Source organism: Neoarius graeffei, chromosome 11 (genome assembly GCF_027579695.1).
Source record: "Neoarius graeffei isolate fNeoGra1 chromosome 11, fNeoGra1.pri, whole genome shotgun sequence".
Taxonomy (NCBI): Eukaryota; Metazoa; Chordata; class Actinopteri; order Siluriformes; family Ariidae; genus Neoarius; species Neoarius graeffei.
In genome coordinates, this window is record NC_083579.1 from 17,968,274 (window position 1) to 18,031,250 (window position 62,977).

At 40.4% G+C, this 62,977-nt stretch overlaps 2 protein-coding genes across 6 annotated transcripts; both read left to right on the forward strand.

The window, feature by feature from the left end:
- Positions 1–7,052: 7,052 nt before the first annotated feature.
- On the forward strand, positions 7,053–7,878 carry pomca (proopiomelanocortin a). Its single transcript, XM_060932907.1, has 2 exons — positions 7,053–7,190; positions 7,375–7,878. The coding sequence occupies exons 1-2, from the start codon at positions 7,053–7,055 to the stop codon at positions 7,876–7,878; spliced, it is 642 nt and encodes a 213-aa protein (XP_060788890.1).
- Positions 7,879–34,755: 26,877 nt separating this feature from the next.
- On the forward strand, positions 34,756–59,332 carry dnajc27 (DnaJ (Hsp40) homolog, subfamily C, member 27). 5 transcript variants are annotated; one of them, XM_060933539.1, is made up of 8 exons: positions 34,756–35,124; positions 36,895–36,977; positions 41,243–41,312; positions 41,555–41,719; positions 41,868–41,990; positions 47,619–47,690; positions 49,621–49,781; positions 58,493–59,332. In XM_060933539.1, exons 1-8 carry the CDS (start codon positions 35,038–35,040, stop codon positions 58,623–58,625), a joined length of 894 nt encoding a protein of 297 aa, XP_060789522.1. In that variant the 5' UTR covers positions 34,756–35,037; the 3' UTR covers positions 58,626–59,332. The 5 variants fall into 5 exon arrangements, with proteins under 5 accessions (XP_060789522.1, XP_060789523.1, XP_060789524.1 ...); XM_060933540.1 differs by lacking the exon at positions 47,619–47,690; XM_060933541.1 differs by lacking the exons at positions 49,621–49,781; positions 58,493–59,332 and adding an exon at positions 48,677–49,612.
- Positions 59,333–62,977: the final 3,645 nt, after the last annotated feature.

Consider the following 62,977-nt stretch of genomic DNA (forward strand, 5'->3'; position numbering starts at 1 on the left):
ATCCTCCAGGACATGGAGTTGAAGTTGAACCAAGCAAAGGATGTGAGGTGGCTGTCCCATGATGCTGCGACAAAAGCCCTTTATAGATCACTGCGTAGCATTCTGGTACATCTCAATCAGGAGACGGGTAAGGGGGTTGCTATGGCCAAAGCTCTCTGGAGCTGGCTACATATGTACAAGACCATAGCAACCCTCTACCTGCTGTGTGATGTTCTTCCTCATCTGTCAGCCCTCAGCAAGTGTTTCCAGCAAAAAAAGTTTGACCTGACAGAAATCCACAAGGCAGTGGAGACAAAAAAGCAAGTGATGCAGCTGGCCAGGGATCAGCCACTTGAAGGTGGATGGCTGGCCGACCTGGATGTGGACCTGGGCCCAGGGGGACAGCTGGATGGTCTAGACATCCTAGTCTCTGACCGGCAGCGGGTGGAATTTGCACATGTTTGAAGTGCTTTCGTCGACAATCTTGTAGAGAACCTGGAGGAGCGGTTCCCCCAAACGGAACTCCTGGCAGCATTTGGTGTGCTGGACCTTGGCTGCCTACCAGACTCCATGACTGGAGAGTACGGATGGGCGGAGATGGACAAGCTGTCCACCTTCTACTCAGATGGCCATTCCCCCATTGACAGGGAAGAACTTCGGGATGAATGGATTGCCTTCAGACAGCACCTGGGCAGTTACCGTCAGAAGTCACCAAAGGACATGTGCCAGGTGCTATCTGCCAACCCAACACTAGCCTGCCAATATCCAAACATAGCCTCCCTCTATGTCAGAATGGTGGTTATCCCTGTGCACACAGCTGACTGTGAGAGGGCCTTCTCCACTCTCAAAAGGGTAAAAACAAGGCTGAGGTCCACACTGACAAACACCAACCTTAACCATCTCCTCTGGATCAGGATTGAGGGGCCTGCCATCGACAGCTTTGACTTTGACAAGGCATTGATGCATTGGGGCAGCCTAAGGAACAGGCGACTGTTGTTGTAACGGTCTTTGTTTTACTGGTAGCAGTGACAGTCTCTGTTATTGTTAATGTCATAGTGGTATAACCCTGGTTAGTGTGCGATTGCAAGTACTGTAACACATCATGCACAAGTGTACAAGTATGCAAGTACAATACAAGACTTAAGTAAATAAAAGTTTGGCCAATATTTTTAAATTTGTCATGTTTTCATTTACAGGATTGTGCACTTTTAACAGAACAGTTCCTCAATAGTTCAACTGTTGATGATAATGTCTTGTTTTCTTAAGTTTCAGGATGACCGCAAGTGCTAGAATTTCTCTCTAAGATAGCCTCAGAATGTCCCATTTAAGCTTCAATTTTTCAAAGGCTTCGCACTGCGGAAGGGGGGGAACCCCCCCCTTCCGCACCCCCCCCCCCCCCCCCCCCGGTTGCTTTGCTCCTCGCATCCGTGCGAATGTGTGCTCCCTCATACTACTTTTTTCTAGAAAAACCCGTGCTTTATATTATGCTTGGGGCCCAAAGGGCCAACCTTTTAAATTTTGGGGCCCTTTCTGTAATTACTCTCCGCACCCCTCTGTGGTAGCAATGTTAAACCAGACTTCTTCAGTATCTGGCATAGATACTCCCGACATTATACTACAAGATTCTATCCTCACTACTTTGCAGGTAGACATGCCTTCTAATTTCATTTTCCCTCACTGTTTTAGAACAAATTACTCTAAAAGAAGTAACGTGTATTTGGGACAAATTCCTAAATCTCAGTGTAATCACATATATGATCAGAATTCCGCCACCTCTCCATGTCCTCGCTTGGTCCCAAATTCGTGCCAATGTAACCCTCCGCTAACTAATTGTACACGCAACAGTATCAGGTATGTCAATAATGCATGTAGGGCTTATCCTGATTGTGTTCTACCACACCCTAGTAATTATCCTGGTGTTAAATTAGCATTAAACTGGTACTGGTACTGCGGTAATAGATCTGATCTTTTTGTTTCTTTTCCCACCAAGTGGTCAGGCGTTTGTGCTCCCATACGATTCAAGAATGCTATCACTGCTATCCATCCCCTCTCTGCTCATCGCCCGAAACGAGATGTCTATGGTACTTTCCCACCCCTGACACACCAGCTTACTTCTAAATGGCACCGTTTTTGGACATCGATGTTTCCTCATTTTGGCGTATCTGATCTGTGGAGGGAAGTAGAAATAACACATTATTGCTTAGCCAGCTTTGTTAATGAAACCACTAGAGCTGTAGATGGTATTAGGACTGAATTAACCGCCCTGCGTCTAATGACTACTCAAAATCGTATGGCCCTTGATATTTTGTTAGCAGAAAAGGGGGGTATTTGTGCTATGGTCGGAGAAAGCTGTTGCACTTTTGTCCCTGCTAATGACAACCCAGATGGTGAAATAGGTGCAGCTGTACATCAAATAAAACAGATCTCTCAACAGCTGGAGCATGATGAGCATGGGGACTCGGCAGGGTGGATGTGGTTTTCTAGACTATTTGGTAAATGGACCGCTATTCTGTCTGTGTATACCTGTAATGGTGGTCTTTCTTTTGTTTATTTTTCCGGGACCCTGCATTTTTAAATGCCTAATGGATAGAATGTATAAAATGATAAATGTTTTTACCCATAAACCCCCGCATAGGGAAAACAATGTATATTATCGTCCTGCAGGGTGTAACACTAATCTAATTAAAATCTAATCTAATACTATAAATAGTATTAAAGGGGGGGATTGCTAGATTTAAAGCCATGATTTAAGTTAGTTTTATAGCTGCAGAACATGATTTAGGATCTCCAGTGTTGAATTTGAAATTGAAATGATTGAATGTTAGATTTAAAGCTGCATTAAGTGATTTAAGTTAGTTTTGTAGTTTTAGAATGCAGAATGTGATTTAGGATTGTTAAGACTTTATGAATTTAATATTTTAGCTTCTTGGATCTTATTCCTGTATAATTTCCTGTAAAGTTACTGTGTGACCTTCCTCCAGTGAAGAAGACACACACTTCTTTGCTAGACTAGACATAAACATGTCTTTGTTTAAAATTGTAAATGCTGAATTGCTGAGTTGTTAAGAACATATCTGTTGATATGAAATATTTTGCTTATGATTGATCCAAGGTATATTTTGCTATTTTGCTTATGATTGATTCAAGGCTCTACTCACACACTCATATTGATGGAATTAAGATGCGATTTCCTGACTTAGCACAAGAACACATTCACATACGCACACACATAACACACACACATTCGTGCACACACACACATTCACACACACACCCCTCTCACACACACATCTGCGCATACACACATATTCGACAGACATAACAGACAAACACAGCTGCCTTTTAGAGAGATAAACAGACATTAGTTATGATTATAATTTGTTATAAAAGGTTGTTTGTAATATTTCATCTTTGGTGAAAAAAGCTGTGAATAAACGGCCAATCCCTGGTTTCCTGGTCTGTTTTCGCGGTGTTTTTTTTTTTCGCCCCAGAATTCTGCAGGTGGCACGAAGGCATTGGTCTCGAGAAGAAGCCGTTCCAGCTGGGGGAACCTTTACAACCGGAGTCTTATTTTTAGATCTTTCTGAGTCCAAATTCTTACTAAGAAGAAAAACAATTGAAATCGGTCCAGTAGTCCTGAGTTAGAATACAAAAACCTGCAACATGGCAATACAATGTAATCCTATAAGGTAGACATGCATGTCAAATCACAACTGACAGGTTCAAAATATTATCATAAGTGTCTGACAACATGGTGGAAAGGATCTCAACAGGGATAGATGGGATAGATCTGTGTCTGTTTACCTAAATAACTATAAAGAAACGATAAATGACTGTAGAAACAGAAACTGAAATTTAAAGTACATAAACTAAAAACAGAATTCCCCTGTGTTAGGTCCACTTACCTTTCTTGTGAATGAAATTAGTCAACAGCTGTTTTCCCTCAGTTTTTCTTTCTCTTTTCTTTTGTTCTTTTTGTTATCCGGATTTGGGGCGGCACGGTGGTGTAGTGGTTAAGGTTCTAGGTTCAAGACCAGCAGCCGACGGGGGCCTTTCTGTGTGGAGTTTGCATGTTCTCCCCATGTCTACATGGGTTTCCTCCAGGTGTTCCAGTTTCCCCCACAGTCCAAAGACTTGTAGGTTAGGCTAATTGGTGGCTCTAAATTGACCGTAGGTGTGAATGTGAATGATTGTTTGTCTCTATCTGTCAGCCCCGTGATGATTTGGCGACTTGTACAGGGTGTACCCTGCCTCTCACCCATAGTTAGCTGGGATAGGCTCCAGCTTGCCCACGAGCCTGCACAGGATAAGCGGTTACGGATAATGGATGGAAGGATGGATATCTGGATTTGCCTTTCTTATGGAAAGACATGACTCATGTTATGACTAGTGTTCAAAAATCAGTGATCTAGCATAACCAGTCACTCTGCTTGTTTAGCATAATTTGGAGACCAATCCTAGTGCAGGGGTGGATTAAACTATTTGGCGCCTTTTGTAAGGGGTGAGAGTGGATTTGGAGAGCCTCGACTATTCTGGTAAACAAAGTTTAAGAAGAAAAAGAAGCCTTTATTTGTCACACATACAATCAAGCACAGACTTAAGCACACAGGGAAATTTAGCCTCTGCATTTAACCCATCTAAAGCAGTGAACACACACATGGACATGCAAGTGAGCAATAAGCACACACACATACCCAAAGCAGTGGGCAGCTATGCTACAGTGCCTGGGGAGCAGTTGTAGGTTAGATGCCCTTGCTCAAGGGCACTTCAGCCCAACCTCAGGCCATGGCTGCCCCATGTTAACCTAAGTGCATGTCTTTGAACTGTGGGGGAAACTGGAGCACCCGGAGGAAATCCACACAGACGGGGAGAAAATGCAAACTCCACACAGAAAGGCCCCCGTCGGCCGCTGGGCTCAAACCCAGAACCTTCTTGCTGTGAGGTGACAGTGCTAACCACTATACCATCGTGCCACCCAGTTTAGGAAAAAAAAATCAGTTTAAGAAAGAAGAAAGCACAGCTTTATTCATCACACACTTGTGAAATTTCCTCTCTGCATTTAACCCATCTAAAGCAGTGAACACACACATGCATGCACGCACACATGAGCAATGAGCACACACACATACCCAGAGCAGTTTAGAAACTCGACTGAGTTTTATAGACAGTTTTACATGTGCTTCTGATACCAATTACTTATATATAGACAAAAACAAACTTTTCATTCCAAGCTTTGAGGCCCTAGGTAGTCCCCCCATTACAACATTCCTGCAGCCAAGAACAGGAATCTTGGATTCAAGAACAAGTTCCTATTAAAGTAGATGGTGAGTGTATATCATACTCAAAATGTAAGAGTTTAAGAAATTATCATAAAAGCAAAATAAATAAAAAATGTCATTTGTGCTATTAATCCCCATCCAGAAGAATCAAAAAGAACTGAGAAAACTTCAGTACCAGCTGTATGATACTGTATTGGCAAAAAAAGATGCTTCAAATATTTTAAGATAATTTAAAGTATAACAATAAATCAGGAATACTTTGCATACATCATTAAATAAAGCCAGAATATCACTGACCATTGATAGACAGTCTGTGTCCATGAATATGTAATGTTTGGGTGAAATGTAACACCTGACTATTACGGTATTTTAAATGTCTTTCTCATTTCACAGTGTCCAGAATCTTCCAAGGAAATACACACACACAAATACATACCATACATGCATTTATTTTATATATATATATATATATATATATATATATATATATATATATATATATATATATAAAAGCTCTGGACATTTATCTGTGCATTCTCATGGTTTGCCACTAAAAGCTTTTCCATTCTTTGGCCCACTCAAATGTAGCTTAAGTGGCTGATAAAGCACAAAAAAGAAGCAACATAAAAGGATAGCAAGGTCAGAATTCCAATATAATGACGTTACTTGAGACAAAATATCTTTCAATCTTCATGCTTCAGCAAAGTGATAAGCAGCAGCTGCTTTGTATCCTCACTAAATCATCCAGCAGCTTTAATTATTTGGCTAATATTGCTGATTATTCTCTCAACACTGATTTTTTTTATTTATTAAATTGTGTCTTTTGTTTTAAAAATTAATCATGTTAGGTTTTTATAGTTTACAGTCCCTTATGGGCAACATATTCATAGTTCCATACATACACAGTTTGCATGATTATAAATTCCACACAAGTCTTGTATAAAATATAAGCTCAGTCATCAGGTTTTTCACCACTAACTGCATCATGTTGATGTCATTCATTCTGAAAATACAATGAGATATAGCCTACACTTGGCAATTTGACTACTTTTACAGAACTAAACCCTGGAATTAACACCTATGTACCACTAAACAAACAAAAAAGACCTTCCTGATTAAGACGAAGTGAATTTCATGCCTTATGAAAGCTGGCATGGATGTGACGTAAGTAAGTCATGTAAATTGACCCTTGTGCCCTTAACACAGTGGAAAACAGCATTGTGATGTTTTTAATCACAAATATGTGTTAATCCACTTCAGTACCATCAGTGACATTTTGATGTTGATGATAAATTGCCTTGGATTCTTTGGTATGGTCCATGATTCAGTTTCCAGTGTGCTTTTGAACCAGAGAAAAAATGTCGTAGTGTGTAGCATTGAAAGGTGTGTCACTCAGGTAGCCTTATAAAGGAAGAGCAGAGAGACGGTTCAGACATCAGAAACACACACACACATACATAGTGGGAGGTCGAGTGGAAGAACTTGAGCTCATTGACGCTGTTGCAGAAGGAGCATTCGTAAACAGAGAAAGTGTGGACACCTTTCTTCCTTCGCAACACGTGAGTAAATCACAAAGGTTTAAGGTTTGTCTTGCAATTTTAATCTTATCCCTCACTGTAAAAAGTATTGCCAAATATAGAAAATGTTAGTCAATTGCACTATATGATTTGCTATATCAATGTAGTGATATATATTTCACTACATTTGCATAATCCCAAATGTACAGATTTGCATTTATTGCTGAGAAGCATAGCTTGTATTTTACTTCTTACTCTTCACTGTGGTTCCTCAGTAATGGGTAAAGAGGTGAGGATGGGTTGTCCTGCGTGGATGTTGGCTCTGGCTGTGCTGTGTGCAAGAGGCTCAGAGGTTAGAGCTCAGTGCTGGGAGAACACTGACTGCAGAGATCTCAGCTCTGACAAAAATATCCTGGTGAGTATCTTTTCGACTGGTTGTCCACAAAAGTTCCCTTAATTCTGAATCTGTTTCAGTTTGGGTTTTGATTTACTCCTTAGAACACATTTACAGAGGTTTAGCTAACTAGTGTATGAAGTTTGTCACTTTAGTAGCCTATTACATGATCTACTTCTTCAGATTTATTGTGCTTCTTTGCCAGGAATGCATCAAGTTGTGCAGATCTGAGCTTACAGCAGAGTCTCCTATCTACCCTGGAGATGGCCACCTCCAGAACATCTTGCACATGCCCAATGAAATCTCTGCTGCAACTCTTTCCACTCCACAAGAGGATGAAGCTCCAGAGTCTGGTCCACAACACGAAGACAAGCGCTCCTACTCCATGGAACACTTCCGCTGGGGTAAGCCTGTGGGTCGCAAGCGGCGGCCCATTAAGGTGTATGCCAACGGGGTGGAGGAGGAGTCAGCTGAGGCTCTTCCAGCAGAGATGAGGCGTGAGATAGATGCTGTTGAAGACAGCACCATCAGCCAGCAAGAGAAGAAAGACGGACCCTACAAGATGAATCACTTTCGCTGGAGTGGCCCGCCCCCCAACAAACGCTATGGAGGTTTCATGAAGTCTTGGGATGAACGCAGCCAAAAGCCACTGCTCACACTTTTCAAGAACATCATCAACAAAGATGGACACCAGAAGAAGGACCACTGAAGAACTCTTCATGAATGTTAACATTATCTTTCTCCATCATGAATATTATTCATTCATTCATTCTTATTTGCCCCAAATAAACTCATATTCTTTGAAGAGTAAGCTGACTGTACACAGTAAAAGTTAAACTAAGATGAAAAGCTTTATTTATTAAAAGTTCTTGTCGCCAGCAGCACATTCACCATTTAATCTCCAATAACTGTAGACTTGAAGTGACATGTTGATTAAAGACTATTAATTAGAAGCTGATGGTCAAAACACGTTTATTTCTGAAAATGTACTATATTGTAAAATATGAAAATGTTAATGATAAAATAATTTTATTTCAAGCAGTAAATGTCAAGGTGATTATTTTGAATGGAAACAGAAACCCATGAATGGCATTAAAATGTAAAAGCACCAGCCAAGAAAAACGGAAAGATAGTCACTGCCTTTACTACATCGGAAGACCATGACTTTATATACACAGTACTGTGCAAAAGTCTTAGGCACATGTAAAGAAATGCTGTAGACCAAAATGGCTAAAAAATAATGAAATGAAATGTTTCAACATTAAAAAAAAAATACTATAAACAGCAGTAAGCCATAATAAATGAAAGTCAATATTTGGTGAGACGACAATTTGCTTTAAAAAAAAAAATCATATTCTCAGCGACAATGAGTGCAGTTTTATAAGGAAATGAGCTGTAGGTTTTACTAAGCACCTTGCAGAACCAACCACAGTTCTTCTAGACACTTTGATTGTGACACTTGCATCTTAATTTTGCACCAAAACCCAGCAGCCTTCATTATGTTTTCTTTTTTAATCTGAAAAGTGGTCTCTTATGTAATATGCTGCTCAGATACAAACATTTTTTTTCTGTAACATTTAATTTAGTGCTGGAAGACAAACATCTGGAACTCTAAAATGTTTTTGTGCTGACTCAATAATGTAGAAGTCATAAAATAAAAATTGATAAAGTTTGTATGAAAAAAATAGGGAAAAATAGGGGCCCTGAGACTTTTGCACAGTACTGCATATATATGGAAGAATCTCTGAAGAGAAAAAAAAAAGTAATTTATAGATAATCAAATTATTAAAAAAAAAAACAGAATGGAATAGAAAAGCTATTACAAAGAAAAGCTATTTAAATAAATAAATAAATAGCATCCTACATTCTCAGTTCGTAAAAATCTTCACAACTTTAAGTTTAAAAATATGACCACTTAATGTAATTTTTATTTCTCAACTACTAACTTTCCTTATCAAAATGATTCCAGCACATGTACTGTATAATCATTTATCTGCATCCTGTTTTCCTCAGACACCATTGGCTAAACTCCTCTTAAATAATGGAATAATGTGACTTATTTATTCGAGCAGTATCCAAGAAACAATAAATTATCATCCTCTAGTTATAGCAGGCTGATTATAAATGTATTATTAATTAAAAAGTGATGACAAAGTGACTAAGGGTATATATGTGATACATATTACAGGGCAGTATTAAGTGTTCATAAGTAATGGAATATTAGCAATGCAATTGTAAATATCAGCTCTATCGAACTATAAGTGTTGGGTTTCTCCTAGAAGGCAAGATTTAAAAAAAAAAAAGAATATTTAATAACAAGGGTCTCCTGTGTGGACTTAATCAGTTTAATGACAGGTTTGTATATAAATGGTTCAAAGAAATCATCATGCCATATACTGACTGAGTTTATTACTATTTAGTGATCTTTATTGCAGATTTTTTTGTACAATGGTTTGGACAATAATCGATCAAATCTACCTCTTTGCTAACATTAGACACATGCATACTTCACGTCTGTTAACTTTATACATGTACTTTATTCATGCTGTACAGAAAACTGGGATGTGGGATATATTTAGGAATAAGTTTGAATACATCAGACTTCAAGGATGATTACTTAAGGGAAATATTTTCCCCTCATCCTTACAGGATGCTCCTCAGCCATTTGCTTTGTAATCTCTTCCTGTATACAAGTACTTATGATTATGATACATCAACATACCATAATCAATCATATCACAGTATTTCTACTACAACCATGATTCCAAAAAAGTTGTGACAAAGTACAAACTGTAAATAAAAACGGAATGCAATGATGTGGAAGTTTCAAAATTCCATATTTTATTCAGAATAGAACATAGATGACATATCAAATGTTTAAACTGAGAAAATGTATCATTTAAAGAGAAAAATTAGGTGATTTTTAAATTTCATGACAACAACACATCTCAAAAAAGTTGGGACAAGGCCATGTTTACCACTGTGAGACATCCCCTTTTCTCTTTATAACAGTCTGTAAATGTTTGGGGACTGAGGAGAAAAGTTGCTCAAGTTTAGGGATCAGAATGTTAACCCATTCTTGTCTAATGTAGGATTCTAGTTGCTCAACTGTCTTAGGTCTTTTTTGTCATATCTCCCATTTTATGATGCGCCAAATGTTTTCTATGGGTGAAAGATCTGGACTGCAGGCTGGCCAGTTCAGTACCTGGACCCTTCTTCTATGCAGCCATGATGCTGTAATTGATGCAGTATGTGGTTTGGCATTGTCATGTTGGAAAATGCAAGGTCTTCCCTGAAAGAGACATCGTCTGGATGGGAGCATATGTTGCTCTAGAACCTGGATATACCTTTCAGCATTGATGGTGTCTTTCCAGATGTGTAAGCTGCCCATGCACTAATGCAACCCCATACCATCAGAGATGCAGGCTTCTGAACTGAGCACTGATAACAACTTGGGTCGTCCTTCTCCTCTTTAGTCCGAATGACATGGCGTCCCTGATTTCCATAAAGAACTTCAAATTTTGATTCATCTGACCACAGAACAGTTTTCCACTTTGCCACAGTACATTTTAAATGAGCCTTGGCCCAGAGAAGACGTCTGCGCTTCTGGATCATGTTTGGATACGGCTTCTTCTTTGAACTATAGAGTTTTAGCTGGCAACGGCAGATGGCACGGTGAATTGTTTTCACAGATAATGCTCTCTGGAAATACTCCTGAGCCCATTTTGTGATTTCCAATACAGAAGTATGCCTGTATGTGATGCAGTGCCGTCTAAGGGCCCGAAGATCACGGGCACCCAGTATGGTTTTCTGGCCTTGACCCTTACGCACAGAAATTCTTCCAGATTCTCTGAATCTTTTGATATTATGCACTGTAGATGATGATATGTTCAAACTCTTTGCAATTTTACACTGTCGAACTCCTTTCTGATATTGCTCCACTATTTGTCGGCGCAGAATTAGGGGGATTGGTGATCCTCTTCCCATCTTTACTTCTGAGAGCCGCTGCCACTCCAAGATGCTCTTTTTATACCCAGTCATGTTAATGACCTATTGCCAATTGACCTAATGAGTTGCAATTTGGTCCTCCAGCTGTTCCTTTTTTGTACCTTTAACTTTTCCAGCCTCTTATTGCCCCTGTCCCAACTTTTTTGAGATGTGTTGCTGTCATGAAATTTCAAATGAGCCAATATTTGGCATGAAATTTCAAAATGTCTCACTTTCAACATTTGATATGTTGTCTATTCTATTGTGAATACATATCAGTTTTTGAGATTTGTAAATTACTGCATTCCGTTTTTATTTACAATTTGTACTTTGTCCCAACTTTTTTGGAATCAGGGTTGTAAAATTTTTTCTTTAAAATTATATCACATTACGTATGTTTTATTCCATGCTGATTTTTGTTTCCAGTCTGCCACTGATCCTTTATATACTATACAATCAAAAGATTGTGGACACCTGACCATCACACCCCTTCTGGTTCCAGTTCATCCCAAAGGTGTTCAGTGAGGGTTGAGTTCAGTCAGGGCTCTCAAGTTCTTCCACTCCAATCTTGTCTTCATGGAGCTCGCTTTGTGTACAGGAGCATCATCATCGTCATGCTAGAAGAGGTTTGGCCCTGTGAAGGGAAACTGTCATGTTACAGTGTAAAGATACATTATATACAACTGTGTGGTAGCATTTTGGGTGTGATGGTCAGGTGTTATTAGACCAACAGCAAAGCATTTAACAAAATTCAACCTCGTTTGGATCTAACTGATGAAGGAAAGGATGTATTGTTATGTCTGTACAATAGAATATGGGAAATAGGGGTAATCCCAAATGAATAGAAGAAGGCAGTGATTATTCCTATTAAGAAACCTGGGAAAGACCCTAAGCAGCCAAGTAATTACAGACCTATTGCACTCACCTCACATATGGGGAAGACAATGGAAAGAATGATAAATGACAGACTAACATACTGGATTGAAACTAAGGCCAAGTTTACATTAGACCGTATCTGTCTCGTTTTCTTCGCGGATGCACTGTCCGTTTACATTAAAACGCCTGGAAACGCCGGGAAATGGGAATCCGCCAGGGTCCACGTATTCAATCCAGATCGTGTCTGGTCTGGTGCTGTGTAAACATTGAGAATACGCGGATACGCTGTGCTGAGCTCTAGCTGGCGTCGTCATTGGACAACGTCACTGTGACATCCACCTTCCTGATTCGCTGGCGTTGGTCATGTGACGCAACTGCTGAAAAACGGCGCGGACTTCCGCCTTGTATCACCTTTCATTAAAGAGTATAAAAGTATGAAAATACTGCAAATACTGATGCAAATACTGCCCATTGTGTAGTTATGATTGTCTTTAGGCTTGCCATCCTTCCACTTGTAAGTGGTAAGTGATATGCGCTGGGATCACACACACAGCGGCTCAGTCCCGAATCACTGCTCGTGCACTTCACTCGCGCGCTCTGTGAGCTGTGCAGGGCCGGAGTGCGCACCCTCCAGAGGGCACTCGCTGTTCAGGGCGGAGTGATTTGGAGCGCAGGATGCCTGCGGAGCCGAGCGTGTCCGTGTATTGGTGTTGCTGTGTGCACGCTAATCGTTTTAAAAACGTTAATCTGATGATCCGCTGATACGGTCTAATGTAAACCCCACCTAAAGAAAAGTTGGAGAATTACCAAAGTGGTTTTAGGAAAGGAAGGTGGACTATGGACCCAATCATATGATTGTAGGATGATATAAGGAAAGCACAAGTAAACAGGGAATCAGTTGTTGCTGTATTCTTAGACATAGAGAAAGCATACAACATGTTGTGGAAGGAGGGTCTCTTAATAAAACTAAATCAGATGGGAATTGGAGGGCGAATGTTCCAGTGGATCAAAGAATTTGTCAAAAAGATCCATATCAGTAAAAATAAATGGCACACTGAGTGAGAATCACAAGGTAGAGAATGACACTCCACAAGGGAGTATAATTAGCCCTTTGCTTTTTTCCATCATGATTAATGGAATGTTTAAGGACATACAAAACAGCAGTGGTGTAGTACTGTTTGCAGATGATGGCGCAATATGGAAAAGGGGGAGAAACATAGGCTTCTTAGTGAACAAGATGCAACAAGCACTAAATACAGTGCAGGAATGGGCCCTCCAGTGGGGATTTAGAATATCTGAAGATCAAACAAAATCAATGATATTCACTAAAAAGAGGACAGGACTGGATTTAAAACTGAGACTGGCAGGTAAAGAATTGGAAAGTGTTTAATCCTTTAAGTACCTGGGGCTTTGGCTTGATGGGAGATTAACATGGAAAATACATATTAAAAAGATGGTTGACACGTGTTAAAAGGTACTAAATGTTATGAGGTGTTTGTGTGGAGTAGATTGGGGAGCAAGTAGAACAGCTCTTAAAACAATTTATACAGGGCTGATCAGATCAGTGTTTGACTATGGCTGTATAGTATATGGATCAGCTGCTAAAACCTCACTCATACAGATGGAGATAGTACACAACCAAGCCCTCAGACTATGTTGTGGAGCAAAGAAAACAACACCAGTGGCAGCCACACAAGTTGAGATGGGAGAGATGCCCCTCCACCTTAGGAGAGAACAGCTTGCAGTTGTATACTGGGCAAACCTAAAGGGCCATGATGACAACCACATAACACAGTCGGTCTTGCTGCAGTGTCAAGAGAGGGAGAGTGAGGGAATTAAAAGCTTTGGATGGACGATACCATATAGAGTGAGAGAAATGGAGTTGGACGCAGTCACCCTAGTAACAGAGGACGTAAAGGGAACGTTAGAATTTGGTTCTCTAAAGGTTAGGTTATAACCAAACCAAAAACTACCATTTAAAGAACGTTCCCTTTGGTTACAGCAAAAAACAAACAAAGGCTAACGTTCCTTGAACTTTTTGGGAACCACTCATATGAAACGTTAGCCAGTAGTTGCACTGCTACCACCACACAACGTTATGCTTGGCTGTTTTTTGGTTGTTCTGAGAACCAGTGCTGACAGTTTTTGTTTCCTTGATATTTTACACTAGGCCAGCCTAGTGTGACATTATTCATTAATTTCTCCTGTTCATTTTTATGGTAGGGCTAAATTGGACCAAAGTGCAAATAGAGTAAAATACAAAAAGGTATGATATTTGTTTTAAATTCAGTGAAATGGAGACATACACAAAAGTAGGTCTAACTTACAAAGAGTGCAAAGAGTACCATACAAAGTGAATTATATTGCAAGTTGCATTCCAAACGGGGTTCCCCTTTCATTGTGTGTGTGGTAGGCAAGAGCCTAATTACCTGATAATGCAAGCCATTAGTAGGCTGCTATTAAGATTCCACATATTAAATGGCTGATTAGCTGGCCATTGCATTTTATCTTTTGCAAACTTGTTTAAAGACAACATTATTGGTGCTGGATTTGGTGGACCCCTTGCATTTGTGGCCTTAAAAAACAATATTTCAAATTATATCCCGCAGTACAACAGTTTTTCCCCCTAATGATTTGGTATGTTCTCTCCTTTTTCTCTTGGCTATGAAAAACTGTGTGCATATCACTGTATTAGTGCAGCCTTCATTCATTGTTTCTCCATTCATTGTTTTTATAGCACATTAATTGAACCAAAGCTGAAATAGAAAGAGTAAAGTACGCTACAATAAAATAAGTATATATGTCACAAGTTGTATTAAGTCAAGTAGACTATAATAAAAAATAAAATGTAGATGTCTCAATAAGTATTCCAAACTGAGTTTTAAATTCACACAAAAAACTAGACCAAGAGCAATTAAGCTTAGCCTACTTGCTAATGACAGCCATTCAGAGGCACATGAAATGGCTGGGCTATTAAAGCCACTGTGTGTGCATTCTGGCTTTTGGAAACTGGTTCAACCAGTTTTTTGTTTTTGTAATGCCACTTTTCCACTACCAATGCGGCTGAGTTGGGCTGAGCCGTGCCGTGCTGAGTTGGGCTGAGTCGAGCTGAGTGGGGCTGTTGGAGTTGCATTTCGACTACAACCGCGCTGAACCGTGCTGGCTGGAAGTGGGTGGACACATTGGGTGGAGTTAGCGAAAGTGGGTGGACGTCACGTGATGTCATTAGGCGGCGCAAACAGTGACATCAGTGAGCTTTTAAGCGGTAGTCTCACGACCCGAATAGTAAACAATAAACATGGAGGACATGGAGTCGTTAGTGTTGCTGGTCTTGGTGCTGTGGCTTGTTGTCACCGACAACGCCAACAGATACTGGCAAGAGCGTATAGATGAGGCGAGGTGCATAAGGCTTCAGAAATTCTCGTAATTCTTCTTCTTCCGGGTTTACGGTGTTTACAGATCCCAGCGTGCTCGCGGGGCGTGTGTGGGCATGTGAGGACACTCCTCCTCACCAATCAGTGCACAGGGGAGTGTCTGCTCACACCCCCAGCCTCACTCGGCTCGCTTTGGCTCGCTTCAGCCCCACTCCAAAACGGTGCGAGTTTTAGGGGCTAAGCAGGGCTGAACCGAGCCGAGTCGTGCTGTTCTTTGGTAGTCGAAACGCGAGCCGTGTTGGGCTGAAGTGAGCTGAAAAAGGGTAGTGGAAAAGGGCCATAACTGACAAAGCTGCTACAGCAACACTTTGCAAATTCAATAGATTGCCATATAACTCATGAGTTAATGTACACAACGGCATATTATTGTAGCAGTGGACTGAAATTATTAATCTACAAAATATGCGGTATGCCTTTAAGACTGCCTCGCGTGTGTGTGATGTCACGTCCTGTAATAGCTATGGTTAGAGAGCTCATTGGAAATGAGAGGACAACTGGATGTTTACGTTTTTGCAGAGGGTTTTTTTTTCCCCTGTACACTAAACGAAAAGCCTAATGGCACAGCAATTCAGCATGCATCTATTTGAAAACGTTTCACCTTACGCCTACAGCAAGATCAACTGAAGGTATGTCGATAGTACAGCCATTTATTTAGCATGTTAGCTACCATGATGCCATCCTTTATGGAAAGAATCAAACTCTGCACTACAGTGAATTGTTATTACTAGAGTAATGCTGTAGTGAAGAACAGAATTACTACAGTGTTAGTGCAGTAAATGCTATAGTTTGGATAAAAATAAAACAGCATACTGCAATGGCTCTGTACTTTAATGCAGAGGGCAATTTCGTGGACAGGAAACACTGCCGTCCTGCCGCAAGAAAAAAATTTATTGTTTTCGCATAAGGGATATCTGCCTCTATATTTACTAGAATAAATGGTTGTTGTTGCAAACTTTATGCGGTAGGCTATATGGGTAGAAAATAGAAATGTATTTTTAGAATGTGGTAGTTTTATATCATGAGAGGGTTCTATGGAAGTCATTTGTTAACATTTTACTATCTAAACGTTTGTATCGCAACGACCGCCCTCCTCAGTTTGAAATGAACATAGACTGCTGACTGGCCACCAGGTTGCCTGACGTGGTGGGGGTGTGGCTGTGAAGACATGGATAATTGGGTTGATCGCAATGAACAGAATCAATTGCTGCTATCTTCGGATGCAGAGAGCACCTTTTGCTTCAACAGCTTCTACTTTGACAACAAAGCTTTGGATTCTACTTGACTACATGACTGGGATTCACTCTTGAAAAGGTAAGATTCATTTTATTGTGGTTAAAGGCTAGTTTATATACACTGTCTCAGGCTGGAGCTTCACTGGATGTGGTGCGCTACGCTTAGTCAAGTTGAGTCAAAATACATGAAGTTGAAAAATAATGGGCTATTTTTAGAATGTTCTCTGTACTGCCTTTTCTGGTGTAGCTAATTCCATTGATTATAGTTAAGACTTTAATATTATAGTAATAATACTATAATAGCTACTATAAAAGCTAATTCCATTGATTATAGTTAAGTCGTTGACTTAATGCATCCATTGTAGTCCCAGCCGCAGACACAAGTTGCCAACAAGTAATTGCAGAATATTATTTATATATATATATATATATATATATATATATATATATATATATATATATATATATATATTAGTGCTGCCAAAAATGTCGCGTTATTAACGCGTTAACTTGACTCAATTTTAACGGCGATAATTTTTTTATCGCGAGATTAACGCTCTGTGACATGATGCCACGCCCCACACAGCCAGAGTCCTCTGCCCTCCCCCGAAGAGCCACGGCGCTCGGCTTAGGTTTCGTTTTCCCATCGGCGGCTCCAGCCCCACTTTGCAGTGGCTGTGACAAGACGTGTTATGCTCTGCAATAATAATAAAAAAAAAAAACATTGGTACAACCAGTGTTCGAACTATGCCGATATTTTCGGGGGGTCCCTTTTTTTTCCCTTGGGGGGGTGCTTGCGCTTGTCTCAGAGCGCGGATCTCCATCGCGCGCTCACTTCGGATATGCAAATGCTTCCCGTTACACACGATTGCTATGTCAATAAACATCATTTTGCCAATATTTTAGAGACCCCCCAACATTTCCCAAATCATGTTTTCAAGGGATCTCATGTCTGTTTCAGGGGATCTCGGATCCCCCGAGTACCCCCGTAGTTCGAACGGTGAGCAAGCCCATTCACTTTTTTATGCTGATAAGAGAATTACAATGGTTTTTCATGTGACAAAAATGTGCGATTAAATTGCGATTAATCGCGAGTTAACTATGACAGTCACGACATTAATGCCTGATTAAATATTTTAATCGCTTGACAGCACTAATATATAAAAAATATTCTGCAACAGACCATTCTTTTGTTACACATTTGTTTTGCTTTCCTGCTCGATTGAATGCAATGCTACTGTCATGTTTGTCTCACACATGATATCCCCCACTGTTGTGTTCCCAGTAATCCCTCCATGGTTTATTATAGACCTCAACGTTGATCTAGGACTGTTGGAGGAAAAACAGGGTGACCCTGACTTAGACAACATCAAAGTACTTATTTACTTTCGAGAAAAATATAAAGACACTCTAATGATGTACACAGATGCATCAAGATCTGATGAAAAGGTGGGAATGGCATATGCCATTCCAGAACAAATAATTGCTGTGGCAAAAAGAATAACTAACAATTTGGCAGTATATACAGGAGAACTAGTAGCAATATGGAAGATCACAAACCAAGCAAGGTAGTGATTGCATCTGACTCAAGCTCAGCACTAACAAGCCTAAAAAATGGACAGTCTGAGTCAAGGCAAGACATTGTATATGAAATCATGCAAATGGGAAATAATCTGGTCAGATCTGGAATCAATTTGTCATTTACATGGATGCCAGCTCACAGAGGTGTAAGAGGAAATGAGATAGCAGACAAGTTTGCTAAACAAGCAACAAAGAAATCCACTATAGACATTCATATTAAGCACAGCAAGGCAGAAATCAAAAGCATAGTTAAAACAAAAGTCGCTGACAAATGGCAACACCTCTGGAACACTGGGCATACTGGACGTCATTATTATAATATCCAAAACAAAGTTGGAAGAGGTAGGAATACAGGCAGAAGCAAGCAAGAAGAGGATGTATTTTCAAAGATGTGCTTTGGTCATACAGCACTAAACAGCACACTATTTATGATAAAGAAACACGTCGATGGGACCTGTGAATGTAGTGAATGCCAGGAGACCATAGAACATGTACTTATACAGTGTCCTAAATACCACCTAGAGAGACAAAGATTAATTGCCCAACTAAAGGAAAAACAAATCCAGCTCAGTCTACAGAGCATACTACAGTTAAACACAGGAGAAGTCTGTTTCAACCACTTATGTAGTTTCCTGAAAAACACAGGACTGATGAATAGAATTTAGGTTGTTTTTTTTTTCTTTATTTTGTTTTAAACTCCTGATTCACACTCCAGTCCAGTTGGTGGCGGTAATGCTCCATATAAGCTGGCTGCCAACCACCATTAAACCAGAAGAAGAAGACCACCCTCGTTTGGAGTTGGTTCTTTCCATAGGTTCTTTCCAGCCTACAGGAGCTGTGATGTGAAGTTTAGGCATTCCAGTAGGTGGCAGTAATGCTCTCTGTGCTGAAGTGGCGCCATTAAATAAGACGACAATGACGAAGAAGTGTAGAATTATAGTGAAAGCTGAAGCAAAATTCTTAAATCTCACTACTTTATTTTGGGAAAAGATATATGCAGATCTGAATAGGTTGGATGAACCCCCAGAGATATCATCTGCACCACCATTGATAAGTCAACCTTAGTGATCTTACAATGGAACGCTAGAAGTCTCATAGATAATGGTCAGGAATTTTAGAGGTTTCATTCAAGATTTAAATGAAAAACCAGATGTGATCTGTGTTCAGGAATCCTGGCTAAAGAGTTCATTGGATTTTGTAATTAAGGGTTACTCTAGTATCAGGAGAGATAGGGTGGGGGGTAATGGTGGAGGGTGTGTTACTTTTGTCAAGAGGGGACTACAATATAGAGTTAAAGAAAGGAGATGATCTGGAATATATAGGTGTTGAGGTATGGACTAAAGAAGGGAGTGTGATAAATTTTTATAATCCATGTAATCATATTGAGTTAGAGCATTTAGAAGAAATTTGGAGGGGTTTGGGTGAAAAGGTCGTTCAGTGTGGGGATTTTAATGCTCACAGATCACTCTGGGGAGATAAAAAAATTATATAAATAGTAGTATAATTGAAGAGTTTTTAGATGAAAAAGAGCTTGCATGTTTGAATGATGGTTCGTATACAAGAATAGAAGTAGCAAGAGGTAATGAGTCAGCTATAGACCTCACAATAGTTTCTCAAACTTTAGCTGGCAGATGTAGTTGGGAGGTATTAAATCACAGTACACTGGGTAGTGATCACTATCCTGTTGTGGTTCAGTTTGAGATAGAACTGATAAGAGATCAGGTGGTAAGAAATGGGAGATGGATTTTAAGGGAAGCAGATTGGGAAACCTTTTCAGACATCAGTGAGAGCAGTCTAATGGGTATTGGAGCTAATGCCAGTGTTGACTCCATGTGCTATTCTGTTACGAACAACATAATTAGGGCTGCTGAACTAACCATTCCCAAGTCAAAGTCAGGTAGTAAGGGAAGGATTGTTCCTTGTTGGTCTGAGGAATGTAGTACGACTGTCCGGGACCATAATAAAGCTTTTAGAACTTTAAAGCAAACTCTACATTTTGGAAAGTTGATTAAATGCAAACAGCATCAAGCTGTGGTGAGGCAAACAGTCAAGAATACAAAAAGGCAGTATTGGAAAAAGTTTTCTGATTCAATAGAAAGAACAACTCCTATTCAAAGTGTATGGAACATGATTAAGAAAATGAGAGGCAATGGGAGGGATTTTGAGTATCCAGTAATGATTGATGAACAAAGAGTTATTACAAATAGTAAAGATAAAGCTGAGGCCATAGCGAAGGCATTGGTAAAGGTGCATAGCTCAGAGAACCTCACTCATGAGGAGAAAAGAGGAAGAGAAATGACAATAGGAAAGTATAGGGATGTTTTATTTGAAGAGACAGAAGATGGGGAAATTTTAAATACACCTTTCAACTTACAAGAACTTAATAGTGCATTAAAGAAAGTTGGAAACTCTACCCCAGGGAAGGATATGATCTGTTACGCAATGTTAGAGAATTTGACTGATAAAGGGAAGGAGGTGGTGTTGACCTTATTCAATAAGGAGTCATCCCAGCAGAATGGAAGCAGTCTGTTATCTTCCCTATTAGGAAACCTAGGAAAGATGCAAAGTACCCAAGTAACTATAGACCTATAGCATTAACTTCTCAAACGGGTAAAGTAATGGAAAGAATGGTTAATGACAGGCTGGTCTACTGGTTAGAAACTAGAAATCTATTACATAGCTACCAGAGTGGTTTTAGGAAGGGAAGGGGGACTGTGGATCCAATAGTTGCCCTGGAGGACTCAATAAGGAAGGCTCAGGTTAATAAAGAGACAGTTTTGGTCATATTTTTTGATGTTGAAAAGGCCTATGACATGGTCTGGAGAAAGGGTCTTCTTATTAAGCTGAAACAGATGGGACTCAAAGGAAGAATGTTCCAGTGGGTTAGAGACTTCTTATCTGGTAGGAGAATTATAGTTAAAATTAATTAAGAACTTAGTAATGAGTATATAGTTGAGAATGGTACGCCCCAAGGTAGCATTATCAGCCCAGTACTATTCTTGATTATGATCAATGATGTTTTTAAATATTTACAGAGATCAGTTAATGTTGCATTGTTTGCAGACGATGGAGCTATGTGGAAGAGGGGTTGGAATGTTAACTTTATTGTGAATAAGATGCAGCAGTCAGTGGATGCTGTCCAAAAGTGGGCCCTTGAATGGGGATTTAGAATTTCTATAGATAAGACTAACAGTAATTTTTTTACCAGGAGGAATATTCCTCTAGACCTAAAGCTGAAGATATCTGGTACAGAGTTAGAAAGAGTTGATTGCTTCAAATATTTAGGCCTATGGTTTGATAAGTGGCTAACCTGGTCTGTGCATATACAGAAGATGATTGAGAAATGTAAAAAAGTGTTAAATGTGATGCGATGCTTGCGTGGGGTGGATTGGGGTGCAAATAGGCCAGCCTTGAAAACTATTTGCATTATCCTCATTAGATCTGTATTTGACTATGGGTGTGTGGCTTACAGATCTGCATCTAAGTCACTCTTAATGAAGTTGGATGTTATTCAATGTAAAGCTTTGAGGTTATGTTGTGGCGCTATGAAAACTACCCCAGTTAATGCAATTCAGGTTGAGATGGGTGAAATGCCTCTTCATGTCAGGAGGGATCAGTTAACCCTGGTTTATTGGGCTAACCTTAGAGGGCAAAAGGAAGATCATACAAGTTATTATTCTTTAATTCACTGCCAAGAGAGAGATAAGTCTCAAGTTAGAAGCTTTGGGTGGATTATATCTCAGAAAGCAAGTGAACTGGGCTTCTAGTTGCTTAACGTGTGTCCATCAGTGTTTTATCCAGCTGTTCCATTGTGGCTATTGAGAAAGCCTCTAGTTGACCTAGACCTGTTAGAATTGAAAATGAATGAGGAAATCAACAGAGATATAGTTGAGTACCATATTAGAGATGTGTATGAAGATAAACTTGTGGTATTTACAGATGCATCAAAGTAAATAGAAGGTAAAGTTGGTGTTGCATTTGTAATACCTAGCCTCAAGATCTGTAAAAAAGAAAGACTGAGCAATGATCTTGCAGTTTACACAGCTGAGCTAGTAGCTATTCTTATTGCCCTGTCCTGCATAGGCGGTTTTAAATGGGGGCCAGGGGGGGCCAGTGCCCCTGTAAAATTGCTCCTGGCCCCTGTTGTGGCCCCTGTGCTGAACAGGTAACAAGATTTATTAATTTTGACGTGCGCTGGCTTGAAGATCGGAACTGACATGACGGAGTGTTCTACACGGACTCCTTAAAGCGCTACACGCACACTGTTACCTGCAGCAGAAAGATCCGCAGCAGCGCGAATTGTAAACTTCGGATGTGAGAGATAACAGCTGCAGCCCTGCAAGAACTAGGCTACTGCAAAGAGGCGAAGGTAAGGAAAATGATTCAATTTCGTAACGTCAGTGTTTGCACATATCCGTGTTTTACTGTTGTTGTTCACTACAATAATAAATCCGTTTTATTGCGCTTTCTTAAAAGTGTGTTGCACAGCAATAAGTAGCCTAACTTAATATTTTTGGGAAATGGGTAAAATAACCGACAGTGTTTAACCTTCTTGTAAAACTTTAATGGCCTTTTGATATGTAGAGGCTACATTCCTCTCCGTTTACTTTTTAGTATAGACCTACTGTAGGCTATCATCATGGAAAGGAGCAAGAAGGACATTATGTCCTTTTTTGCCCCTGTTGGCAAAAAGCAACATAGAGAGAGTAAGGAAGATGAAGATTATGAAAGAGGAGAGAGAGCCAGAGGTGGAGAGAGAGCCAGAGGTGGTGGTTGGAGAGGTGGAAAGTGAGGCATCTGAAAGGCAATCTGAGAGTGAGGATGAAGACATTCAGGATCAGATTGAGGGACAGAATGAGGGACAACCCAACGAGTCATTGGGACAACCAGATTCACCATGCATATCAAGTACAGCACCATCAGGTTTGTGATGTTGAACAAATGCGTGTGTGTGAGCAGTGTCGACCTACAATTCATATAGCCTACCCTGAAAGTGTGAAGTCTGAATAATAATTAATAAAGATAAAATACAAATAATAGATATAATAATAAATTAATAAATGAATAATGATAAATAAATGTTGTTCTCAGTCGCACTCCCATATTTACTGTATTCATCTTTCTCCAGATATCAGCAAGTGCTTGGACAACACTCCAGTGCAGCCACGTCTGAAGAAAAGGTTCATTGTATGCAAAAATAGAAATCTTATTTTACAAAAAAGAGAAACATGGTTTTAAGATTTACTGAGCACAATTTATTTTATGTTTAGGCTATTGAGACAGAATGTTTATCTCATTGTATTTATGCTCAATGTATTTTGTTTTGGTTTTAAATAAACTAAACAAAACATTTTGAATGCTTAAATATTGCCATGTTTTGCCCATATGTGCCCCCCTGAAAAAACACTGGCCCCACCTCGGCCCCCCTAGTAATTTTGGTCTAGAACCGCCACTGCTGTCCTGGGTTGAGAGAACCAGCCAAGGAATGGGGTGCTAATTGCGTCAGACTCTGCATCTGCATTGATGAGCATCCAGAGTGCTATGTCTTAGTCCAGACAGGACATTGTTTTAGAAATTGTGCAGATGATAAGTAGACTATTAAACTCTGATACAAATGTCAGTTTTTTATGGGTCCCAGCTCATTTAGGAGTACGAGGTAATGAACTAGCTGATAAGAACGCTAAGAAGGCATGTGAATCTCCTGAGATCACTATGGATATTCATTATAGTAAACCTGAAATTAAAACGATAGTCAAATCAAAGTCCAAGGGAAAGTGGCAAAGTGACTGGAATAATGCTAACACTGGTAGGAAATATTACAGTATTCAAAGGTTTGTGGGTGGTGCAAGACCAACTGCTAGATCCACTCACGAGGAAGATATCATCTCTCAGATGAGGTTTGGGCACACTGGTTTGGACATGCTGATGGAAAGTGTAGTGTATGTGATGCTGCTGAGACCGTAGAGCATGTTATAGAATACTGTACGAAGTTTGACCAGGAGACGCAGCAACTTATCCAAGAGCTAGAGGTAGAAAGTGTGCCTTTAAGAATAAATACAATTCTTCAGAAAAATTCAGGCTAAGTTTGCTTTAGGTTTTTGTTTCACTTCTTGGAAGAATCTGGTCTGATTAGAAGAATTGTTTTTTTTTTTTTTTAGTATTACTTAGATAGCCAGACATAGACATATAAACATAGACGCCGCATTCTGCGTAGAATCATACGTCATCCTCACCGCCATATTGGATGTGGCAAAGTGGAGATTCCTCATTCATGTGCTGCGTTTAACTGTACCAACAGGTTTACCGTCCAAACGAGATCACATGGAATTACCTTTCACAGGTGAGACTGGAAAAATACTTTTCAATACTGTTCCTTCAGTCTTCAGTTTCCCAGCTCATCTCCACCGCGTAGGTGTGTATAGTTTTAAGCAGTGAGAATTAGATAATACAGTGCCACACTATGATGAACGTTTTTGAACATATGATGAATGTTTTTAACCTTTCTGAATGTGAAGGAATCAGTGATGTATTTTGTTTTGGTATGACGTTAGAACCTGGCCGAACTCAGTCTGGCGGTCATTCAGCTCACTTTATTCAACGAGAGTAGGTCTGTGTGGTGACTCAATAAATAAAACAGTAAATTTTTTTTCATTCACTATTTCCAGTTTTTCCACTATTTCCATCATTTATCATATTCAGTCTTGTAGGTTGGTTATTGTGGCCTCAGGTTTTGGTAGTGTAACCCTTGTTACGATGTAATAACAGAGCACAGGTAAATAATAGTCAATATTAATAGATGGACCAGTAATAGAAGACTATAAGCTTGTGAGAGCCTTTGTTGTTGAGTAGTCGAAAGACACAAGCAACAATGGTTTGAGTTTTTTTTGTGGCCACTTGTTATTAATAATCAATTACACAATAAAAATAAAAACAGAGTTTGTTGCAAGGAATTCAATGAAAAATAACAACTAAAATAATAAAGCCGGCAAAATAAAACCCTCTGTCCCAAAGTTAACGTTGGGGCCCTTTTTCTTCAGATCCGTGTCAAATGTATCAGTGTATGTGTATTCTGTCCTACCACACAGTCCATGAGGAAGGGGGAATGAAGGAATCCTTCACCAGTCTCAGTTCAATATCGGTGGGTTCAATGTGGCTCGCCACCCAGCTCACACTGGGAATCTATGGATCATGGACTCTAGAAACAATCTCTCTGGATCTCTGGAAACCTCACACGAACCCAGCTGGAAACTCCCCGATAGACGGTGGACCTTGGCTGGGACCTCATCAAATGAAGTCACAGAAAAAAAAACCTGACCTACAGAGAGGTCAAAGCAGATCCAAATAGCATGTTGATTATCACCAATCAATAATACTCATTTGCATTAACCAGTTTAAATCATGCTCTCAAAAGGTTTAGTTGTACAACAAAATCAAATCTATCTTTAGTTCAAGAGTTCAAGTATTAATTTGTAGTTGCGAAACTATAAATACATTCAAAGTGCTTTTTTTTATTCAAGTACTGTAGTTACATTAATAACTGTTTCAAGAGCTGAAATAGTTTTAGTTACATTAGTAACAAAGAAAATATAATTTTTCAAAATTAAAAAAAAAATTATATATATATATATATATATATATATATATATATATATATATATATATATATATATAGCATAGTACCCTTTAATTTGGTAGAAAACTGCATTAAATTCAGAAACCCCATGGTAGTTGGAGGCATTAAAGGATATGGGACATGAAACATAAAAGCACGCTATATCAGTTTCTTTCCATTAAAAATATGAATTAATTGCATCAACAAATACAAAATCATCTATTAAATTCAGCAAAATTGTTATATTCGTGATGATTATATGGCATTTCTGCTCGACTTCCGATATGCATTTTTTGCAACCAGAAGAGCCGCTGTCACGTGATCATACGTCACAAAAACTTTCGGGCACAGCACAAACGAGTAGATGAATGGAGAAGTGGATGACAAGAAAATTGTTTTTATAGTCTTTAAAGTACATTGGACATCATACATTGGACATCATGGTGTATTGTGCTGCTTATGGTTGCAATAATTCCAATGGGAAATGCCCTGGAGTAAGTTTTTTTGCATTCCCCAAGGACCCGAAGATGAGGAAAGTGTGGGCTCACCTGCGCATGTGCAGTAGGCTTTGCGCATGCGCAGTAGGCTTGGTAGGACAAATCCAAGAGGTAGGATAACTTTACAGAACACCTGTTGAAAAAACTTTGCACCTACTGTTTCCCACAAACTGTGTTCGGACCATTTCACTGAGGATTCTTTCAACATTAATACTCAGGTACTGAGCGATATTAATTCATGAAACATGAAACAGGAAGTATAAGGATGAGAAAAAAAAAAACAGTTTAAATCGGGAAGCTGCGCACATTTGGGCCAGGCTGCACAAATGTGCGCAGCTTCCCGATTTAAACTGTTTTTTTCTCATCCTTATACTTCATGTTTCATGAATTAATATCGCTATTTTTTTTTAAAAATCGGATCTGCGCGATTCAGCCGTGAAAAAGGCGGCATCCGCCGAAAGGCGCGCTGTTTGCATCCCTGCACGGAGGCCAGGGGACAGGGCAGGAATATTTTTGTTGATATGAGTGATCCGGTGCGATTTCGCGACCCCCCTGTTGAAGACCTCTGCGCTAAGCGACTGAAAGCCGAGGTAAGGATTAGTATTATAATTTTGGGTGCATCAATTATTGATTATCATAATTCCGACTCGTTTCACCATTTTGAATGTTTTCATCTCGGACTCTGGAAGCATTGTATCTCAATCAATCTCAAAAAATATCAGCAAAAAAAAAAAACTAGCTTGCAACGGACTTTAGCTAGATCTATGATGAACTTTCAATGTATGATACAAAAATAATACTTCTTTCAACAGATCATTAGCCTTTGAGCAGAATTGTTTTTAACTTACCAGGAAGTGTTATCGAACCGACCACTTTCAGTTTCATGAGGGCTGAATGAACTCTCACTCTCAGAATCATCTGACCCGTCAGAGTAAAGACAAGATCTATGTTCATGTGAATTTTCAGCTATCAGTTCGAATTGATAGGGTCTAACTTCACATCTCTGTGAAACATCGGGAATATCACTGTCGATGGTGTCCATTTTGGTAACCTGTTTACATTAGATTCCCAAGCGCTGGCTCCTTGGAAAGTTTTTGTTGTGTCACGGGTCACGTGACCACCTAGCTCATTAACGAATCCTTGTTTTACGCTGATGTATAAAAAAACTTGAATAATGTGATGATTTTCACATTTTTGACGCCCTGCAGTGATTTAGATGGCATTTCTTATGTCCTTTATACATAATTATGCCCAGGTAAAAATCCATGTCCCATATCCTTTAAGGCCTAACGTGCTTAATTGTCTCTCCTTGCACCGGTAACAATGAGAAATTGCACTAAATATTTACCTCTAAGTACCACAAGCACACACTTTCTCACCAATACCTTATTTTTTTTTTTTTACATATGCAATGAACAACAGCTTAGAAAAATATTCCTTAGTAAATAACAATAAACAACACTGAAATGATTATTTAGATGTGACACCAACAAGCTAAACTGCTAAGTTCAGGTCAATGGCCCATTAGCATCACAACACAGTCTCAGGCCCTGTCCACACAGCAACGGATTCAGGTGAATCCGATACAATTGTTTATCGTTTCGGCCTGGCGTCCACACGGCACCGGCGTTTTGGGTGCCCCAAAACAAAATCTTTTGAGAACGGGTTCCAGAGTGGAAAGATCTGGCAACGTTGCCGTTGCGATTTCGTCTGGATGAGTAGAACGGATTTGTTTACGATGACGTCACAACCACATGACTGTGAGTGCTTCACGCCGGGTAGAAGTGTAATGAACTCGATGTGAGTTGTCAACAAATCCTATAACTTGGTTCATGAAACACGCTTACAAAATATTTTCACTGTGAATATTTATTGTGTAATGGTGCAAAGTGAGAGAGAGAGAGAGAGAGAGAATGAATAGCCCTTAGGGCAGAGTCAATCCCGCCAGCAAAAACAGGGAAAAAAAGGAGCGATCTCACCTCTTCAGATGTTGGTTTAAGTCCTACAATACATTCCTCAAAAAGGGCGTAGAAGAACAAATTAATCCATCAACGTGTAGCATTCAATTTATTCCAGACCATTAAAGACGCCGCCTTCCGCGTAGAATCATACGTCATCCTCGCCGCCATATTGGATGGGTCAACGCGGAGAATAAAGATGCCTCATTCATGTGCTGTGTTTAACTGTACCAACAGGTTTACCGTCCAAACGAGATCACATGGGATTACCTTTCACAGGTGAGACAGGAAAAATACTTTTCATTGTATTTGGTCATTATAATGTAATTTTACGAACAGATTTTTCTGACTTTGTGGCTAATATGAAGTCTCGCGCATAATAGTTTATGCGCATGCGTCCTTATTTCTTCTATTGTTCTGGTGTCTCCGAAGGGACCGTCTTACAGCGCCCCTAGAGGTGTGGCATGTGTATTGCATCGTTTTCAGCAAGCATTGCGTTGCCATATGGACCTGATATTTTACTGATCATTGCCCATGTGGACGTGATATTTTTTTAAATAACATCTCATTGCCGTTGTCATGTGGATGTAGCCTCAGGCGGCTATAGCACCATTAGCACCTTTTTCATGGCTGCTGCGCCGATTAACATAACTTTGGCCCTGTTTACATTATTTCGAATCAGCGGATCATCAGATTAACGTTTTTAAAACGATTCGCGTACACACAAAATTTCTGTGCCCGCAACAAAACCGTTCCCCGTGCACACAGCAACGCCAATACACGGATACGCTAATCACATGACTAATTAGACGGCACATCACATGATCCCAGTGCATATCGGGCATGCGCAAGTCACTCACCACTTGCAAATGGAAGGATGTCGTTGTAAAAAATGAAGTATGCCAGTCTGTTATCGGCGGTACTGGTACTACAATGACGCCTTTTTTACACCGTGTATGGCCTTTGTGTTTATGCTAGAAGGATCTAACAGTGTTCGGTACACTCTTCACCTCGCAGAACGGCCGTTTTTTGCGATTACAACAAGACTATTTAGTGCTACGGTAACCAACACACTTCCTGTATTGCTCGTTCACTTAATGACTTCCTCAACACACTTCCTGTATTGCTCATTCACATGACCAACGTGGCATGACCAACGCCAGCGAATCAGGAAGGTGGATGTCACAGTGACGTTGTCCAATGACGACGTCAGCTAGAGCTCAGCACTGCGTATCCTCATTCCTCAATGTTTACACAGCACCGGATCATATACGTACTGGGTTGAATCCGTGGGCCCTGGCGGATTCAAACTGTTCCGCCTGTGGAGTCGTTTTCCGGCGTTTTAATGTGCACGGACAGTGCATCTGCAACGAAAACGATACGGTCTAATGTAAACACCACCTTTCAGATGCTTTACAAATCAACCAAACAAGTTAAAGAGTGTTTTTTTTTTCCACTCACCGAGTGATCAATTAGGCCCTGTCCACACGGCAACGGATTCAGGTGAATCTGATAAAATTGTTTATCGTTTCGGCCTGGCGTCCACACGGCACCGGCGTTTTGGGTGCCCCAAAATGAAATCTTTTGCGAACGGGTTCCAGAGTGGAAAGATCTGGCAACGGCGCCGTTGCGAAGTCGTCTGGATGAGTAGAACGGATTTGTTTACGATGACGTCACAACCACATGACTGTCAGTGCTTCACGCCAGGTAGACGTGTAACGAACTCGATGCGAGTTGTCAACAAATCCTATAACTTGGTTCATGAATCGCGCTTACAAAATATTTTCACTGTGGATATTTATTATGTAATGGTGCAAAGTGAGAGAGAGACCCACCAGCAAAAATAGGGAAAAAAAGGAGCGATCTCACCTCTTCAGATGTTGGTTTAAGTCCTACAATACATTCCTCAAAAAGGGCGTAGAAGAACAAATTAATCCATCAACGTGTAGCATTCAATTTATTCCGGACCATTAAAGACTAGTGATGTGTCGGTCGCGAACGATCCGGTTCAAAGAGCCGGCTCTTTGAAGTGAACAACGGGAGCCGGCTCTTCGGTGGGAGCCGAGTTGGGGAGCCAAATTAGTTTTTTGTCCTTAGGTGCCTCAGAGAGAGAGAGAGAGAGAGAGAGAGAGAGAGACAGAGAGTTCAGCTCAGCTGAAGGATGATTGTCTATTTGACAACCATGATCACTGTTTTGTTGCCGTGAATTCCTAAAGCTCATGATATAAATTGTCGCTCATAAATTGACAGGTTCGGTCGGCAACCGCCTTGGCATGGCCAGATTAATCTGCGGTATACAACGAGACAGCAGTCATTATAACAGGAGCATATTTGCTGTTCCAGCGGCTTCTCATTACTGGTGGAGCAGAGTGCGGCACTTTTTTCTCTTTTTACATGCGCTCAAGGTGCCACTCAGCCCAGCCCCCCTCCCATTTCAGGAGCCTCACTGACTACGTTTACATGCACATCCAAATCGAGCTGCTGTCGGTAATCGAGCTGAAGGTCCCAGCAGGGTGCCAGAGAAATCCAATCGTACATGCACACAACTGAAATCGGGCTATTGTGTGAGGTGCATTGTGCACCCGAGCCACAGGTGGCGCAACACACCCCATCGTGTTGGTACACTTCCGGTTGTCGTCATGAAGAAGAGCTATTCAAGAGTGTAAACAACGTTATCAGTTCCGTGTTCTCCATTGCGCGTTTTTCTCCCGTCCATCAATTTTAATATATTCAACTCCTTAAGCTGAATGAGCATGAACTCTGTCTACTCATTGCTCCAGAAGTGCACGTTTCTGCTTGCCTGTGGCAGTGGGGGCGTGGTCAAGCGCCGGTCTGTGACAGGAGGGCGGAGCCAGGGAAGGTGAGTGGCAGAATAACTACACCTGCCGGTAATTAACCTGTGTTTGTGTGTCTTCCCAGTAACCGCGCCCTATTTAAGGAGGCAGAGGGAGAGCAGAGGGGACAGCTCATCCCGGGACTAGAACACAGCGCGTGCGTGTGTGTTTTTTTCTCTCAAGAATAAAAGTAGGCTGTTAAACTGAAAAGTCTGACAATAAAAAGCCTATTAGTACCAGAAGCTTTGTCCTGCCGTCCTCTGTGCTCCACCCACACTTCAGAGAGCTCTACATCGCCATTTTCTCTTCTTCGTTTGTTCCTCCTGACCTCTTCTGCTGCTCGCTACTACTGTTGTCATGCCGACCGAGGCTGTTGTGTTTCCCGCTTGTGGTCTCGTCACTCGTCACTTCCGGAAGTAGCTCGACAACTAGCTCGATAGGGTATACATGCACAAAGTAGCTCGGCAGAAATCGCATAAACTAGGTCGTGTAGCTCGATTCCGAGAAATCAAGTTCGGTTCAATTTCAGCCGAATTAAGGTGTATACATGGCATTTTGAACTTCGATTTCAGTCGAGCAACGGCAGAAATTCGATTCTCTCTATGTGCATGTAAACGTAGTGAGTGTCTCCTCTCATCTCAAGTTACACGTGTGCCCTGAACTTCATCCCAGGTCACTACAAGGGGGCCAAGAGGGAGAAGCAGCAGCAGAGGATGTGCCGGAGGAGCCAGCATCTGCTGTGTGGAGGTTTTTTGAAGAGCGGGCCAGTGGAGACACTGCAAGCAGGAATCCCATGGCAGATTCCATAATGGAAGTACGGTCCTATCTTGAGGAGCCCCTGTTACAGCGAAACGCAGACCCACTAAGCTGGTGGGAAACCAAGGCTGCACTCTATCCACGGCTTACACACATGATGACACGGAGGATGTGTATAGTGGCAACATCTGTCCCCTCAGAGAGGATCTTTTCAAAAGCAGGACAGATTATAACTGAGAGGAGAAATAGAATCAGCCCTTCCAAGCTGAGACACTTGGTTTTCCTCAATGCCAATCTCCACTAAAGACTTATTCTGGGAGTTTGTGCAGCCTTAATGTAAATAGTTTTTTGTTATTGACACTTCTTTGTAATTTTTACTTCTTTGTTCATTGTACTTTATACTTTTTATACTTATTTTATATACTTATTTAATATTTTATTTAATATTTTATTTAATAAAATATTTTGTTGCACATTGTTCTCATCTCATCTCATTATCTCTAGCCGCTTTATCCTGTTCTACAGGGTCGCAGGCAAGCTGGAGCCTATCCCAGCTGACTACGGGCGAAAGGCGGGGTACACCCTGGACAAGTCGCCAGATCATCACAGGGCTGACACATAGACACAGACAACCATTCACACTCACATTCACACCTACGGTCAATTTAGAGTCACCAGTTAACCTAACCTGCATGTCTTTGGACTGTGGGGGAAACCGGAGCACCCGGAGGAAATCCACGCGGACACGGGGAGAACATGCAAACTCCGCACAGAAAGGCCCTCGCCGGCCCCAGGGCTCAAACCCAGGACCTTCTTGCTGTGAGGCGACAGCGCTAACCACTACACCACCATGCCGCCGCACATTGTTCTGTGTTTGTTAAAATAATTTCCAACTTTGCTTCATAGTTTCTTAGGCCTGATTTATACTTCATAATTTATTTTGTGGCATTTTGTTCAAGGTCGAGTGTGAAATAAAGCCATAAAGGATAAACAGGATGTCTTCTGTGTATTTTATATTGGTAATATAACACAGTTTTGCATTATGTTTGTGAGAAAATAATTTATTAATTGGTAAGTAAGTTTTATTTCTATAGCTAGAACATTGTTACACTGCTATACTTTACAAAGCTTTACAATGGCTACAAAAACTAAAAAATAAAATGGAAAACATCCTGTTGATAAAATATAAATAATGTAATTAATTAACTAGTTAATTGCAGCAATTAAATCAAAAATAAAATCTCAGGAGCCGTTTGGGAGCCGAAAGAGCCGGCTCCTTATAGTAAGAAGAGCCAAAAGACTCGGCTCCCGAAAAAGAGCCGAAATTCCCATCACTATTAAAGACGCCGCCTTCCGCGTAGAATCATACGTCATCCTCGCCGCCATATTGGATGGGGCAAAGCGGAGAATAAAGATGCCTCATTCATGTGCTGCGTTTAACTGTACCAACAGGTTTGCCGTCCAAACGAGATCACATGGGATTACCTTTCACAGGTGAGACAGGAAAAATACTTTTCATTGTATTTGGTCATTATAACGTAACTTTACGAACAGATTTTCCTGACTTTGTGGCTAATATGAAGTCTCGCGCATAATAGTTTATGCGCATGCGTCCTTACTTCTTCTACTGTCCTGGTGTCTCCGATGGGACCGTCTTACAGCGCACCTAGAGGTGTGGCATGTGTATTGCATCGTTTTCAGCAAGCGTTGCGTTGCCATATGTACCTGATATTTTACTGATCCGTTGCCCATGTGGACGCGATTTTTTTTAATAACATCTCGTTGCCGTTGTCGTGTGGATGTAGCCTTAGGAACGAGCGTTCCAGCAATTACCCTCGCCCGATCGGCAGAAATCGTCCGGTCTCACATTGCTCTATAAAGTTTAAATATTAACAATATACTGGTCAACCAGTGTTTAACATCATTAAGAATTATTCCAACTCAGTTCAAAACATTATTTTCAGGTCTTACCCCGTGGATGAAAACAGGTTTTATCTGCGTTTGGATCAGACAGCGCACGAGGCAGCAACCGTAAACATGGCCGCAAAACAGGAAGTTACGACCAGACGTAACCTACGAGGTTGATCACCTGGGGCGCACAAGATGCACTAATTGGCTATTTGGGAAGCTCGTTCTACATAGCCTTCTGCAGCAACTCCTCTTTTTTTCTCTATTTCTCCTTTTCTCCATTTTAAACACTTTTCAATAGTTTTTAGTGCATATAATCAATTTCAATTAATTATTTATCAAGCATCTATTTATTTCAAAATAAAATGAGTTGCTTTTAGAATTTTAATGACTGATCAATTACTTTCAATGAATTGGGTTTTTTTCACAAATAAAATGGATTATTTTAAGAGGATCTTAACAAAATTATGACGCTTTACAGCCTGGGCTACTGTAACTTGCTACGGTATGCTGACTGATTAGCTTACCTGAGCTATCTATCGCGTATCTGTTGCTAGTGTGCAGTGTACAGGGTATTTCGCACACTATTTATAACCATCACATTAAAAGTTATGTGTTGTTTTGATGCCTGTTTGTTTCCCAAATATATACGTGTGTGTCTTAATGGGTGAATAAAAGGCATCGAGTTAAATATTATTGTAGAAAGGGGCTTTATGAAGTTCAGTCCATTTACTTGCATTGGTTTACGGGGAAGATTTGCCACATCAAATATGGCGGGCACTCTGACGTATCCCAGCAACGGGGCCACCAGCTCAATGCGGCGTCTATGTTTATATGTCTATGATAGCCAGACTCACTCCATTTCGATAGGTGGCGGTAATGCTTCCAAAAGTTGTTTGCCAACCGCCATTAAAAAGGAAGAAGTGGTGTTTACGTCAACTTAGCTGTGTTGCTAAGACACGATAGCGATAAAGAAGTCCAGGGATTTATGTGGCGTTTGTTTAAAATATCGTGAAAAAAATTAATGTTGAGAATGAGACAATAATAAATGAGTGTTGTGTGTGTGGGAGAGAGAGAGAAAGAGCGAGAAAAGAAAGAAATGTGAGCCGGATGCTAACTTTGTTGATAGTAAACAGAAGAGACCACACAAGCGTCGAATCTAATCGAAAAGATTAAACAACATCTGAGTGAAAATGGACACAAACGTGCAGAAAAGGAGGGAAAATAAAAAATCGTTGCGGATTAAAGTTATCAGTCTCGGGAATGCAGAAGTTGGTAAGGTGGGTATCAATAAACCCATAGCTAAGATAACAATACATTACTCTTATTATTAGCGTTATATATACAGAAACAAAGGGTAATTGATGAGTTACTCACATTGTGTCAGGAATAACACACTTGAGGACATGCTGTAAAAGGAAAATAATCAATGACGGTCTGACCTGATGGTCTGACAAGAAGCAGATTTGGGTCTTTATTTCCCAATAACAGCATATTCTGAAATGTTTTATTCCTCTTACATCACAGCAACTTGTCAGTAATTACATGTGTTTATTAAACAGCAAATACATCACATTCCCTGGAAGTTGTTTATAATTCAAATTGGAGACATGTTAGTGCCTGCTGTGAGTAACGCGATAGCAACTATAAACAGTCCTTCCCTCACCACCGCCTCTTTTTGAATCAATCATCCTCTCAAAGTGAATAAGCATGTTACTCAGAAACCATAAAACGTCCTGACACTGAAGACTTCTTCCATCAATGTTCAATAAATGTTTCCAGGCAAAATTATCAGTCAAAATATAGCAATGATTATATGTCTTTGTTAAATAATTTTTTTTTAAATTTGTTTGTCAGTACTATTACTAATACTGTAATGTCTCTGTCAGTGCGTTTACATGCACATCCAAATCGAGCTACTGTCAGTAATCGAGCTAAGGGTCCCAGCAGGGGTGCCAGAGAAATCCAATCCTACATGCACACAAGGAAATCGAGCTATTGTGTGAGGTACATTGTGCACCCGAGCCACAGGTGGCACTACACGCCCCATCATGTTGGTACACTTCCGGTTGTCGTCATGAAGAAGAGCTATTCAAGAGTATAACAAAGTTATCAGTTCCGTGTTCACAAAGTTATCTGTTCCGTGTTCTTTTCTGCTGCTCGCTACTACTACTGTTGTCATGCCGACCAAAGCTGTTGTGTTTCCCGCTTGTGGTCTCGTCACTCGTCACTTCCGGAAGGGGCAGTGCTGAAGTAAGTAGCTCAACTACGTAGCTCGATAGGGTTTACATGCACTAAGTAGCTCGGCTACAATCGCATAATCTAGGTCGCGTAGCTCGATTACGAGAAATCCAGTTCGGTTCGATTTCAGCCGAGCTAAGGTGTTTCCATGGCATTTAGAACTTCGATTTCAGTCGAGCTACGGCAGAAATTAGATTTTCTCTATGTGCATGTAAATGCACTGTGTGAGTGAGTTGTTACTATAGAAATGGTAATATTAGAATAAGCACCCTGTCGCTGGTTCACCACTTTTGGTAGGTACTAACTACTGCATACCGGGGACATCCCACAAGATGTGCTATTTTGGAGATGCTCAGACCCAGTCATCTGGTCATCAAAATTTGGCCCTTGTCAGAGTCATTCAGATCCTTACGCTTGCACATTTTTCCTACTTCCAGCACATTTTTCCTGCTTTCAACACATCAACTTCAAGAACTGACTGTTCTCTTGCTGCCTAATGTATCCCACCCCTTGACAGGTGCCACTGTAATGAGATAATCAATGTAATTCACTTCACCTGTCACTGGTTTTAATGTTATGGCTGATCCATGTATATTTATACTGTGTAATGTCTATAGTGTGTGTGTGTGTATAAAATTTTTTTCTTCTTCTTTTATTTTGTAGCACTAGACAGACACTGACTGCCAGAACCAAATTCCTTGTGTGTGTCAACAAACTTGGCCAATAAATCTGACTGTGATTCTGATTCTTTAAATCCAAGATCATTTTTCAGGGCAGAGTTTTTGATTATCTTTTTTTGTTTCTTTCAGAGTTGCATCATTAAACGATACTGTGAGAAACGATTTGTACCCAAGTATCTGGCAACAATTGGGATCGATTATGGTGTGACAAAGTAAGTGAGGTGCTTTAGGACACGTCTCTATTTGTTATTCTGTTTCGTGTAGCTGATTGTGCTTTTTTTCTTTTTCTTTTTTTTTTTAAAGTCGTCGGTCTGTGTAATGCCTGTTGGTTTCTTACTGGCTTGTTTACGTCATGTCAAAATCCTTACAGTTTACGAGAGAAAATATAAATAATTCCATCAAAGGTTTGATCTATTTAATGGAGTTATGTACAGTGGTGCTTGAAAGTTTGTGAACCTTTTGGAATTTTCTATATTTCTGCATAAATTTGACCTAAAATATCATCAGATTTTCACACAAGTCCTAAAAATAGATAAAGAGAACCCAGTTAAACAACTGAGACAAAAATATTATACTTGGTCATTTATTTATTGAGGAAAATGATCCAATATTACATATCTGTGAGTGGCAAAAGTATGTGAACCTCTAGGATTAGCAGTTAATTTGAAGGTGAAATTAGAGTCAGGTGTTTTCAATCAATGGGATGACAATCAAGTGTGAGTGGGCACCCTGTTTTACAACCCCGATTCCAAAAAAGTTGGGACAAAGTAGAAATTGTAAATAAAAACGGAATGCAATAATTTACAAATCTCAAATACTGATATTGTATTCACAATAGAACATAGACAACATATCAAATATCGAAAGTGAGACATTTTGAAATTTTATGCCAAATATTGGCTCATTTGAAATTTCATGACAGCAACACATCTCAAAAAAGTTGGGACAGGGGCAATAAGAGGCTGGAAAAGTTAAAGGTACAAAAAAGGAACAGCTGGAGGACCAAATTGCAACTCATTAGGTCAATTGGCAATAGGTCATTAACATGACTGGGTATAAAAAGAGCATCTTGGAGTGGCAGCAGCTCTCAGAAGTAAAGATGGGAAGAGGATCACCAATCCCCCTAATTCTGCGCCAGCAAATAGTGGAGCAATATCAGAAAGGAGTTCGACAGTGTAAAATTGCAAAGAGTTTGAACATATCATCATCTACAGTGCACAAGATCATCAAAAGATTCAGAGAATCTGGAAGAATCTCTGTGCATAAGGGTCAAGGCTGGAAAACCATACTGGGTGCCCGTGATCTTCGGGCCCTTAGACGGCACTGCATCACATACAGGCATGCTTCTGTATTGGAAATCACAAAATGGGCTCAGGAATATTTCCAGAGAACATTATCTGTGAAAACAATTCACCGTGCCATCCACCGTTGCCAGCTAAAACTCTACAGTTCAAAGAAGAAACCGTATCTAACCATGATCCAGAAGTGCAGACGTTTTCTCTGGGCCAAGGCTCATTTAAAATGGACTGTGGCAAAGTGGAAAACTGTTCTGTGGTCAGACGAATCAAAATTTGAAGTTCTTTATGGAAATCAGGGATGCTGTGTCATTCGGACTAAAGAGGAGAAGGACGACCCAAGTTGTTATCAGAGCTTAGTTCAGAAGCCTGCATCTCTGATGGTATGGGGTTGCATTAGTGCGTGTGGCATGGGCAGCTTACACATCTGGAAAGACACCGTCAATGCTGAAAGGTATATCCAGGTTCTAGAGCAACATATGCTCCCATCCAGACGACGTCTCTTTCAGGGAAGACCTTGCATTTTCCAACATGACAATGCCAACCACATACTGCATCAATTACAGCATCATGGCTGCATAGAAGAAGGGTCCGGGTACTGAACTGGCCAGCCTGCAGTCCAGATCTTTCACCCATAGAAAACATTTGGCGCATCATAAAACAGAAGATACGACAAAAAAGACCCAAGACAGTTGAGCAACTAGAATCCTACATTAGACAAGAATGGGTTAACATTCCTATCCCTGAACTTGAGCAACTTGTCTCCTCAGTCCCCAGACGTTTACAGACTGTTGTAAAGAGAAAAGGGGATGTCTCACAGTGGCCTTGTCCCAACTTTTTTGAGATGTGTTATTGTCATGAAATTTAAAATCACCTAATTTTTCTCTTTAAATGATACATTTTCTCAGTTTAAACATTTGGTATGTCATCTATGTTCTATTCTGAATAAAATATGGAATTTTGAAACTTCCACATCACTGCATTCCATTTTTATTTACAATTTGTACTTTGTCCCAACTTTTTTGGAATTGGGGTTGTATTTAAAGAACAGGGATCTATCAAAGTCTGATCTTCACAACACATGTTTGTGGAAGTGTATCATGGCACGAACAAAGGAGATTTCTGAGGACCTCAGAAAAAGCGTTGTTGATGCTCTTCAGGCTGGAAAAGGTTACAAAACCATCTCTAAAGAGTTTGGACTCCAACAATCCACAGTCAGACAGATTGTGTACAAATGGAGGAAACTCAAGACCGTTGTTACCCTCCCCAGGAGTTGTCGACCAACAAAGGTGGGGTTTACATTAGACCGTATCAGCGGATCATCAGATTAACGTTTTTAAAACGATTAGTGTGCACACAGCAACGCCAATACACGATTCGCGTGCACACAGCAACGCCAATACACGGATGCGCTCAGCTCCGCAGGCATCCTGCGCTCCAAATCACTCCGCCCTGAACAGCGAGTGCCCTCTGGAGGGTGCGCACTCCGGCCCTGCGCAGCTCACAGAGCGCGCGAGTGGAGTGCACGAGCAGTGATTTGGGACTGAGCCGCTGCGTGTGTGATCTCAGTGCATGTCGGGCATGCGCGTCACTTACCACTTGCAAGTGGAAGGATGGCAAGCCTAAAGGCAATCATAACTACACAATGGGCAGTATTTGCATCAGTATTTGCAGTATTTTCATACTTTTATACTCTTTAATGAAAGGTGATACAAGGCGGAAGTCCGCGCCGTTTTTCAGCAGTCGCGTCAAATGACCAACGCCAGCGAATCAGGAAGGTGGATGTCACAGTGACATTGTCCAATGACGACGCCAGCTAGAGCTCAGCACAGCATATCCACGTATTCTCAATGTTTACACAGCACCGGACCAGACACGATCTGGATTGAATACGTGGACCCTGGCGGATTCCCGTTTCCCGGCGTTTCCAGGCGTTTTAATGCAAATGGACAGTGCATCCGCGAGGAAAACGAGACAGATACGGTCTAATCTAAACTTGGCCAAAGATCACTCCAAGAGCAAGGTGTGTAATAGTCGGCGAGGTCACAAAGGACCCCAGGGTAACTTCTAAGCATTTGAAGGCTTCTCTCACATTGGCTAATGTTAATGTTCATGAGTCCACCATCAGGAGAACACTGAACAACAATGGTGTGCATGGCAGGGTTGCAAGGAGAAAGCCACTGCTCTGCAAAAAGAACATTGCTGTTCGTCTGCAGTTTGCTAAAGATCACTTGGACAAGCCAGAAGGCTATTGGAAAAAATGTTTTATGGACGGATGAGACCAAAATCGAACTTTTTGGTTTAAATGAGAAGTGTTATGTTTGGAGAAAGGAAATCACTGCATTCCAGCATCAGAACTTTATCCCATCTATGAAACATGGTGGTGGTAGTATCATGGTTTGGGCCTGTTTTGCTGCATCTGGGCCAGGACGGCTTGCCATCATTGATGAAACAATGAATTCTGAATTATACCAGCGAATTCTAAAGGAAAATGTCAGGACATCTGTCCACGAACTGAGTCTCAAGAGAAGGTGGGTCATGCATCAAGACAACGACCCTAAGCACACAAGTCGTTCTATCAAAGAATGGTTAAAGAAGAATAAAGTTAATGTTTTGGAATGGCCAAGTCAAAGTCCTGACCTTAATCCAATCGAAATGTTGTGGAAGGATCTGAAGCGAGCAGTTCATGTGAGGAAACCCCCCCCCACATCCCAGAGTTGAAGCAGTTCTGTATGGAGGAATGGGCTAAAATTCCTCCAAGCCAGTGTGCAGGACTGATCAACAGTTATCGGAAACGTTTAGTTGCAGTTATTTCTGCACAAGGGGGTCATACCAGATAAATGAAAGCAAAGGTTCACATACTTTTGTCACTCACAGATATGCAATATTGGATCATTTTCCTCAATAAATAAATTACCAAGTATAATATTTTTGTCTCATTTGTTTAACTGGGTTCTCTTTATCTACCTTTAGGACTTGTGTGAAAATCTGATGTTTTAGGTCATATTTATGCAGAAATATAGAAAATTCTAAAAGGTTCACAAACTTTCAAGCACCACTGTACCCATGAAAAGTTACAGTGAGCTTTACATTGCATCATCAACCAGCATACATTTTCTACCAGGAACAGTCATGATATTACACCTAATTCTTCTTTCTTTTTTGGCTTTCTCTCCCTCAAGAGTTCAAGTACGGGACAGGGAAATAAAAGTAAACATTTTTGACATGGCAGGACATCCCTTCTTTTATGAGGTAGTCATGTTCTTATTTTCATTGACTTTTCTCAATGTTTTTGTTTCTGGAAAAAATATCATTATGGTTGTATGTACATGATCACATTATCGTCAGAATCTTTCAGCAGGAAGTAGCCTGTTACTCCACAGATCCTGAGATCTGACCTGAGTGTAGACATGATATTGGATTTGAGGTGAACTTCTCATTTTGATATGACTGAGATGAAGATTATTGACAGTGAAATAATACTGCTTCTCCAGGTCCGCAACGAGTTCTATAAGGACTCGCAGGGGGTGATTCTGGTGTATGATGTCGGACTGAGGGAGAGTTTTGATGCCCTGGACAGCTGGCTCACAGAGATGAAGCAAGAGATGGGCTCACAAGCCAATTTGGAGAGCATTATTTTTGTCGTTTGTGCCAACAAGGTCAGCTTTCCTCATCTAATGTGTGTGTCCTGTTCATGATTTTTTTAAAATAGTGAATTTCTCATATGCAGTTGTTGTGTCATGTTGAAGCAGCTATTCCAACTTTCTTCAGGTCTGTTGTAGATGGAGCTGTGACTTTGTCTTGCAGGTGGACTTGACTAAAAGGCGTGTGGTAGATGAGAGTGAAGGCAGGTTGTGGGCAGAGAGCCGAGGTTTTCAATATTTTGAGACGTCTGCTCAGAGTGGTGAAGGCATCAGTGAAATGTTTCAGGTTTGTATTCTGAGATTTATCATGCCTCAGCTCAAGTAATGTATTGAAGTACGGTCTGATACAGGCATCAGCTGTTCTCTTGGTATCAGTCATCAAGTAACACCAATTCCATTATGTTGTCTTAATCTCATCCCATTAAAGGTTTACTCACTTATTGTTTATCTTCCTGCTCGAACATACAGTGGTGCTTGAAAGTTTGTGAACCCTTTAGAATTTTCTATATTTCTGCATAAATACGACCTAAAACATCATCAGATTTTCACGCAAGTCCTAAAAGTAGATAAAGAGAACCCAATTAAACAAATGAGACAAAAGTATTATACTTAGTCATTTATTTATTGAGGAAAATGATCCAATAATACATATCTATTAGTGGGAAAAGTATGTGAACCTCTAGGATTAGCAGTTAATTTGAAGGTGAAATTAGAGTCAGGTGTTTTCAATCAATGGGATGACAATCAAGTGTGAGTGGGCACCCTGTTTTATTTAAAGAACAGGGATCTATCAAAGTCTGATCTTCACAACACATGTTTGTGGAAGCGTATCATGGCATGAACAAGGGAGATTTCTGAGGACCTCAGAGAAAGTGTTGTTGATGCTCATCAGGCTGGAAAAGGTTACAAAACCATCTCTAAAGAGTTTAGACTCCAACAATCCACAGTCAGACAGATTGTGTACAAATGGAGGAAACTCAAGACCGTTGTTACCCTCCCCAGGAGTGGTCGACCAACAAAGATCACTCCAAGAGCAAGGCGTGTAATAGTCGGCAAGGTCACAAAGGACCCCAGGATAACTTCTAAGCAACTGAAGGCCTCTCTCACATTGGCTAATGTTAATGTTCATGAGTCCACCATCAGGAGAACAATGAACAACAATGGTGTGCATGGCAGGTTTGCAAGGAGAAAGCCACTGCTCTCCAAAAAGAACATTGCTGCTTGTCTGCAGCTTGCTCAAGATCACTTGGACAAGCCAGAAGGCTATTGGAAAATGTTTTGTGGATGGATGAGACAAAAATAGAACTTTTTGGTTTAAATGAGAAGCATTATTTTGGAGAAAGGAAAACACTGCATTCCAGCATAAGAACCTTATCCCATCTGTGAAACGTGGTGGTGGTAGTATCATGGTTTGAGCCTGTTTTGCTGTATCTGGGCCAGGATGGAAAATGTCAGGACATCTGTCAATGAACTGAGGCTAAATCCACACAACAACGGCAACAAGATTTTTTTTTAAATATCGCATCCACATGGGCAACGAATCAGTAAAATATCAGGTACATATGGCAACGCTTGCTAAAAACAATGCAATACACATGCCACACCTCTACGTGCGCTGTAAGACAGTCCCATCGGAGACACCAGAACAATAGAAGTTGTAGACGCATGCGCATAAACCCCTTCTTCTGTAGTATCAGCCACATAAAGTTTTGATTATTAATCAGTAGTGTAAAATAGTATCTATTGTCTAAGACACTTATTTATGTTTCATATTAAAACGTCTATGTAAATTAATACATAGAAAGCCTGGCCAGGCGCTGAACGTTCTTCTGCCTTCACTTTAAGAGAAATTCAGGGCGAGCATGAGCCTAGGTTCTTCCTTGTCACTGTCACACGCACACACCTTCTCACTCCCTATCCTGTGGATATAGTCCCTTTAAATCACGTGCTCGTTTTTTGAATGGAGACGCGGAAAGATGAATGAACGGGGGTAGATGGAAGCCGGTACGCCATCATTCTGAGATCCTCCAGAATTCTTTAATGGTCCGGAATAAATTGAATGCTACACGTTGATGGATTACTTTGTTCTTCTATGCCCTTTTTGAGGAATGTATTGTCGGACTTAAACCAACATCTGAAGAGGTGAGATCGCTCCTTTTTTTTTTTCCCTATTTTTACTGGCGGGATTGTCATGTGGTTGTGACGTCATCATAAACAAATCCCTTCTACTCATCCAGACGACTTCGCAATGGCGCCGTTGCCAGATTTTTCCACTCTGGAACCCGTTCTCAAAAGATTTCGTTTTGGGGCACCCAAAACGCCGGTGCCGTGTGGACACCAGGCCGAAACGATAAACAGTTTTATCAGATTCACCTGAATCCGTTGCCGTGTGGACAGGGCCTGAATCTCAAGAGAAGGTGGGTCATGCAGCAAGACAATGACTCTAAGCACACAAGTCGTTCGACCAAAGAATGGTTAAAGAAGAATCAAGTTAATGTTTTGGAATGGCCAAGTCAAAGTCCTGACCTTAATCCAATCAAAATGTTGTGGAAGGACCTGAAGCGAGTAGTTCATGTGAGGAAACCCCCCCAACATCCCAGAGTTGAAGCTGTTTTGTATGGAGGAATGGGCTAAAATTCCTCCAAGCCAGTGTGCAGGACTGATCAACAGTTACCGGAAATGTTTAGTTGCAGTTTTGCAGTTTTGATCTGGAAAAACTAATACATGCCTTCATCTCTAGTAGGGTTGATTATTGCAATGGCCTTTTCACAGGCCTGCCAAAAAAGACCATCAAACGACTTCAGCTGGTTCAAAATGCAGCGGCTAGGGTTCTCACACGAACAAAAAGAACAGAGCACATTACTCCAATTCTAAGGTCCCTTCACTGGCTTCCAGTAAGCTACAGAATTGACTTTAAAGTATTGCTGCTGGTGTACAAATCTCTAAATGGTACAGGGCCCAATTACCTCTCTGATATGTTGCAGCGGCCTAACCCAATCAGATCTACCAGATCAAAACAGAAAAATTTACTATTAAAACCAGTTGTTAAAACAAAGTATGGTGAAGCAGCTTTTAGCTACTATGCAGTACAGCTATGGAACCAACTGCCAGAGGACATTAAAAATGCTCCTGCTGTTGGCAGTTTCAAATCTAGGTTAAAGACCAAGCTGTTTTCAGATGCTTTCTGTTAAATAATTAATATTGTCTTCTTTTTTTATAATCTTTACTTTCTCTCCATGTTTTAAATTTACTTTAATTTTAACTTTATTTTATTCTTTATTCTATTCTGCTGGTTTCTTTTTTTTCTCCTCCTATTTCTACTTGATTTTATTATTTTATTTCTATTATTGTTTAATTCTTATTATTTTCTTTTAATTCTTTTAATTAATTGTTTTAGAATAAAAATAAAATTATTTTATGTAATTTTATTTCTCTATTGTTTACTGTTTTTGTTTTTACTTCTGTAAAGCACATTGAACTGCCATTGTGTATGAAATGTGCTATATAAATAAACTTGCCTTGCCTTGCAGTTATTGCTGCAAAAGGGGGTCACACCAGATACTGAAAGCAAAGGTTCACATACTTTTGCCACTCACAGATATGTAATATTGGATCATTTTCCTCAATAAATAAATGACCAAGTATAATATTTGTCTCATATTTGTTTAACTGGGTTCTCTTTATTTACTTTTAGGACTTGTGTGAAAATCTGATGATGTTTTTGGTCATGTTTATGCAGAAATATAGAAAATTCTAAAGGGTTCACAAACTTTCAAGCACCACTGTAGATACACGATATGGCCAAAGGTTTGTGGATACCTGATTAGGGCCTGACTGAGAAGGCACCGATCACGATAAACACAGTCTGTGATTTATGATAACCAATATCATTACCCACTTCTTGAAAAAAAAAAAGTCTTTTCAATCAAATAGAAATCTATTAAAATATTGTGAGTAGTGAAAAAACAGTCCAGCAGGCCTAAATGTACATGACAAAAACACTTTCAACTACGTACACAACAGAATTACTTTAATTAGGACTGAATAAATGATTCATCTTTAAATCTGCACATTTATGTGTTTTCAAGATACAGCCTACTTAATTCAGACCTGTTTAATCCTACGATTTGTCCGTAGTTCCTACGATTTTTCAAAACAAAATACGGACTACGAATTCTTGTCCAAAAACTACGATTTATGGCCGAAATGTTGCCAAATGTTTCAACAGGTTTCGTCTAAACGGGGGAACTGCGCCCTCTTACTCTCGGCGTGCGCCCCCTTACCGACTCCGTGAAAATATCCCAGCAACACTACGTGACAATGTGTCTGATCATCAAATACGTTATAATTGCTCCAAAAATATTCCAATCATAGTAGATACACCGCCAGACGGTGCAAAAACAATCCGAATTGGCGTTTTCCAGACTGAGGCGCCATGTTGTTTAGTTGTTTACTTGTCGCGGCTGCTCTCGCGAGATTTGACATGGGTTACATACAAGGTCAGCTGACTTGTAGAGTGAGATTTCTCGAGACTGAATGACCTTTCACCCACCGGCGCGGGAGCTTTTGACAGAAGTAGTTCGTGAGTTGTTTTTGTTGATACTTGGGCATTTAAAGATGTTCGGCACGAAATGGAAGAAAGCCAAAGACTGTCCGGGGCAGAAGAAGATTACTTCTTTCTTTTTCAATGTTGACAGACAATTTGTTACAATTTCCCTCTCAGATAGCCTCAGAATGTCCCATTGTAGCCTCAATTTTTCAAAGGCTTCGCACGGCGGGGGGGGGGGGACAACCCCCCCCCCCCCCCGCTTCGCTCCCTCGCCATGGTGAGCACCCTCATACTAAATTTTTCTAGAAAAAACCCTGTTCATGACTTACTTTATAATCATATTTATTGTGGGAATCGAACATCGATCGTATAGTCATGGGCGCGGCCATGTTTAATCACGTTTAAACCGCGTTTACCGTACGTTGCATTGTGGGAAGGTTCCATTGTTTCAACTTTGGTTTCTGAGCACACAATCATGGCGGCCGCGAAGCGAAAGGCCGATGGCATTAAATGACTTGTGATTTGTTAGTAAAGAGTGTGAGATCAGTATAGCTGCCAGTCAAGTATTAAGTAGCCTATTAGAGCATAGTATGGTCTCTGAAATATTTTTTCTTATTGTAGCATCCTAAATAAGTATTACTGCTAGTCTTCTGGTTATTTCAGAGATACTGAAATAATGAAATGTATGAGGAGTCAACAAGTAGACCTTAGAGTCTAGGCTTGGTAATATGAGGATTATGGAGCAGATCTAGAATCTTACATGGGTTTGCTTTTTGGTTCTCACAGGTGCTTAACTTGACAGAAAAAATAAGACCAGTGCTAGATTTTAATTTTTAAAATTTTGTTCATGTAATCTGTCACTTACTTTCAACTTGAATGAGTACTATTATCTAATAGGCTGCTTTCTACTTTTTGTCTTCGATACAATACATAGATTGGACCCCAGTAAAATTCCTACTGACAGCTTACCAAAACTACTGACAAGATACTGCAAGGCTACTGACAGGGCAAATTTGGGGTAAACAGGTCTGTTAATTACAACATGATTTTTAAACCTTCACTCAGTCACTCAAATATACACTCACCAGCCACTTTAATAGGAACTTGTTCTTGATTCTAAGATTGCTGTTCTTGGCTGCAGGAGTGAAACCTAATGTGGTCTTCTGCTGTTTCATGCTGAGATGCTTTTCTGCTCACCACGGTTGTAAAGAGTGATTATATGAGTTACTATATCCTCCCTGGCAGCTCGAACCAATCTGGCCATTTTCCTCTGACCTCTCTTATCAACAAGGCGTTTGTTTCCACTCACATAATTGTCGCTCACTCAATGCTTTTTGTTTTCACACCATTCTGTGTAAACTATAGAGACTGTTGTGTGTGAAAACCCAAGGAGATCAGCAGTTTCTGAAATACTCAAACCAATCCATCTGGCACCTGGTGAGTATAGCTTATATACAGTGTTAAAGGTAGACTGCCTTTCAGATTTTTCGAGTTTAGGTCATAAAAAAAAATTTCCCCTGACACCCAATTATTTTTGTTTTGTGGACCGAAAGCTACTGAATTCGAATCACAGACTTCCAGTTTTATTAGGCTTTTTTAAATAGAACAGTTAATGAATTTAGGGCCATGTGTCCCTAAACTCTCCGCTATTTTTTCCTGCTTCAACATGACCCAATTCAAGATACTACGTCATGCATCATGTGGTGGGCTTTCCCCATTTGTGCAAGGCATTGTGGGATACGAATTTGAAACATGAGAGAAAAATGGAGGACGTGAGTGTGCAAATGAAACATGAAAGACCGACTACAGTAACGGAACACGAGAAGAAATGATGCTATGTTGCGAAGGAAAGAAAACGCAGGACCAAACTAATAAATATCGACGGTCAGCGAGCACCTCTGTGTGATCAGCTGTTCGTTTAGCGACAGAATGATGTAACTGTCAGTGCACATTCAAGGTAAACCTGTAGATGGCAGTAATGCAACACTGGATGCCAGTTGCTGTAAAACCCAAAAGAAGAAGGTCAACCTGCGCATGTGCGCAAGGACTTCCTCTGTCTGCTTGACTGTGCAAAGCACGCAATTTCATGCACATTATTTGCTAGGGAATCCCCTCAAATTAAATAACTTCCCAGCCACAGAATGGCCTGATATTTTGTGAGATATTACAGAAATAATCATTCATCACAACGACCAAATTTCAGAGGGAACTAAATTTCACCGATTTTATGAAATCGAAAGGCCATCTAGCTTCAATATAACTTTAGGATGCTCTATTCATTTATTTATATGTAATTAGGAATTGTACAAAAATTATTTCAGTGAAAACTATTTAACTTTTAAAACTACTTAAAAATTATGATTTGTACATAGCATTAGTTTACATGTACAACTGAAACAGACATTTTTTTTTTTTTTAAATAGCTGAGCTCCTCCATCTGTTTGACACGCCTTTGCTATTCTGTTCGACTCTGCTTGGGTCTGCTGATTGTTGTGATTTGTGGTGTTCTAAATGTGTGTTGCCAACAGTTGAGTGGCACTGTGCCGTCTGGTGGACAAACTATACAACAACACCACTTATAACATGATTAAAGGATCCTTCATTTGTCTCTCTGTTGGAAATGCAAATACTGATTTATCAGCAGTTAACTCATATCAGACAGTATTATCAGCATGCCTATTTACTGTTCAGGCCCTGGACCTTAACATGACACCCATATGTGGTTCTTCCCTATGTTGTTGCCACAAAATGGGAAACACACAATTGTATAAAATGTCTTTGTATGCTGTAGCATTTCATTTCCCCTTCACTGGAACTAAGAAGCCCAAACCCGACAAAGAGAGGCATAAAGCGAGCTTCATGAAGACATGGTGTGTGAAGATTGGAGTGAAGAATTTGAGTGTCCTGCACAGAGCCCTGACTGAATTCAACCCCATTGAACACCTTTAGGATGAACTGGAACCTCAAAACCACAACATCAGTGTCTGATATCACTAATACTCTTGTAGCTGAACTGAATAACAGAAATCCCCACAGCCATGCCCCAAAATCTAGTGGAAAGCCTTCCCAGGAGACGCAAGGAGAGAAGAGTGGAGCTCATTATAACAGTAAAGGGGAATAAATCTGGAATGAGATGTTCAACAAGGACATATGGGTGTGATGGTCAGGTGTCCACAAACATTTGGCCATATTTTAGAAGTGCGGGAATGAAGTAAAGCATAATCTACTCGCATATACTTGTTTACATGGAATTTGTATTAGAAGATTGGACAGGAGGGTTATTGCTGTCTCTATTAAAAAAAAAACTGAACAAGCTTAAGGGTTAACTGTGACCTGTAAAAGTTTGTGGGTTGTTGTACTTGAACAGGCCTTTTTTTCCTCGATTACTGATATGTGTGAGAATGGAGGGAAGAGACCAAACCCAGAGGTCAGTATTGGCTTCACCAAAGAACAAGCTGACACTATACGACGTATTCGCAACAGTAAAGACAGCTGGGACATGCTGGGAGTAAAGCCAGGGGCAACAAGGTAAGAGAGAGAGAAAAATGTTTTTCAGAACTGTCAGTAGCAAAGTCCTTTTAATGAGCTTTGCTAATGACAGTCATTAGCAAAGTCCTTTTAATGAGCACACCGGCGAGTGGCCTAGTGGTTAGCCTGTCCGCCTCTCGATGGGGAGATCGCAAGTTCTACTCACAGTCGATTCATACCAAAGACCATCATAAAAATGGTGCCTACTGCCATCTGGCAAGGCAATACAGATGTGAGTGGGGAGTCAAACTCTCGCAGTTACCAGAGGACTAGCCCCCCATTGTAACCCTAGCTATGTAATATAGGCAAGAAGCCGAGGGCTATGAAACAGAGATCGGCACTGCCAAACACGCCATGAATGGTGCGGGAAGGACTTAGACTTTTAATGAGCAAAATGTATTTTAGAGATTTCTACATAATCATATGTAATTCTGCTGTTTCAAAATACTTGTGTGTACTTTTGAACTTTGTATACGAGGTGAATGATTATTTTAATTCTTTGTACTTTGATTCTCTTCTTGGTAAAACAGCACACTGTGCTGTCATGCAATAGTGAGGACATTTTCAAATATTTTTCTTTACAATGCAAAGACATGCACTAAGGGATTAAAACTAAAGAAATGGTTAAAAATCTTGGTGTTTTCATTGACAGCGAGCTAAACTTTGACAGTCACATGAAAGCAATCACTAAAACGGCATTTTATCACCTAAAAAACATTTCCAAACTAAGAGGACTTATGTCAAAAAATGATCTGGAAAAACTGATACATGCCTTCATCTCTAGTAGGGTTGATTACTGCAATGGCCTTTTCACAGGCCTGCCAAAAAAGACCATCAAACGACTTCAGCTGGTTCAAAATGCAGCGGCTAGGGTTCTCACACGAACAAAAAGAACAGAGCACATTACTCCAATTCTAAGGTCCCTTCACTGGCTTCCAGTAAGCTACAGAATTGACTTTAAAGCATTGCTGCTGGTGTACAAATCTCTAAATGGTACAGGGCCCAATTACCTCTCTGATATGTTGCAGCGGCCTAACCCAATCAGATCTACCAGATCGCAACAGAAAAATTTACTATTAAAACCTGTTGTTAAAACAAAGTATGGTGAAGCAGCTTTTAGCTACTATGCAGTGCAGCTATGGAACCAACTGCCAGAGGACATTAAAAATGCTCCTGCTGTTGGCAGCTTCAAATCTAGGTTAAAGACCAAGCTGTTTTCAGATGCTTTCTGTTAAATAATTAATATTGTCTTCTTTACATGTTTTATAATCTGTACTTTTACAGTCTCTGCATGTTTCAAATTTTACTTAACTTTTATTCTATTTTATTCTGCTGGGGTTTTTTTCTCCCCCTATTTGAACTTCTACTTCGTTTTATTATTTTATTTCTACTATTGTTTAATTCTTATTATATTTCTTCCCATTTATTTTATGTAATTTTATTCTCTATTGTTTACTGTTTTGCTTTTACTTCTGTAAAGCACATTGAACTGCCACTGTGTATGAAATGTGCTATATAAATAAACTTGCCTTGCCTAAGACACAGAGGAGAGCAGAGGTTCAAAATAAAAGGATGAGCATTTACAGAGATTGGGTTAAAGCTTTCTAAAGTATGGTGGCCACCACACCGACCCACTGCTACCGACTGAGGAGGAGAGTAGAGTGTGTGCGACTACGAGCAATAGACTGCAAGATCATCTGAGGGGACAGCTGCAGGACTGTAAGAGAGGTGGATTCATATATGTAGAACAGTGTTTCTTGATCCTGGTCCTGGAGTATAATCACCCAACACATTTTGGTCTGTTACCTCCTCTAACTCAATCAGTTCAATCTAGTTCAAGCTTGTTAAATAAATTAGGTGAATTTGGATCAGTGAAACCACCAAAATGTGGTACTCCAGAACCAGGATTGAGAAACACTGCAGCAGAAAATAATACAATAAGAGCCAATGTACATAATAGAGAAAAAAATGGGTTTGCAGATTGCTTTGTGTGTGTAAGAGGACTCCACCATCTGGGTTTGGAATGAACTACTGTTTGTTGTAATATGGAGTGTAAAAACACATTACCAAGATGATGCTAAACCACGTCTTTTAACATGGATTTTTAACCCATTTGTCATGTGAATGGTGTTTTTACTAACTGTCTTTTAATTACATAATGTAATGAGTGCTTTGTTTATTGAGCATGGTTGCTTTAGGGACTGTTATGAACTTTCAATAAAGCAACCAGCCTCACAGGCTCGGACAAGTGCTCCAGAGGTCGCTCAGATTGTGCTACTTGCCACTTCCCTCTATTATCCTTGGAAATGTGCTGTCACTGAGGGATAAATTCACAAAGTTGTAAGCAAATGTGAAGTGCATACCAGAGTACAAGAACACTTATGTGATTGCTTTGACCAAAACCTGGTAAAAGGGATCATGACTTGAGCTAGGATTTTGAAATCAATGGCTTTGGTCAGGCATTCAGCTTGACTGTAATGCACCAGCAAAACACAGGGAGGGTCTTGTCCTTGTATGTTAATTCACGCTGGTGTATGAGTGGCATAGTAAGGGAATCTGTTTGTAGAATTTTTATCGATTTCATTGCGCCCGTTCTCTTGCCATGAGAAAGTTCACAAGTGTTTATGATGGTGGTTTATATTCATCCTAGAGTCAACATGGTAGATGCAACATTCACCATCTAGTAACTTGTGCACCTTTTGCAAAACATTTCCCCTGATGCCCCACATTTTATACTCTGTGATTTTAATACTTGTAGTCTGTAGAAAGCCCTTTGGTCATGTCTGCTAGTATGTAAGTTGTCCAAGATATGGTAAAGTCCTAGACTTGTGCTATGGCGCAATAAAGACTACCAATAAATCTTATGCAATGGCACCTCTTCTGAACACAACTACATCTTGCTGGCCTCAGTCTATCAATCAGCCCCCAAGAGAGGGATAGGTGTAGCTCGCAGGCTTTCTGAAATATCTGTCATTGACTTTGGCACTGTATGTTGGCTGGTCAATTTCTTGACAGTGAGGTCACAGAGAACCAATGTTAATGACATTTTTTCTGAGCCCCTGAAGTGTTCTACAGGATCGCCCCAGGGGTGTATTTTGTCACCCTTCTTATTTGTGCTCTACACCAACAACTGCCAGAGTATGTTTAAGTCAAGGTTCATAATCAAGTTTGCTGATTATTTGGTGTTTGTCAGCCTCCTGCAGGACCATGAACGTGGCCATAGTCCAGTCTTGGACAGTTTGATCAAATGGTGTGACTCCATAGTTGCATCTCAATGTCTCTGAGACAAAAGATATGCTTATTGACTTTTGCCAGAACTCTTATGTCATAACACCTACTTTTATCAGTATGTGGCAGCGGGGGCATGGCCAAGCAGCAGTCTGTGAATGGAAGGCAGGGTCGGGGAAGATAAGTGGCTAAGTCATTCCACTTGTTGTCAATTAATGTGTGTGTTTGTTACAGGGATGGAGCATAAAAGGAGGGAGAGAGCAGAGAAACAAGGAGAGGCACATTCACCTCGTCCGCCTGTTGTCGGAACCACCGCCAGATGGTCCTCCGCCAACTTGATGGCTCGCTGGAGCGACGCCGGGCGGGGACACTGGACCCATTCTGCCATTCTTTCCAGAAGCCGAGAGATGAACTGTTCCAGTGCCACCAGGTTGATGATCCTGTCGGCGTCGCAGTCTTCCGCCCTCAGCCACCGCCGGCAGGCGTCCTGGAGTCGTTGGCCAAATGCGAACGGTCGGCCGACCTCCTCCAGTGTCAGCTTCCGGAACCACTGGCGATGTTGCTCTGGGGAGCGGCCGACCCGCTGCAAAATGGCCCTCTTGAGGTCGACGTAGTTGAGCCGGCTGTTGGCAGGGAGCTGCTGTGCCGTGCACTGCGCCTCGCCTGTCAAGAGCGGGAGCAGGCGAGCCGCTCGACTGGCCAACCCCACGCTTGGGCGGCTTGCTCGAAGAGAGTGATGAAGGCTTCGGGCTCATCACGTGGGCCCATCTTCGTGAGGGTGATGTGAGGGGAGTCCAGGGTGGTAATGTTGGACGCCCCTGCCGACGCCAGCAGATGCCAGAACGCCTGGCGATCTTCCCGCTGGGCCAGCATCAACACTTCAAAGCGTTGTTCCTGGTCCTTCCGGAGGGCGGTCAGCGCTTGATGCTGGTTCTGCTGGGCAGCAGCGAGGGCATGGATGAGCTCCATAATTGGTGAGGACTCCATGGGGTGGTTCCCTTCCGTACTCGATCCCGGGTTTCGGCACCACTGTTGCAAATCCCTGATGTGGGTGGAGTACAGAAGCACGGCAGGCAGGACCTGAAGTTCTTACAAACATTAATTTCTAAAGAGAGATGTAGCTTTTCAGCCCCACTCCCACACACATGCATTCTGGTCGGGAGCCTCTTTTCTCTGCTCTCCCCCTCCTTTTATGCTCCGTCCCTGTAACAAACACACATTAATTGACAGCAGGTGGAATGACTTGGCCACTTACCTTCCCCAACCCCTCCATTCACAGACTGCTGCTTGGCCACACAGTAGCATAGCTGTGGAAACACTGATGCAAAAAGGCCAATCTGAGACTGTTTTTCTTGAGAAAGTTGAGGGGTTTTAATGTTGACAGATCACTCTTCATCTTTTATTGAGTTAATTGTAACTTTTGCAATAATTTGATGGTTTGTCAACCTCAACATGGTTAAGAAAAATAGGCTGGAAAAGATTTTTAAACTTTGCCAAAAGACCATTGGCACCAATTTGAATGATCTTGGTCATGTTTATCAAATTAGAATCACTTAGAAGGCAAAGGCCATCCTGGCAAACCCTCAACATGCTTTTCATGCAGAGTTTCAACTCTTGCCATCGAGGAGAAGTTACACTTTCCCAAGGAGGGACAAATCAAACAGATATCAGACATCATTTGTTCCCTCAGCTGTTGGCCTACAGCTTGATTAAGAACCACAGTTGCTATTGCACAAAGGACTGATGGACACTTAGTGCTTTTGTAAGCCTAAGCTGAACACCCGTGATCTCAGATGGCATGACATCAAGAACTGTCATTCATCTACAGTGGTGCTTGAAAGTTTGTGAACCCTTTAGAATTTTCTATATTTCTGCATAAATATGACCTAAAACATCATCAGATTTTCACACAAGTCCTAAAAGTAGGTAAAGAGAACCCAGATAAACAAATGAGACAAAAATATTATACTTGGTCATTTATTTATTGAGGAAAATGATCCAATATTACATATCTGTGAGTGGCAAAAGTATGTGAACCTCTAGGATTAGCAGTTAATTTGAAGGTGAAATTAGAGTCAGGTGTTTTCCATCAATGGGATGACAATCAGGTGTGAGTGGGCACCCTGTTTTATTTAAAGAACAGGGATCTATCAAAGTCTGATCTTCACAACACATGTTTGTGGAAGTGTATCATGGCATGAACAAAGGAGATTTCTGAGGACCTCAGAAAAAGCGTTGATGCTCATCAGGCTGGAAAAGGTTACAAAACCATCTCTAAAGAGTTTGGACTCCAACAATCCACAGTCAGACAGATTATGTACAAATGGAGGAAATTCAAGACCATTGTTACCCTCCCCAGGAGTGGTCGACCAACAAAGATCACTCCAAGAGCAAGGTGTGTAATAGTCAGCGAGGTCACAAAGGACCCCAGGGTAACTTCTAAGCAACTGAAGGCCTCTCTCACATTGGCTAATGTTAATATTCATGAGTCCACTATCAGGAGAACACTGAACAACAGTGGTGTGCATGGCAGGGTTGCAAGGAGAAAGCCACTGCTCTCCAAAAAGAACATTGCTGCTCATCTGCAATTTGCTGAAGATCTCGTGGACAAGCCAGAAGGCTATTGGAAAAATGTTTTGTGGACGGATGAGACCAAAATAGAACTTTTTGGTTTCAATGAGAAGCATTATGTTTGAAGAAAGGAAAACACTGCATTCCAGCATAAGAACCTTATCCCATCTATGAAACATGGTGGTGGTAGTATCATGCTTTGGGCCTGTTTTGCTGCATCTGGGCCAGGACGGCTTGCCATCATTGATGGAACAATTAATTCTGAATTATACCAGCGAATTCTAAAGGAAAATGTCAGGATATTTGTCCATGAATTGAATCTCAAGAGAAGGTGGGTCATGCAGCAAGACAATGACCCTAAGCACACAAGTCATTCGACCAAAGAATGGTTAAAGAAGAATAAAGTTAATGTTTTGGAATGGCCAAGTTAAAGCCCTGACCTTAATCCAATCGAAATGTTGTGGAAGGACCTGAAGCAAGCAGTTCATGTGAGGAAACCCCCCAACATCCCAGAGTTGAAGCTGTTCTGTATGGAGGAATGGGCTAAAATTCCTCCAAGCCAGTGTGCAGGACTGATCAACAGTTACCGGAAACATTTAGTTGCAGTTATTGCTGCACAAGGGGGTCACACCAGATGCTGAAAGCAAAGGTTCACATACTTTTGCCACTCACAGATATGTAATATTGGATCATTTTCCTCAATAAATAAATGACCAAGTATAATATTTTTGTCTCATTTGTTTAACTGGGTTCTCTATATCTACTTTTAGTACTTATGTGAAAATCTGATGATGTTTTAGGTCATATTTATGCAGAAATATAGAAAATTCTAAAGGGTTCACAAACTTTCAAGAACCACTGTATGTCCGGTGCCCTGGTTCCCAGTATACACCTGACTGAAGCTGCTGGTGCCCTGAAAGGCCTAGCTAATTTCACGTGCCGTATGATAGTCTCCTATAACCAGAGCCCTTTCAGGTTTCTCAGCGGGTGCATCACTAAGAAGAGCAAACCTGTTTGACATGTGAAGCAGAAAGGAGTGGTGCGGAAAGGAGTGGTGCACCCATGGGTGAGCCTCAGCGGTGGCTTTGCCTCTACGATTATGCCGCTGAGTGGTCACCCATTCACCCTACTGTGAGGGCTCTAATGCCAGAGTTGGGGGATTGCTAACTCCACCTAGGGCATCCAGACATTCCCCTGCAGTTGACATAAGTGTTTAAAAAAATCATGAGGTAAAACATCAAATAATGTGTTGTATTGTTTTGAGTGCAATGCATATCAAATATTATTTACAAATCATTGTTCATACCTGCCAACCTGTACGCATCTTGCGTAGCCGCTACGAATTTTTACCTCATTGTACGACTGTACGTTTTCACATTAAAAAGTACGCATATCATCCGAACTCGCATTTCAGTCAGGTTCCCGCTGAAGTTGATACCGCTGATCTGTGAGAAAACTCAAAGCCAGAATGGAACACTTTGCCCTCTTCAACCCCTCCCCTTCCTCCTTCGCGCCTCTGACTTGAGTGCAGCGGTGCAACCAGGTGGCTAGAGCGAGTCGGGGATTGAAACGTCGGTTAGAGACGTCGTTTTTATATTTGTAACAGAAACGGTTGTGTTTCACGTGTACTCAAGAGCTTCCTAGCCGTTATTTTGTGCATTTACAACACCAACAGTACAGGCTAGTTCTTCATTTAACTTCGAAGCCGTCACTCGAGGTTGCATATTCGATGCGGTAACCAACGAAACCTGATTACAATTCCTCTCGCGCTCTCATTGAATCACTATGATAAGTACCACTTTATTGATGTGCTCAACAAAACGTAGTGTGTTGTATATCTTAAGGGCAGTCGGTAACTTCTGTCAATGGTAGCCTAGAATGTTTGCAGATGATGTGAAGTCGAAAATTGGTCATCCCTCTTATGAAAAAACCTGCGTGGTACTGCAGTGTCAAATGCTTTTTTATACAGTATTACTGCAGTAAATGCAATATTTCAAATGCAAATGCAATAGTTTGCACATGAAAAAGGCATACTACAAAATACTGCAGTGTACTGTATAATGCAATATTTTTACTGTATAATGCAATATACTTCCAACATGTTAAAAAATGCAAAAGTCTAAACCTATTGCATGGGAAATTTGTGCATACCATGTTTTGTGTTGAAAGTGCCTTTTTTACATACTGTATTAATTTAATGTGTTATTTATTTTGAAAGAGTGGCTCTGGTTTCATTTCATTTCATTTGCACATGTATTTAATGTTTGTTGTGCTTTTCAAAACGGAAGTAAGTTCCCAAGAGCCATCAATAACAGTTTCCCAAAGTCTATCAATAGGAATGTTTTACAAAACTGGACTATGTTCCCAAGGTCAATCAATAAAACTGGATTGAAAGTGTGTTTTTGGTCTGCTGGTTGTGGTCTGTGGGGGCGCATGCGCGCCAGGTTGGGGTGAGGTTGACGCGAGGAGGGGTACTCATGAAATTGTAAAATTGTACTCATAAAATTTTTTCAAGGTTGGCAGGTATGATTGTTTTCAGTTTAAATTTCAATTTCAACATACTGATTTGATATACAGTCATTCTGCCACAGAAAAAAAGAATAGTTCAAAGAAATCACTGAAAGCCCAATAATGGCATGACATTCATGTTGCTATATGTAAACCTCTGAGTGCAACTGTATATTGTACTACTTCTCAGTAACACCTATGGATACTGCAGCTTTCCCCTAAATTCCAGATGCAGAATGCTGCTTGCTGGTCACAGTCATGTGGCTAGAGGTTTAGAGTTAAAGCTAGCTTTAAATAGTGGCATCACCATCTTTGAAATATGCTTCTTTTTATTTTTAATTGCATATATCTATTAAAGATTCAAATGCTGGGCCTGGGACTAACTTTGTTACGTTTGGTTATAGAGAGGAAGTCAACAAGGCATACAGGAAGCTTGCTGTGCTGCTTCACCCGGATAAGTGTGTGGCACCAGGCAGTGAGGATGCCTTTAAAGCGGTGGTCAATGCACGAACATCCTTGCTGAAAAATATCAAGTAGTATCCAGACCAACATGAACATACTGGTTTAAAGAAAGGGTTTATGACAAGAAAAGCATTATGTTTGCATACTGAAAATGATGTCATACAACTCTGTTTTCCTCCATCTCAATTGTGTTAGTGACATATTTTAAGTTAAGTGTGTGTGTTAAACATATTTCAAAATGTGTGATCAGATATTTGGTGATGTGATGCCTTCAGACTTGTAATAAGAGCCTCAGCTGGTTTATTTAGCTCATTTAATTTATTTAACCTCTGAATGTGTCAGGTAGCTCCTTAACCAAGAAACTTTAAGGTACCATGGTTTACAGTTATCATTTCTTCATGTGGTTATGGATGCTGCTATTTTGTTTTTGGGTTGCCTGCTGATCCTTGAAGCTGAATAAATAAAGATTTCACATTGAGGGTGCTGTACTCAAACACGCAAGCTTCTATAATGCTGTGTAGTGTATCTGTGGTGCCACATATATATAATAGGCAATGTAAAAATAAAGGTTGTATGCCCTTTTCAGGATTTAGCCTTAATCCATTCTACAGTTGCCACATCTGGTTATCATATCAGGAATCTCAATCTGAGACATACAACTAGATCATAATTTTGTGTCGTTTAGTCTAAGAAGGAAGCACAGATTACGTTATTGCTGTGCTATATGTGTGTAGGTTTTAATTATTTCTGTATAAATATGTTTACCCTGATACTGTTGTGGCCCCCCCCCCCCCCCCCCCCCCCCCCCCACCCCCCCCCCGTATGATAGTTGATTCTCAGCAATCATTTGGTTTTTTTTTTTTCATTATATGAAAACATTTAAATCTGCTACACTGTCACCATGTAGTGTTCAAGTTTAACAATGGGGTGTGTTTGCACTTAAAAATCCTCTTACACATATACTGTATACCTACTACGGATTTTGGTGCAAAGAATGAGTCATAGTAATGTTTACATATGAAATGACAGGTTTATGACATTACATCATTTTGTGTACATTAAAAGAGATATAGAAATACTTACTGGAATGGGTTTTTGTCTGGATAATACAAATTGTGAGTTATTCTCAAAGAAAATCATTATTTGGAAATAATTTGTGATAGCACAGGATGCAGGTTTTCACCCATTTTGCCCTTCGCTTCCACTGAGAGAATTAATGTTTTAGTGGTAATCCTTTTTATTAACTAATGTGTGTGCAAATGCAGTAAGAATGTGCATGTGGCATCATGGTGAATGTGATTTCTTCAAATAGGACATGGTCATGGAACATTCCTTTTAATAAAGCTAGTGTCCTCCGTGCATGCTTCCTCTACGTCCACTGGTGAGTAAGCTTTCAAATTATCTCGAATACGCAACAGGCTGTTCCCACAAAAAAAATGTTTGTGGTATGTAGCTCTGTACTGTTTATTAAACTAAGCAGTATTTCTGGGTTGGAACTGAAAAGCAGGTTTATCCTGTAAAGGTGTGTTCTAAATGACATTGGATGATAATAGATTTAATAATAATAATAGAAAAACACATGTACGACCTGAAGACACTTTGTTTTAAGGATTATATTCTATAATGTTTATGTAAAGCAAGCATGCATCAGATCTTGCGTTAAACTTCAGAGCTTGTATTTTGTAGCCTATAAATTGTTAGTGTGTGTTTGAATAATGTGGTGTATTATTGTTTTGTTGTTGTTGTTTTGTTTTTGTTTATTCACATAAAATGTTTATGCTAGCTGCAAAGGTCTCATTCACTTTATTTATTCTGTGATTTTGTGTACAAGATGTAATGTTTATTAATTGAACATGATTGTTGTTGTTTTTCCCACAAAAATAGGCTTTTAATTAATTAGGAAGGATTTTAAGTAACGAATAACCCACATTATTCTATCCATATTCACTGGTTATAACTAATCGCATGCTTTGATTGGCTACTCTACAACTAGGATATCAGCTCATATACTGTGAGTAGGGAAAAACAAAATGGCAGCGCGTGTTGCTGAACCAACCGAGGATGAAATAAAAACTCTGCTCAAAAACAAAACCCCAAAAATAGAAAAAAAGCAAATTATGGAATAAAAGTATTTGATGGTAAGAATATATCTTTTTTTTTAAAGAATTATTATTCTAGCATTTTTCACAAATTGCAACTGTCATTTTGTCAGTTTGTTTACATTCTAAGTAGAAATGATTTCCTCAGACGTTTTGTATAAAGTTTTTATTTATCAAATTTGCTAAAAATACTCTCTCAAAATCCAGTGAATGTGGATATAATGTGGATTGATAGCCTTGTCGGCTATCAGCTCATGTACAACACGATTTCGTGGAATAACTGTTAAATACACCATTCAGTTATTCAAAATTATTATACATACGGGACACTTTTTCCATGGAATAAAAACATGTATTCTATTCCCTTCTACTGGGTTCCATTCATTTGGTTCGATAGCATGCAATATTGTTAGCATATCGCTTATCCTACATGTATTACGTCACTCTACCCAATGGAGAATGAGCCTTGAAAAAGGTTTACAATGTTGCATGGTTGTCAAGACATGACATCCCACATTGGAGCTGATGCAAATATCCAATGAGAGTGTTTTCTGCTTCGCGTGCGCAGAAGCATTTCTTTATTCACTGGGAAAGAGAAAGATACGTTGAACGTCCGAAAGGCTACCAAAACTTCATTAGATATTCTTCACACATATTTACAAGCAGTGGCGAACCGTTACTATTAGAGCTGAGACTTCAGCCAAACTTTAGCCAGACACACCAAAAAGAACCAAGAGGGCAAAGGATTTTGCAAGGGATTGGCGGCAGGGTTACAGGTAGCTCCATTGTAGTCGTCGATGTTGATTTTAAAAGTAACTACATAAATTACATAGGGAAATGAAAACTTAAGTATGAGTGAAAAATACAGTGACGAACGTGTGTGGAAGAAGAGTCTGGAGACAGAAATCTTACTGTGAAAGTGGATACAGTTACGTAACAACTTACATTTTGCATATTAATAAAACATTGTCATCATTGGCAAATATTTAAAAAATATTGGCTGGTGTTGAGCGGTATATCAGATATATTCCATTCAGCTAGCATGATATTGAACTCGTCTTTGACTCATTATCATGCTAGCTGAATAGAATACAGTGGTGCTTGAAAGTTTGTGAACCCTTTAGAATTTTCCATATTTCTGCATAAATATGGCCTAAACATCATCAGATTTTCACACAAATCCTAAAAGTAGATAAAGAGAACCCAGTTAAACAAATGTGACAAAAATATTATACTTGGTCATTTATTTGAGGAAAATGATCCAATATTACATATCTGTGAGTGGCAAAAGTATGTGAACCTCTAGGATTAGCAGTTAATTTGAAGGTGAATCATTTCACCTTCAAATTAACTGCTAATCCTAGAGGTTCACATACTTTTGCCACTCACAGATATGTAATATTGGATCACATGCAAACTCCTCACCTTTCGGCGAAATTCGCAGTTTTGGTCCCAAAATAGGTCACTTGTGTGAATCGTGTAGATCCGAAGAGGGTTTTTTTTGGGGGGGGGGGGGGGGGGGGGGTAGGCAGGCTACAACGTTATTGTTGCCAAACATTTCACTTACAAGGTTACAGCCAATCGAGATAAACAGTAACACGCGCTTCTTTTCCATTGGAGTTCTGATCAGCTGGTGCGCAACCCACTGCTGGTTGCCAGTCCTCGCTTACGAATATTCCACAGATTCAGACCACAAAGTCACCTTTTTGTAGAGATCTGGCAACCTCATCTCGCGACTGGATCTGAACATACCAATGGAACAGTTTCCAGCGCGCTCGGGGGTGAATAACAGGAAAAGTCGTTGGATTTTGTTGCTGTTACGTGTTGAGGTAAGTCTTTTACAGTGCCAGAAATGTGTACATAAATGTAACTATGTCTAATATGTTTTAACATGCGTGCTGAAATCAAGTTTAAGACATAACACGTTAGCTAGCTCCATAAGACGGCTACAGATGTAAATACCAGCTGCTATAGCTTACTGTCGCCAGATATGAGAGATATGAAAACGAACACATGATCAGCTCAGTGGCGTGGTATGGAGAAATTCCCTCTTCACAATGGATGGTTTTCAAATAGTTTTTTTTCAAGAGCTAGAAAGCCGACGGTGTTTTTCTCCTAAAAATAAGCACCAATAGAGTGCTCCGAGATGATGCTAAAAATAGTAACACTGGTCTGCGCGGCCATCTTGGAAGTCACTCGCTCCAGAGCGCTCATAGAGTACTCATCATAGAGTACACATTCACCGATTCGTTTCCGCGTTAGAGGGCTTAGAAGCTTGGATTTTTTAAGAATTTAGACATCTGAAGTGATGGAGCACTACTGTGAAAG

Coding starts and splice junctions, on each gene's coding strand:
- pomca (XM_060932907.1), top strand. CDS start 7,053: ATGGGTAAAGAGGTGAGGATGGGTTGTCCTGCGTGGATGTTGGCTCTG. Junction 7,191..7,374: donor GCTCTGACAAAAATATCCTG/GTGAGTATCTTT, acceptor CTTCTTTGCCAG/GAATGCATCAAGTTGTGCAG.
- dnajc27 (XM_060933539.1), top strand. CDS start 35,038: ATGGACACAAACGTGCAGAAAAGGAGGGAAAATAAAAAATCGTTGCGG. Junction 41,313..41,554: donor GACATCCCTTCTTTTATGAG/GTAGTCATGTTC, acceptor CTGCTTCTCCAG/GTCCGCAACGAGTTCTATAA. Junction 49,782..58,492: donor GTAAAGCCAGGGGCAACAAG/GTAAGAGAGAGA, acceptor GTTTGGTTATAG/AGAGGAAGTCAACAAGGCAT.